This window comes from Cebidichthys violaceus, unplaced genomic scaffold, assembly GCF_023349555.1.
Source record: "Cebidichthys violaceus isolate CVI_PGR_0920_01 unplaced genomic scaffold, fCebVio1.0.p SCAF_20, whole genome shotgun sequence".
Taxonomy (NCBI): domain Eukaryota; kingdom Metazoa; phylum Chordata; class Actinopteri; order Perciformes; family Stichaeidae; genus Cebidichthys; species Cebidichthys violaceus.
The window spans coordinates 11652015-11724103 of NW_027176373.1; the positions used below are offsets into that span (position 1 = coordinate 11652015).

The following is a 72089-nucleotide window of genomic DNA, read 5'->3' on the forward strand; positions in this document are numbered from 1 at the left end:
TCACTTTATTGGTTTTCTGATGGATTTTAAATGTCACTCGTCCATAGCTAGAGGCACCGAATCAGTGGGAGAAACACACTTATTCCCCCAAAATGAAAATATACCATTTCTCATCCACAACCTGTCAGAACAGAGGTCCTGTTGTCTGCCATTAACTGAGCACTGCCCAACCACCACTGAATATTAATGGAGCCTGTCCCTGGATCATCAGAGTGTGTGCATTTAATTCACAATCCTATCTGCATCTTCTAGAACACAGGCTATGTGTGTCTGTTTGTGCACATTGTGTGTGTGTGTGTCTGTGTGTTGTGGGTTTGTTCATGAGAGAGGACATCTTCCGAGTTCAAGGCCTGTCACACACTCTGATTGACATTAGTTATATTGCAGCATAGCAGCATGTGTGTCTAATTAAGCCATCAATACATGTAATACAAGCATAATGAAAACAATATATACCAAAGTAAACAGGACACCATTGGAGCCCAATAGAGAAGAGCAGCCAGTCTGACTGACAGCCTACACGATGAGTTGATTCCAATTAAATCCCACGAATATCATCTAGTTAGCAGCATGGTTAAAAAGACAGAATAACGACGTTGAAGACACAAAGTCGGTTGATCACGCTAAGATGTGACGGCTTATCAACAGGCAAGGCCGATCGAAGGCTCCCGCTGAAAAGGGAAGAAAATATGTGCTATAGCAACAAAGTGACACGGGGATTAACATTGAACTCTCATTCCCCCAATTGTGACAGTGCGTCAAGATGGATAACGTGCGCAATGTGCGAAGTCACCAAAGCGTACAGATTGCGCACACATAAAACCCATGATGGACAGAAAAATCTCCAGTCACGTTTTAGGAGGTGGTGGTGGACATACGGCTTACCTAAAAGACTCGATGCAAGCACTGGAATTGTGATGATGACGATGATGATGACCCGTCCATCCAAACACGATTTTTCTTTTCTATCCTCTGCCGGCGTGTCGATGGTGTTTTAACTAGGCCATTTCTTCCCTGATCGCAATTATTTCTCAGGAGGGTAGCGCGTCGCAGGCTTTCGCACATCAGTACACCTTCTCGGTGTCCGTCTTTCTCCGGCTTTTCCAAAAAAAGCACACCTCATACTGCCCCCTCCTCCTCTCATCCCTCTCCGACAACACCCTGCTCTGTTCTTTATCCACAGATATTAGACTTTTATAATGTTGAGAGATGCAGCAGCGAGTGTGATTCAAACAGAGGAGGGGGGAGAGAGAGAAAAAAGCGCTCACAGTAAAATAAATGCGTAACGCTATAGCGTCAAGACTCTGCGTGTTGCCTCAAAAGTCAACGCAGTGATCTGTCCTCTTTTCCCCGTTTGTCCATGCTGATAATAATCCACGGTATTTGCCCCCCCCCCCCCCCCCCCCCCCCCCCCCAACACGCAGCACCGCAAGGGCCTTCAACAAAAAAAAAAACAAGGATTGTTTGACTTCAAATGTGAAATAGCGCTCTAAAGACACCCCAGAAAAATCAGGTGTCCAATCTCTTCTTTTACGCGCTTGCGTGGTGCTCTCTCTTGGTTTCACTTGGTATCTGATGCTCTTCACAGAAAACGGAGGCTCAGGCTGAGAAACGGCGCGGGGATCTTCCGTTTAGCCTTCATGGTTTTAGAGTAACACCATAAGTGCTTCAAATATTTAGCTGCAGAGATATTATTTTAAAGCCCGATGCCTGCGCTGAAGAGGATCCCACGACTCTCTCTCCCTCTCCCTCTCCCTCTCTCTCTCTCTCTCTCTCTCTCTCTCTCTCTCTCTCTCTCTCTCTCTCTCTCTCTGTCTCTCTCTCTCTCAGTGCGGTTTCATCGCCTCTCTCGCTCATAGGACACCACAGTATTTCAATCTCACAGCTAGTTGTCATGACGAGGAGGTGCGACGCATAATTCAATGAACAGGCGCTTGCTCTGCTGAAATCGACATGTGAAAGGAATGAAAAAAAAAATCTGCACTTGAAACACCGGGTAGGGGTTTGCTTTGATTGTTTTTAGATGAGGATCTGCACCAGACTGACGTCAGATTTTTTTTTCTTTCTTTTTGGCGCCAGGCATCTGTGCATTTCACAACTGTTTAATTATAAGATTGTTTGATGATTTATTGTTCTTTCACATGACAATTTCAGCAGAGTCAGCGCCTGTTCATTTCAATATTTCAATTCATGTAAAAGCCTATTTATATTGATAACACTTTATTTTACATGCTACATATTTAATATTTAAAGGGTGACTAAACCACAAAACTTATTTTTTTCAGCTGAAAGACTATGGGTATTTAGTAGAGGTGTTTATGGATTAAGATCTCGATATTTTAGTGCAAAGTATTTGAAAGACTACATATTGTGTTGTAAATATGCATAGAGACTGCTGGTTGAAACCCATAGCAATTGAATATTGCTATTGGCTGATCTGGAGGCAGGTGACGTATACGGACGTCAGATAAAGCTGTAAACACAACTCTGACCTGATGAGTATTAGGTTCTATAGAATATTCACTATTTTGCTCACTAACTCCTGGGAGGAATATCTGTCTCAGCAGCTAAATGCTCCACTATGTTCACCAGCTAACGGCTTATTTGCTAAATTGTATGTTTGTAGAATGAGTGAAAATTATCTTAATTTAGTAATTCTCTCTGGAAATTGAAACTCAACACAGGTAATTGTTCATGATTCTCTTCTGCTTGCGTCATTGCACTGTGACCATGGCAACTCTGCCATTGGATTAAGAGTTCAAGTATCTTTGGGTTTTTGGTCACTATGGGAGGGTAAGACGGAGCATGAGATCCACAGGCGGATCAGTGTGACGTCCGCAGCGATGCGGGTGAAGGGGGAGCTGAGTCTGAAGGTGACGCTCTCAATTTACCAGTCATCGATCCATGTTCAAACACTGCAACTCTCATCCATGGTCATCATGGGTGAGATGATGAAACCGAGGATATTGTCCCTTCGAGTCAGTCGCACAGGAACTGAGTTGTAGGGACAAAGTGAAGAGCTAAGAGCCAATGTGGCTTTGTGCCGAACGGAGCCAGTGGAGGCGATTCAGCCATCTGATGAAGTTGCCCCCGAGACACCTGACTGGATGTCCTCTGGGCATGTCCAACAGGGAGGTGATCCGGGGCAGACCCCAGAGCACACCAGAGGCAAGATATATCCCATTTAGCCTGGGAATGCCTCAGGATGTCCCTGGAAGTAGGCTATGTGGCTGGGGAGGCAGATGTCTGGGATGAAAACAATTTTCCCCCGACATCACTTAGCCTGCTTCTCACACATTCCAAACTACAAAATGCAGCAAAGCAATACCAGTCTTCTTTTATTATCATAGCCATTAGTTTGATTTGATCTAAAGTACGAAGCAAATGCAATTACATGCAAAATCTCAAATAATAAATGTCGCAATATTTGCATTACATAAACAGTATTCCTTTTTTATGTACAGTGATACTAAGTGTTAATTGAGTGTGCAAAAATACTGTGAAGTTGTGGAGGCAATGTATTAAACTGAATTGGCCATTAAAATATCAAGAGCACAAAACAATTATTATTTATTTGTGAAAACGTTATTATGCACCAATTCATCTGTAAAAGCAAAATAAGCAATATACTCATCTGATTTAGCTTGCATACACATTAAAGTATGTATTTCATTTGCTCTGTTTCTCACAATTATTTTTCTTATTTGAAAAACTTAAAATGACTATCTTAAGTAATTACTGTAACCTCAAACTGCCCCTAAATGGAATGGTTCATTGTTTTTTATTGTTTGCTTTAGTTTCCAAGCTATGTTCAGAAAGATTTATTATTTTGGCTGTCCAAGAATTTCTTAAAATGGTTATTTTTTCCCCTTATGTAGCTTTAAATACTATAAATAAATGAGAATTACACTAAAGTTACATTATTTTAATTGCTAATATTTCGTCGACCCTGTTAGCGAATCTTGTAACTTTTACATCTATTTCAATTATGACATACCATCAATGAAAGAGATTAGAATAGGAAACCAATCATCCATCAATTCAAATATAATACAAATATAATAATATGGAAATTCATTTAAAAAAAAAAAAAAAAGCGATTCCTTAAGGTGCTCAACACAAATGTCATAAGACGATTTACAAGTCAAACATGTCTTCTCTCTAACTAAATTCACTAGATTCACAAAGCTGGAAAATTGATAGCTAATTAAAAAGTCAGTGCATGTATCCAACATGCAATGACTTTGATAAATAACAGTAATGACATTAAAGCTAGAAATGTCTTGTTGCAACATAGATAAAGAGCAGAATCTAAATTTAAAAGTCAAAGCCTATGAACCACAACTTCTTGCTATGGGTCAGTACGGAGGAAAAACATTTCTCAATAGTCCTTGTGCAGAGGGCAAATCTCTGGTGTCATATTAGAATGAGAGGGGAGATAACGTCCCTGGGGCTCAGACAACTTATCATAAGTTAGTGATGAGATTAAAGAGCCACCAGCTGCAGGAGAATCATCTGCTTACTGAATATTATTAATAACAAAGCATTATCTGTCTAAACTGCTGGTCCTGGAGTTTTTTTCTGTTACCAACTGAGTGGGAGTGAGTGTTTTTTATTTATTGATTTTTCTTTTCTGGATTGCATCACAGCATCAAGCTTTTCATCATCACCTGACTCAAATAGGAGAATAGTGAAACTTTGCACTGGATTGCGTTCAGCTGCGGTGATATAAGCTCATCGTTGCCTAAACCACTGTTGTGACTGCTGCTCGTGATGCTTTGGGTTGCTTAAGTTTGCACTTTGTATATCTCAATGTTGTCCTGAAAAGCTACTATCAAGAATAACAATACAGTTTGACTGAACCTTCACCAAAGGGAGGTGTCCATCCTAAGAATGAGGAATGATATTTGAGGAGAGCAAAGTTCATCCAGTCCAATCTACAAGAGATGAGAGAGAACATTTAGAAGCCTGACAATCTTTCCACATTTCTAATGACATGTCCGTTACCACAAGATAACTGTCAGGATAATATGAGACAGTAGAAGGTATAATGTAGTAAAATGTTAGTAATCGGTAGTATCAAAGTGTTAACAAAAGTTAACTATAGTCAGTTTCTTTGAACGTGAACTCAAAAATAATGCTAAATGATTTAAATGTAAAAAAGAACATTGGACTGAGCTAAACCTCAAACTCACTGAATACAACATGATCAATGATAGAATGAATTAAACAATTAATGCTCAGAAGGGCGGCTGGACTGCCGAAGTTGCTCCGGACACAGGTGCTCAGGCAGACCGGACTCGGACTCTCGGAGTCGGGGCTCCGGGAACAGAATGCTCCGGTGTCGCCCTCCGATCATCACCGGAGGGCTGGCAGATCAACGGTGTGATGTCCCATGGATCGACACTGGGCAGACAGATTGTCAGGTACTCGAGGCAGAAGATGGTACTCAGGTTAAAACTGGTTCGGGAATCAAGATGGAACCTCCAGTTCCAGCCGCCTCCAAGTCACAGCGACCTCCAGTTCCCACCGCCGGGCCAGCATCATGTTCCCCGGCGCCCCAACTCCGAGAGTCCGGTCCGCCTGAGCACCTGTGTCCGGAGCAAGTTCGGCAGTCCAGCCGGCCTTCAGAGCACCTGTGTCCGGGGCCCTTCTGCCCTCCAGTGTCGATCCACGGGACATCTCAACGTCGATCTGCCTGTTCTCCGGTGTCGATCCACGGGAAATAGAAGGGCTCAGAACACAGGTGCTCCGGCGGACGGTCGGACTGCCGACCTGCTCCGGACACAGGTGCTCAGAAGGACCGGACTCGGACTCTCGGAGTCGGGGTTCCGGGGAACAGGATGCTGGCCCGGCGGTGGGAACTGGAGATCTCTGCGGCTCGGCGGCGGCGGGAATTGGAGGTTCCGTCTTGATTCCCGAACCAGTTATAACCCGAGTACCGTCTTCTGACTTGAGTACCTGTCAATCTACCTCCCTCTGGTGTCGATCCATAGGACATCACACCGTCAATCTGCCAGCCCTCCGGTGTCAATCCACGGGACATAGAAGGGCTCCGGACACAGGTGCTCAGAAGGAAGGCTGGATGACCGAACTTGCCCCGGACACAGGTGCTCAGAAGGACGGCTGGACGACCGAACTTGCTCCGGACACAGGTGCTCAGGCGGACCGGACTCTTGGAGTCGGGGCTCCGGGGAACAGGATGCTGGCCTGGCGGCGGGAACTGGAGGTCGCTGCGACTCGGAAGCGGCAGCTCGACACCGGAGGGCAGGCAGCTCGACGGTGTGATGTCCTGTGGATCGACACCAGTGGCAGGCAGATTGACAGGTACTCGAGGCAGAAGACGGTACTCGGATTAAAGCTGGTTCGAGAATCAAGACGGAACCTCCAGTTCCAGCCGCCTCCGAGTCGCATCGAAGTCCAGTTCCCGCCGCCGGGCCAGCATCCTGTTCCTCGAAGCCTCGACTCTGAGAGTCCTGTCCGCCTGAGCATCTGTGTCCAGAGCAGGTTCGGCAGTCCGTCGATCTGCCTGCCCTCCGGTGTCGATCCACAGGACATAGAAGGGCTCCGGACACAGGTGCTCAGAAGGACCGGACTCGGACTCTCAAAGTCGGGGCTCTGAGGAACAAGATGCTGGCCCGGCGGCGGGTACTGGAGGTCGCTGCGGTTCAGAGGCGGCGGGAACTGAAGGTTCCGTCTTGGTTCCCGAACCAGCTTTAACCGGTCAATCTCGGTGTTGGCAAGGTTGAGCTCCACTTCAAGAGGATTGGCTTTCGGAGGAGGTCCTGGACGGCCCTGAGGAGCAGCAGCCTGTAATGGTGGGGAGACAGCACTGGGTGTAGCAGCCTGCAGTGAGGAGGTGACGTTGGTTTCTGTGGTAGGCTTTATCGTCTGTATGAGACTACTGGTGCCCTGAGCATTGCAGACGGTGAGCCTGCGTTCGACGTTTTGCGGATGTCCATGGCACCAACAGACGAGTCTTTAAAAAGGCTGATGGTTTCGGTAGAAGATGTGTCTTTAAAAAGACTGTTGTTGTGTGTTGAAGATGGTCTCTGGTAGATGATCTCTGGTAGATATACTCTGACTGTCCTCAACTGATAGCTCTGAAGAAATGTTTCTTCGATCGGCCCTTATATACCCCGGAGGAGAGTGAAGCTAAACATTCCATCTCCATGGATACATAACAGGGAGGAGCTTCACTTCAGTTACCAAGGAGACGGAAAGCTAGACTGTTTCTGTGTAGGAGGTATTGATTTGTTTTTAGTATTTTGTTATTGTTTAAAGGCTCCAAACGAGTGTTCTAGAGTTTATGCAAATCTCTCTGTGCCAAGGGTCCAGTTCAGAGATTCATAAAGAGATGACACATTTCCACTCTTCAGTTGTTGGAGAACAGCTCACTCTGCTGGATTCATGTTAATATTGCATCTCTGGGCACTTGAAGCAGCACTGATGCTGTTTGAGATTATTGATTTGTATGCGTTTGTTTTTGTTAAAGAGGACACATTTCAAGCCAGCATTTACTGTTTGTTTTTTTAAAAAGCAAAGGACTCCAAGGTCAGTGTCATTGTAATGCTTCCTGAGGTGGAGAGTGCAATTCTGAGAATGAGGAAGAGGAATGTGATACTGAGTTCTTTCTTCTTCTTTTTTTACCACCAGGGTTCAAGTTGCCACGATGACATCTGTCTGTCCAGCAAACAAACTCAGACATGTACATCTTAATTAAGCTACAGCAAAGCTACAGATATTTTGTCAGATAACATGTTTTTACAATGTCTGCAGATCATAAACCAGAAAGCTAAATATATAGGGTTAGCTGGCCTAACCCTAACCCTAAGGTTTACAAAACTACAACTAAACGTTGTGAGAATCAAATCGTTAGTCAGAAAACAACAAGCTAAGTCCAGTTAAAAGATTTATAAAACTGCACAGTGAAAATACAAAATACAGATTTAATGAGCCCAATCCCGTTGACTTAACAGCTGTACTGCCTCAGGAAAGATGCTATGATGAAGCCGTCATCCTGGTGGCAACCACAGCGACAGAGAGAGGATATTATGAATTGAGTCAGAGGGGTCAATGAACAACTTCAGAGCTTTATGTTGACAGAGGGAAGGTTGAAGCTATTGTTTTTGTCTCACTTCCTTCCTTTTCTGTGTCCTGTTCTGACTGTAATCACAGCGTTAGAGCTGAGACTGAATATCTGATGTTATTGTCAATCCATCATTCAGAATCTCTTATCAGCTGTCTCTCTGTGCCCTTTTTAAATATTGATTTCCTATAACCAAAAAATAATGACTGATGTATCCAGTTGCTCTGGGCTGATTTTAAGTTGACACTGTCATAGTGTATCTCTAACTGTGAATGTTGTCGGGGAATATAATGTGGAAAATGCAAAGATCATTTGTTGGCTAGTAGGATTTGTTTCCAAATTTTGGTCACTGGTGCTAAAATATTAAAGTATTGATAAGCTCTGACGTTATTGGTTCTTTCATCAAATGTTTTAATGTTTTAGTGTCATTTATTATCAGGCTGCAGCGCACACCGTCCCTGCTCTCTGTGTCAGGGCTGAGCTCCTCCAACTAAACACACACACACACACACACACACACACACGGACAAAGTCAGCTGATAGCAGAGCAGAGAGGCCACAGTGGAGACAGTGAGGTGAACCAGGTGAAGTGAAGAAAAAACAGCATGAACATGCAAAGTCAATATTTCAAACTGCTCTGTCCACAGTCTCTCATCCACCGCCGCCATGTTTTACTCAAGCACAGCACGCTAGCTAGCTCGGCTAAGAGCAAATTGTTACAAACAAGCTAAAACTAAAGCTGTCTGTCTTAATTTGCCACATATCTTAAAATTCTTGTAAACTTAGCTTCTGGCTGAGACAAAGCAGCCTAGGGTTGGGCGACTGAACAAATACATTGGCTATTGGCGATTGGCTGAGTACACCGCTGGTTGTGTTTTTTGGATGATTAATATTAATTAATTAATAATTAATATATAAAAAGCAATTATTTAAAAATGAAAAAGAGAAAGAGAGAATATCATTAGCACACTCGTTTGTGGGTAATGTTATAAAAAGCCTTGATCACGACTAGCTCATCCACTGTGAAGTATTTCCACACTGTGTTGAACCCCGTCACGGATGCTGTTAGCTGAGTAGAGAGAAACATTAGCTGCTCTGTCCTGCTCACCAGCAACGGTTTCATTTTAACTAGTAGTCTTTATTGTATTATGCGGTTATGTTTTTGGCCACTTGAAGGCAATAAAAACAAACTGTGAACATAAGATTAACATATTAACTTTTAGCTTTAGTTTTTATTTTGGTCTTCAGCTGCCGAGGGATATATCTGGGCCTTTAGCAGCTAAACGCTCCACTTTGTACCAGCTAGTCCCTAACTTTACCTATCTGACCAGTGACCGGTGGATTTTTTTTAGCTTTTTCCACAAAAACAGCTGCCTATGCAGCCGATGCAAAGACACAGTAAAGTTGCGGGCTGCAGCGAGCTGCAGATTCGAGTGCTAATTCTCTTTCGGTTCATCACTACCAGCGATCCCATAGTGTCACATTTTGATTTGAAACATTGTTATTCTAAAAATATTGTTTATAGCAGCTTTAACTTGTCACAAGACTGTGACATGAGAGGGTGGAGCTAAGTACAGCCAAACACCGAATCACTCATTTTTAGGTGACCAAAAAGGTTACAATGAACTACACTGTGAAAGGGACAATGTTGTAAGACAAAATCACAGACAACTTAAAACTAGTGACTGAGACCATAACTTGTTGTGAAGTAGAAAAATAGGGGAATTTCTTCTCATAGAGTTCCATGCAATCAGACTTATTTTTGCAATCAGAGGAGTCGCCGCCTTTTGGCTATTAGAAATAATGCAAGTTTAAGACACTTCTGCATTGGTAGGTTACCACCTGGTGACCATGCACTAAAAATTTCTTAAAGAATTCTTCCAATGAGTCTGACACCACTCTCAGATATTTTGTGCCACAATATGTCAATATGTTGTCATCTACATACGTGTCCAAATTAAGATTTGCTGCAGAGGTGTCTTTTCTTTAGCCAGTAGACTCATTTATGATGGTTTGCACTGAAGGAATCCACCACTGGTACCAAAAGGGAGATGTCCATGTGAAGAATAAGGATTGATATGCGAGGAAAGCAAATAATGATCCAGTGCAATCTACAAGAGATGATGGAGAGAACATTTAGAAGCCTGATTGCAGATACAAATGGGACTGGAATGATGATTTGTTCCCTATATTTAACACCCATTTAATCTCTCTCCCTCCTTGCCTTCCCTTTCTCTCCTTCTCACTCAGCCCCCTCCCTCCTGTACGTAACACTGTACACTCTCCCTATCCATAGCTATGTCTTTAATAGGATGAGGGAAATCATGTTAAAGGATTTAAAACCTCTGCAGTAAAACGCTGTAGCTTTGCCAAGCTCACTCTCTGTCGTTCAGCTTCTCGTTCTCTGTCTTCTGTCTCCTCTCTTTGTTACTGTTCACTCTCACAGACCTCAGACTAATAACAGAGGTCCAAAAAAAAAAAAGAGCACTAGTGAATGTTTGACCATTTGTGTCAGTACATTTCCGTACTTGATGCACAGCGCAGGTCACATGAAAAGTTCAATAGTCAAGAGAGCTCTGGTGGCTGGATCATTTGTAGGATCTCAGAGAGCATTAAATATTGGAGAGAAAAGTCTCTGTCTCAATCTTCAGATGAAAAAACCCTGTTAGACTGTCTAGTTTCGAGGAGCTCGACTTGAAGATGTTGTTTGAATCAGAATAGTGAAATACAGAGGGAACTGCATGTACTGCCGTGTCCAAGTTTTCTTCATTGTGTCCGAATTTGCCAAAGACCTTCTAAATCAGTCTAAATCCATTCTGACTGGATTAAATACGGACACTGAATTTACGTTACAATATGATGATCTGGGAAGAGCAATGTGTTATATTTAATAGCTGCATTAGTAAAACACAGATGGGACACAGGGCATGTGGGTCATCCATTGATTTAGTAAAGTAGATGACCACATTTGAATTTAATATTTTGCTTTCCTCCCCTCAGTTAATTCTGGATTTCCACATTGAAGTGAATAAGTGATGTTATGTTTCGGTCACCATTTGTCCTTTATTTGTCTTTCAGAACAACAAAAAAGGCAGCAAGTAACGATTATTTTCATTATCGATAAGTATTATTTTGTCTATGAAATGTCAGAAAACTGTAAAAAAAAAGAAAAGAAAAAAGCCCATCACAAGTTCACCGAGCTTAAAGAACCCAAAGAGATTCAACAATATGCCACAGAGAAAAGAAGCAAATCCTCAAAAGTAAGAAGATGTTTTCGGTAAAATGTTTGGCTTTTTTGCTTCAAAAGTGACCAGAACAGTAAATTGATTAAATAAAAATAATTGCCAATTAATTTTCTGTCAATCAACTAATTGTTTAATCGACTAATCGTTTCCGCTCTCCATCTCATTAATCGCTTTGGTCAACAGCTTTGAGCTGTTACATTCTTGCTTGCATCTAAAAAGTGAATATACCACAAATAATCTCTTATGATATCAGTAGATAACTTGTGTCACCTTCAGCACGCCAATCAGAGGTGAGCATTTTCTGATGCAGAATAATATTGTGAGGTTCATCATAATACAGAGGAATACAGCTTGTTATGCATAGAGAATAACTTTCTTCTTTCTTATCGTCCTTCTTCACATTAATTCCATCTGAGGTGGAAATGTGCTGATTTTCTTTGAGAATGAAAGAATAAGGCAGCAGGCGAGACATGCCCTTGCTGTGTTCTTCAAGGATGCAGCAGAGCTGCGAGTCAGTGGCGTTTCGTGTACAGCAGGAGGTGCTGGCTGACTGCGCACCGCTTTCTCCATCTTCCTCTAATCCTGTAGCGGCTCTGTCAGTGGGAGATAGTCACGGTCTGTGAGTAAGACTATCAGGGAGGAGAGAGGGAAACCAGGATCGAAAAGGAAGATGGGAGGATACACGGGGACCGGCACGGCAAATGGTGCTTTAGTAAGGTGTTAGGATGAAAAGTGGGGGTATAGGTGGGCAAAAGTGTTGTGTGCACGTGCGTGGATGCGTGTGTGTGTGCTGAAGCTGGATGGGTGATCCTTAAGGACATGGTTTGGTTTAGTGGAACCACTTTTTCTTCTCAGTGGCTGCCTCTCTTCTTTCCGTCCTCTTTCTCCGTCTTCCCTGACTGGCTTCAGACCGAATCGTGTTCTAGTGTTACATCCTCTCCCATGCCCTATGCCCGTCTTCTCTCCCTCTTTCATCCCCCTCTCTCTCTCTCTCTCTCTATCTCTCTCTCTCCCTCTCTGTTTCCTTCTTATAACTCTGTGAAATACCTCCTTATCCTATTCTCTCCCTGAGGCCTTTGTCTCTTGGAGTCGCAGGTGAAATTAGAGGATATAATTTCCTACAATCAGCAGAATCTGGTCCACAGCACCCCACCCCTCCCCTCTCTCCCTTCCGCCCACCCCTGCTTCTCACACGAATCCCCACCGTGGCCAGGGGCAGAGGAACACCAGCAGTCTCAGAGAGAAACCTCCCTTCGCTCCGCCTTCCACATTGGGTCACTTTCATCTTCTGATTGCGGGGAAAGAACAAACCCGACGCAGAGGAAAAGAGGCACTAATGAGGACGAAAAGCAGATGAGCGGATCTTGATCCGGTGTGTGTGTGTGTGTGTGAAGAAATGGAGAGAGTGTGTGGAGAAGGACGGAGGAGGTTGGGGTCAAACACGGAAGACAAGGAAGCGGGCGAAGGACGAAGAAGAGGAGGTGATGTGAAGGGAGGACAAGCAAACCTCTCATGCACAAACATATAACCACCACACATGCACACACACACACATGCACACACACACACACACACACACACACACACACACACACACACACGTGCGCACGCTGCACATCACACATTGAACCAATCTGCTACGGATAAAAAGATTATGCCTTTGAGTTTCCTGGAATGTTCTCTGCTGTAACCCCTCAACTATCAGCACCCATCCCCCACCCTCACAAAACACTGTCTGTTGGTCTCTCCTCTCCAGGCTGTGGTGTGGATACCCTGATCTTCCACAGCTCAAGTTATATAAGCACAGCCCCGTCCGACCACACCATAACGGTCCATGTCACGCTGTCAAACGTTGCTTCCACTGGTCTGAGGCTAGCCAGGCTGCAGGAGGGCCTGTTTGCAGTCAATTAGCCTCATGTAGCATCTTTGCCATTTGACACCGTCTTAGATGCTTCAATAACCAGCTTTTGTTGAAGGGTAACTTTGGGACATTTCAGCCAAGACCTTATTTTCCTTGGGTTTGTGTCTAAGTGACTAATGGAGACAACAATTCTTTTAAATTGGTCCAGCGTTGAAGGAGAAGGGTGCAGACCACTAAACGGGCTGCAATGTAATCACACAGGGCAACTCCTCACCTCAATTTACATCCACTGAAAATGCTTGTTTTGGCCACTGACAGACTCAGATTATAAGAGTCTGACAACATTATTGAAAGGACCCTACAGAGATTGTGTTGTGTGACTTTTTTACCGTAAAACAACTGTGGAATCGAGAAGGAGATTTGGAGGGAGGAGTGAGACAGGGCATCAGTGTTTTCAGAGTTTGATGTGTTACAGAAAGTGTAGCTTAGTATTATCTAAAAAAGGTTTTTAATATCATGGCTGAATGTTGATAATTTTGATGGATGTGATGTGAGACACTCACTGACAAACAAAAGGTAAGAAATATGTTGTATTTCTCTGTAGGGTCCTTTCCTTAATGTTGTCAGACACTTACAACATGAGCCTGTCAGTGGCCAAAACAAGCACTGCTAGTTGACGTAAATTGGCGGTGAGGAATATCCCCGAGCGATTACATTACAGCATGTTTAGCGGCTGTTGTCTTCAGCGCTTTCCTTCATTACAGGACTAATTTCAAAAATTGTTGTCCCCTCTAGTTGCTTGGACACAAATACATGCAAAAATAGGTTGAACATTGCAACAACGGCACATGTTTTACCTTCTGTTATTTTTCTTTTATTTGACGTAAAACACTGTGCTACACTCCGCCTCGTGACAATGAACAGTCATTATTTGGAGAACACTTTGCTCTGAGGGAGGAAGGTGTTTTTCACCTCGGAACTGAGTGTTTCCTTTTCCCCGCCTAATGAAATCTATCCATCTTTCACTACGTCCTTGTTTCTACCCACCCCTCCGCCATCACTCATGATGGTATTTCTTTTGCTCTACCACGTCTGTTTGTTGCCCGTAGCCATTAATCTCAATTAACACAGTGAGAGTATTAATAGTTTCTGGGGAGAAAATGAAAAGAAGGAGCTGCTGGGGTGTTAGGGGGAGATTACAGTGGTCAATGAATAGTTGATTTACATTTTATCTCCTTACTTTGTACATGTGTGATTGTCCTTTTCATTCCTGCCTTGTTCTCAGTATTACTGTGTATATCGGTAGAAATGTTCGGTTACTGGTGCTACAAAAGCTGTTAACATGAAGACACATGTTTTGCGCCAATAGGTGTATTAATTTATTCATTCATTCAATTTGTGTCTGTTAAAGCAGTGTTTACACCAAACACTAAACCAAAAATATTCACTGTCATGAATTGTCATTCATGACAAAAACAAAACGAAACATTAAATAAAAAGTTACATTTGATTACTATGACAAAATGTAATAATTTTTTTATCAACCAATGTAAACTACACAACAATGTGAGAGATGGACAAATTAAGCAAAGTCTTATTTAAGGCCTGCATGCATCTGGATGCATCAGCATGCATCTGGAATCACACACTGTAGCTCCTGCGCCTTTCCATTTGATCAGCTCTAGTAGGAGACCCAGTCTACGATGAAACATTTTCTCCCCACTGCATTGTTAAATAAAGGAAATTTAGATCCCTTTTGTGAAAATTGCTGCAATTTCTGATCATACAAAGGGCTAAACTATGTTGGAAAATGTTCTGTGGTCCGGTAATAGTTCCAAATGTTTGGAATCAAATGAAGATAAACTCAGTAGTGAACTAAATTGGTGTCAACTCTGACTTGAATGTCAACACAGAGAGAGAAGACAATGAGACGCACGGTCACAATGGATGACACAGACGGAGAGAAAAAGAAAAAGACAGAAAGCTTGGGGGAGAAGAAAACAGACTCCTGGTGGGGTGTGACAAATTATTTGTTCAGCCATGACGCACTAGATGGGCTGCAGTACACAAACAAGGGCAGTAATTACACGACGAAGCCCTCTCCCACCAGAAAGTTCCCACATGATCCAATAAAAGCATTGTAGTATTAAATGTGAATAATAAAAACTGAAAAAATGAGAGCAACTAATGGCACTATTTGTTTATACTCATTTGTAAGACACAAACAAGGTTTAAGTTTTTAATTCACTGTCAATTCAAATGGAGCCTGGACTTTCCACTCTTGTCTTGAGGTCCATAAAGTCTACTGTACAGTCTTGAGCGTAATGCATTTTATGGCTCCTCTTTACAGCAATTTGTGACTTGAGATTCATCTCAATTTATACTGCTTATTGCTAAAAGCTTATGAGGTCTACTTTAGAGACAGATTCAGTGGGCTATTAAACCCCCATCTTATCAGGATGTAAATGTTTAGTGCTCAATTTTAAAACAAGAACTACAATATGTGCTGTTCCTCAAATAAAAGCTTTTATTCCACAGACAGCACTGTCAAACAAAGACTGTCCACCCAAGAACAAAGAAACAGCATCAGTTGTTTGAACCAATGCCCGAAAACGACGCATATTTACGTTTAATTGTTATTTTGTCTTTTAAGAGTGAGATTAGGGGAGATGGATGGGTGGACGAAACATCGGAAACACAGGAGACAACGGTTCATTTCCTAATTCGAACAGATTTTTTTAATGAACTCAGTTTTTTCCTAATTTTAACCACGTGTTTATTAATGTACCACAACAAACGTCCTGTAACTCTAAAAGTCCTCAATACTATACTCAGAGCAGAGGGATTGCCTCTATGCGGCTCTCAACATGGCGACAGCTAACAGCGCAAACAGCACGAACAGTGCATACAACAGCAACAGTGCTCCACTCTATATTTACATTGCAATCAGTTATTTGCTGCCATATTCATGTTCTGAATATTGTATTAAGAACATTTAACTAAGTATTCATTTTATCCAATGACGCAATCTTAGCAATACCCAAATACTTAACCCAAACCATGACGTTTTTCTAAATATAGATAACATGGTCACAAGTCCTCCAAATCCAGTTGGGCTCATCGACAAAGCTCAGGACCCCCACTGACTCGGACACTTCCATACCCAGGACAATTACTTACAGTTACACACATTTTCACAACTCTACAACTCTACAACACTTGACACTTTAATACCATACTTGTTTTAAACACACTCTTAATTTGTTTGTTTATCATATTTTTGTGTACATTTTCATATTTTCTATTTTTAAATTATGTCTTTTACTATTGCACTGTCATGCACCAATCACCAAGCCAAATTCTTTGTGTATGTAACGTACTTGGCAATAAAAGTTTCTGATTTCTAAATTAAATTAAACAATATATTGTTGGCTCATGACCTCTTTAAACATGACTCTCATCTGATAAGCTGACATAAACGTTCCCTTGGTCTGCACATAGAGTGTGTGTGTGTGTGTGTGTGTGTGTGTGTGTGTGTGTGTGTGTGTGTGTGTGTGTGTGTACAAGAGCACATCTGCACTCTGTATGCACTCGCCACACACATACACTTGTGTCAGTGTGAGTGAGAAGCATCTGTGGGGATATTTCTGTGTATCTAATGGTGAGAGTAAAAGGTATCACATTAATATTTTAATTGCAGGCAGTGTCTGGGCTTCTGTTGCGAGACGGGCTTAATATGTGGTGACAGATGAGGGTTCAGGGTAAACAAGGATTTGGCTGTCCTCCACCGGAATTGAGAGGACAGAGTTGGTGGATTAAACTGCAGTTTTGGCTGAAAGGCACCTAGCCTGTGGCGGCAGGGATGCAAATCCAAGGGCTGATTACCGGGGGCATAAGTGTTCGACACCGTCCACTAGTTCATTGCATGATGTCAAATATCCAGTGTTCCATTTCAGCCTAACAAATGCGTGCATAATGTGTGATTGTATCAGGATGATTGATTGGGGGAAAAATCCAACAATTTGGAACATCGCAGTGGGTCATGGACTTGCACTGCGGCCTCACTGCATGAAGGTGTTGTTCCATCTGAGGTGAGAATATGACTTTGACCGTGTTAATCTGTGTTAGCCTTGAGACGGACTGCCAACCTACCCAATGCATGGTGGGATAAGCTCTTGCCCTCTGTGATGTAGAGCATGTCATGGTCTCGTTCTAAACTCTTATTTTTTATTTTTTTACATTACATGAAAAACAGCACAAGACTTGTTTATCGTAGATTCTCTTCCCCGGCCTGAGTGGCTTTACCTTGTCTCCTCTGCAGACCCAGGACTCATTCATGCATAATGTATTCCCTGAGTTCAATTTAAATTACATGACAGGGATTGGCACAAGCCCCCCTTTATAATACACACACAAATGCACATACAGTCAAGTTCAATTTGTGCCCTGGCTTGTACCTCAATGCACCCAAAGCCGGATTTAAACTCGGCTCACGTGAGATAAACAGTCTGCTCTGACCACTAAATTACCCCACACTACCCCTGTGCAGTGCAATTCTCAGGTGCATGGATGGTGAGCGCTGACAGAAATTTAAAAACTAAATAAAACCTGGCTCTTGCTTTGTGATGAAATATATTTTGTACTAATCTCAAAGCATGCAGGCTTAAGACTTGTGAGGGGAAAAGAAGCCCTCACCATACAACCAAACATAAATATAATGTTCTCCCTGAGATTTGCCACTTAATGTTTCAGGGGAAATTTACTTTTTGATTTGTAGAGGCAATTATTAGGTTTCATCGTGCATGTTATCTAATTGGTCTTCACAGGTGGGACGGTGCTTGTTCAATGGATCTGACATAGCAAACAGCGAAAACTATTTTCACCACTGTCTGCATCTGTGTGCTTGTGTGACAGTGCGTGTGTGTGTGTGTGGTGCGTCTTCATCTCACAGCAGGTAACGAATCATCATATGCCAGTGTTGTGTTTGATCATTCATGCATCTTTTGTGTCTGTGTGCTTTTGATGCAACGTGCGTTTTGGATTTCCCGAAGCACAATAGCAAAATCGATGGAACCAACCTGGAAGACAGTAAAGAAGAGACCGATTGTGTCTACGATGGCTATGATCTGATCGTGCAACGCAAAGCCCATCATCGAGTAACAGACTGCTGTTTACTTACAATTTACAACCGCTGTTACAGGCCTTGTTACAACTGCAGTGCCCACATGGACTCTGGCAATACACACTGTCCTGGAGTCTGAAACATGGATAACAATGTCTTCCTCTGTACAGCTGCCCCTGGCACGGCCTTGTCACAACAACCCTTCGTCTACATCTGAAAAACAAACAGAAGAGCTCATGGCTTTGCCCCTCACTAGGCCATATGCGGGGCATGACTTGTGGTAAATTGATAATAACAAAGATCTGCATGGTCTGCTCATAATAGCACAAGCAAGCCCCCAGCAAGAGACTTGACTGCAATATCCATTAATCCACTGCAGTTTCCCACTGGTTCAAAGGCTGTCTTGCAGCGGAGCTCTACAACATCAAAGAGTACTCTCTTATGAAGGGGAGCAGTGAAATGTGGAACTCTCAGTTCAGCTATCTACCATGCTGCAGAGGAGTCTTTGGGATTCACCAAGAGATGCAATTAAGACTGGTTTGATTGGAATGACCTCTGCATTGATGACCTGCTAAAAGTCAAGAGAAACTGAGAGAAAGCTGCTTCTGCTTCTAGCGCGCTCTCTTATTATCACCAGTTCTTTAAAACCAAAACTGTTTGGCATTAAATATGACGGATAGTTAGCAGTTAAGTAATCTATGTTGCAACGAAGACAAAGGGGTAAAAGCTCCTATGTGAATTTGAAGTGAATACTGTATGATTTAGGAACATATTGGTTTTCCATATGCAACTTTATTTTACATAGTATGCTAACATTATATGCACACCACCATATTTAAAAACAAATGTGTTTTTCCCATCTTGTATTCCCATTTCAAATCTTTCTTTTAATGAAATCTGTGATGTTACTTAAAGTTGCAAGATACGAGATTAGGAGGATTTAGATTGTCTCTAATTGCCGCAAATCTTTTTTTTCTTTTCCAAACATGAATCTGTCCATTATTTTAATAGTTCAGTATTGTATGCAAGATAAAATGTATGTTTATGCATGGCAGTGGCACTAATAGGCCATCATTCACTTTTAATTTCCACATTCATTTCTAAAATAAAAATGTCAATTTGAATAGCTTGTATGCATGATTATCATGCAAGGTATGTTTATAAATGGCAGTGGCACAGCCACCCTACTCACTGTAACTTGCACATGTTTAAAATAAAAACAGAAATATATGAACCTGTGTATTATTTGAATAGCTTAGTATTGAATGCACAATAACAAGGTATGTTTATACATGGCACTAGGCCCAGTTTAATATAAAACACAATTTTATATAATATATATAGTAGGGGGTCCCTGCTCCATCTCTCTATCAGTTTGAGGGTCCTTGGCCTGAAAAACGTTGAAGACCCCTGCTCTAAATGGTGAGCAACATGCCGACAACAAAACAAACTATTGACAGAGCTAACAGTGTTTACCTGAAGGGGAACCGCAGGGTGGGTGCTACGCTTCCGTGACAACACTTTTGCCATCTCAGATTCCTCCTCCGATTGTTGGGAATGGTGAATCGGGAATAAATCGAGTCCAGCTTTACTGTTGCTTTTGCCACTACCAAAAACATTGGCATGCAATTGTTTTTCAATTGGAATCTCTTTTCATGTGGACTTTAGATATATCACAGAATATCATGTAGAGCATATATGCTGCTGTTTGGGTCTAATGCTTGGAAGCCTAACAATCAACAAGTCCCTGGACACTCCTCTCCCACTGTCCATGACAAATTGTTGGTACTATGCAGAAGTCTACAATTATTGGTCCACATAAATCACTGCTACAGAAATAATGAAGTATCATGTTGATTTAGACAACTGAGAACTGTGGTGCCATCAACCTAATTTAATAAACTGTTGCAATCCATTCTTCAGATGATAATCTTCTCTTTTAAAAGGTCAACCACACCCCATTTTCCTTTTAGTTTTATCTCTTCTTTTAATTTCCTCACCCTTATTGCTCTCCAAAACTGTAAAAGGTCATACTCGTTTCATGAAAGTTCTTGAGCTTTCAATCTGTTAACAGCTCTCTGCAGTACCATAATCAAGCATTTGCCGTCTCACTGTGAACACATTATGTCTCCTGTAATCCGACTAAAAATGCCCTTCGCTAAGCCTCACAACTAATGCTTTTAAATCGAGCTCTAAATATATATTTGATTAAAAGAAAAAAATGAAAACATATTTCAGGGCTGTGGTTACTGTGTTCCCAAAATACAGGAAATAAACTGACTGGTGCTGAAATAAACTGACTTCTTAAACAAATATTACTAATGTATTTAGTTCAATAATGGAGATTAATTAGTGTTACTGACCCTGGGTGGGAAAAATTAGTGAACAGCGCTCGCCCGTAACGCATTACAACGACTGAGGTTCCCTTGAGCAAAGCCCTTAACCCCCAGCAGCAACCAATAACTCACTGGCCAGCAGATCAGACTGGTTACACTGGGCAGCCTGCAAGTGTAAATGTGTTTAACTGTCTTTGTAAGAAGGGTGATCCTGAAAAAGAGTGAAACTACCCTGGGCATAAAAGTTCAGAACTAAATAATGACATGTTTTCACCTTTCCTCTGACTCAACCTTGGGGACATCGAAAGGTAGCACTAGAAATAATTACACCAGCATTGAAGGCTTTAAGTGGATTTGTTCAATGGCTGCTGTGACCACCTGATATGTGTGACAGATGAGAAAAACAGCTGGAAATAGACTATAGTGACCACAAACTGAGGCCCATGCCAGCAGTATCAGTGACACAGATGAGCTGTGCACCTTGCACAGAGATCAATGGTGGAAAAATAAGCCCACAGAAGGATGGCACTGCACAGACTGTGGAATAAAAGTTAATGTTAATATAAGTTAGATGAACTGTCACCAAGTTATTGCAAATGTAGATAAACTGAAGTAACTCTTGACAGAGAAATCACACAGAGATGCTTCACCTGCAAAAGCATTGTTTTCCAGTGACAGTGTTTGCAGAGCATGCACACCTTTCTTGCATTGCATCTATTTTCCTGGCATTATTTTGGCTGAACTACTTTGCAAATGGCATGGCATTTCATCACTCATCAATCATTTTGCATGTTTGGATGAATGTTTCTGTAACTAAGAAACCAGATAAGGCTAAACAGAAGGTAAAACAAATTCAAGTGCAGTAAGCAGCAAAGCACATATAAGACTTAATAAGAGTCTGCAGCCATGCATCTAAAGCTATACTTTTACACAACAGTGCTTTGAGCTGAATATGAACATCTAACATACCCATACTACCATATTAATAAGTATGCCAAAATACCAGGATGTCAAATGCATCCAATCTCATTTTGCAGTATGCAAGCCAGCATGCTTTTCTGACTATTCTGACCCACAATCCTCTGCACAGCGGAAGATACGTCACATTGACTGACCGAGAGAGCACGGACGACAGTGCCATATGACAGTTGATGTAACTTTGTTATGAAGAAGTATGTCCCAATTGTACTGCATGCATACTATGTAAGAGCAGCCGCAGTACGAACTAAAAAGTAAAAATAAAAAGTAGGCGATTCGGAATGCAGACATAATGTTAACAACATTGTGCATTTCAGTTTAGCGTGTTAGCATGGTAACATATGCTTCTTAGTACTAAACCAGAAGCTAGGCCAAAAGCAAAGCTGATGCTGATGTGGATGCCATAGGTATTTTGTCATAAACTTCTGGACAAATTGAAATTACCTGATGATGGCAGTAGATGAAAATGTCAGTACCAAACTTTGTGGAAATCTATCCTATAGTTGTTGAGACCATAAATGTCGACCTCATGGTTGGTGGTGTTGGATGAAAGGTCAGGGGATCACCAATGTTTGGGCAACATTGATATCTGCACCAAATAATTTGGCAATGCATCCAATCAGTTTTTCACTAAAAGTCAAATATGTCTATCCGCTGGCGAAGATAAGTCAGGGGATCACCAAAGTCAGCAGCATCCATCCTCTGGAAACCATGAATGTCTCTACAATATTTCATGGCTAGTTAGAGATATTTCAGTCTGGACCAAAGTGGTGGACTGACCAAAAAACCGACATTATGGAGTCACACAGCTAGCACATCTAAAAAAGCGTTATTGTACAAATATTTAATTCCAGATTTGTTAAATATTATTCATATTCCATCTTTTAAACAGCTTTTCCTGACTGATCTTAGAGGTGAGGAGGTGGTTTGTTTGTGCTAAGTCTGCATGCATGCTGTTTCACTGCCTCAATAAGCCACAGAATCTTCATGGATTTGTCATGTACTTATAAAAGCCTTTGTTTAAAAGCCGGTAATGCTAGTCTAATGAGTGCAAAGCACTAGAGTGTCTGCTCCCACATTCGAGAAGAACTGAGCAAGAATTAAGCTAAGCTACGCTTACCTTGTGACATAACCTACTCTAGATTGTGAGAGAAATGTGTAAAATAACAGTAAAAATCAGCAGAAAGTGCTCAGTGTAGAGAGAACAGGGGTTGTTTTGGTGCCAGAAGTTAGTTTGGAGCCTTCTAGAGGTGTTATGATCCTAATTCAGCAGAACATCTGTGATGGGAGGTGCCCACTTGATAACCCCAAAGACATGCCAGCTTCTACCCACCACTTCTCTCCTCCACCATCCAAGCTGCATTCAGTTCCTCACCCCAAAGTGGAGTAATGTTATATCAGCCTTTGTGTAAATAAGTACCAGAAGCACGCACATACAGATTTTTTTTTTTTTTTTTTTTTTTTACATTTTCATTCATTTCGGCATGGTTAGCTGTCATCAGTAGAATGAGAAAAATCACATTTCTGAAACAGTCACGATATTATGCAATCATGTGTGCTGAATCCTGAAGGAGTTATTCTTATGATCTACACGTCGAGCAGTGAAATGCCAAAAAGACTGATGGAACACCAGAGAGACCTCCAGCAACACAAAATCAATATTTATATTGAATACACAGCCAATCTCAAAACCCACTTAGGTGACCTCATTTTGCTGGCATTAAACTGTGTTATTTCTGCATGCCTGTTTAGCTGTGGTTCTCTGTGGAACCTCTTCATATATTCATGAATACATCATAATAATAATTTAAAAAACTGCAGTATTTACATACATTTGTGCCCACTGAATGCATGTGCATAAACACACATTCATTTCCACATTCCTTCACTGTTTGTGTTTACGGAGAACAGTTTTGGAGGGACGATGAGATTCGGTTCCAGCGAGATTAGTTCATAAATCCGGAGTCACTATATTTAAACCCAAACATTTCAATCCCATTCCTAATCCATGAAATGAAAGGTCATCCTAATCTGACATAGGCCTATTTCTGCTTTCATTCACATCATTCATACCATAGAAATGAGGAATGAAGAATTGCGGAGCAGGAAGAAAGTGATTGATGATAGAACAGCAGAGATCATCCCTGCATGGCTTGGATTAATCACACTAAACATCCCTGTTGCATCTGACCGTGTAGTACCGTGTCTTCTAAATGCATCCAGTGACTTTAAACAAAACAGACAAAACATTTGGAAGTTCAGAGGCAGTTTTTCATGTCACACAGTTAAGTGCTTTGAAAGTAACATTAGACTGAACTAAATGACTCTTAATGCTGAGTGACAGACAATTATTTTAGAGGATAAAGAATGCAACCATTTACTCCATCCGGACTTTGGTGTTAGGTCCAGGCTGCAGACTGAGGGCACAGCTGAGAGGACCTTCATCCAGCTGGGTCTTCTTTGATAGGAAATATATTTCATCACATATTTGTATTTTATTAAAATTCAATCAAATGTTCTTGTTTTTTAAAAAAGAAGCTGTTTCGAGTGTGCTGATCATAAAAATAATATGTTTGCCATAAATTGTGTTTTTGTGCAGATTATATGACAGACATAAGGCTGCACAATTACTCCGATATTAATCAAGATCACGATTTGAACTTCCCACTTCCCAGATCAACTGGAATTTTGACGATTAAACGCCCTGCATATAAAACCAAGCGCTTCCTAAACTAACAGCCAGCCACCAGGGGCGACAGAGATATTTTGGCTTCACTTTTGGGGAGCGGTCACGCTGCTGCACACACACGGTACAGCTGCAATCTGTATAAAACTTTCCAGAATGCTGTGGCTGCAGTCCAGAGTAGAAGTGTAATATAATGTTACTTGTTTTTACAGCGAGCAAAATTATTGAATGAATGTGAATGCAAAGATTTGTACATTAGAGAAAATGTACGCGAAAGTATAACGTTTGCACACAAAGGTAAAAAAAAGTATTTTCAAGATGCTCGTGAGGACAAAGGTCAAATAAAACAATTTAAAAGTATACCCCTTGTCTTCCTCCACATCAGCAGCTCTATCAGTCATCACAGCAGTAGCTGCCAGCGGTGAAGGGGATCCCACAGGAGAGAATGAAGGGGGTTAGGGTGGTGATGGTTGAACCAGCTGGGGTGACAGTGGGCTTTAAACAGCACCAACACAGAAGCCTTCCAAAATCTGCTTTCATCAAGCAATCTTTACTCACTCTGAGACAGGCAAGTTTAATCCTGCAGCTTTACCTGCTGAGATTTTACCTCAGGCAACAGCGGAGATGAAGGCAATGAGAAAAGATAGCACCCCGCTTGCAAATAGAATGTGGAAGAGCTGAGTTCTTCTTCGCGTTTGTTAATTCTTACGGTTTACTGATACAGAATAACTTTAGAAAAGTTAAACCTTTGAATTTCTTTTCAGGTCAAATGGTTGTAATACAAAGTAAACAACAGATGAATAGAGGTTGCTCTGACTATTAGTGGAACATTTTGTGTATGATGGTCTACATGAGTTAAAGCGGCTATAATCGTTATTTTTTTATATATATAAATGTATCAAATGAAAACGATGATAGATTACTGTTTCTAATTTGCTTCTCTAACACAGGTCGGCAACACAAAATGTGAAATAATTGAATTGAAGTTAATATATTGAGTAATGAATTTCATTTAAAAAAAATCCTGCATAATTGACATTGCTTAAAATGCCAAACCCACAATGTGCGGAGAAAAAAAAGCCTGATTCACAGCAAGTGAAAATCAAGATCAGTTGAACAGTAAAAAAAAACAAAACAGACAAAAACAGAATCTGCATCTGTCTCACACACCAAGTAATTCTCACGATTAAAACCTAATTACGCGGAGACGGATCTGAACAGGGCTAAATAAAGAATGAAACTGAGAATGATATGTGCTGCTCAAAGTTAATGAGCATCTCACCCATGGGTCATGGACATTGGAAATATTATTTTTGTATGCAAGAAGCAGGCCTCAGTCAGATTCTACATGGTCGCATAATGGAGGGGGATTAACGAAGAATACCTCCTGTCATCTGTGGACAGCGTGATGAGCTGAGAGGGGACTGAAGGAGAGAGAGAGTGTGATAAAGAGAGGAGGAAGAAAGTGACAGAACTAGGCCAATTGTTTTGATGTGCTTAACTCTTTCTGGCTTTTTTACATAAACATGACTGCATGTCCGAACTTGGGCTTTTCAGGATAGGTACATTATATCATAGCATATCGGACGTGGTTTAAAGGATACCTTGCAGCAACCATACACTCCTGCATTTCAGTATAAATGAACATATTTGGGGATTTTTGTTTTTTGGGGCTGAAATTAATGACTATTTTCATTATTGATCTATGTCCATTTTTTGGGATCAATCAAATCATTTTGAGTATAAGTATGAGGTAGCATAAAGTGGAAATACTCATGTAAAGTAGAGTTGAGCAGAGTACCTCAAAACTGTACTAAGTACTTTACTTAAGTAAATGTACTTGGTTACTTTCCACCACTAGATTATAGAAGTCTTTGTTAGGTAACACGTGGAAACTGTTATACCGTCCAACATAAAGCACTTTCAAAGCGGATATACTTTTAATACCCTCGGCTTCCATGTGAATTGATATGCATGCGTGGATTGTGACATGGATTGTTTTTTAGCAAAACATCTGCATTTAATCCCCCAGTCTCTCAGATGATGACAATTCATACATGGACACGTGACGGAATGGTTATTTGCTATTTTTAATTTCCTTACTTTCATTTTGATTTATGCAGATTGTTTCTCCTCCACTTCACCAGAGAGGGTTCAATAGTGACAGGAGGGCTGAGGCAGCCTGCACAGTAAATCCTGAATATGATTAGAGATTAAGAATCTTGTTGAAGCGGGTGCTAACTGTGCACAAATTATATATGAGCAAGACAAAAGACTAACATTTATATGGTAATAAATTGGAAATAACTAATGGCAGTAACATAGAGTCCTGACATAATGGGTTTTTGGTTGATAGTTTGGGTGTGTTCATACAGGTGATAGCTCTAGGAAGACATGAAAAGTGGTTTTACTCTTAATGAGTCCACTTAGATTTTGGCAGGAAATTTCATTATAATGATGGAAACACTTGTTAACCTTGAAATCGTCTGTTTCCCCAAGAATCCCCACTTAGCTTTCTTTTGGTGTAACTTGGCATGTACTTGTGATTGGAGAAAGCGAAAAGGAGAACAACCTTTTGGCAATGTTTGTAAGTACATTAGGAGATTGATTCTCGAACCGGAGAAAGAAGGCGAGTGGGCGCATGAGAATGGTTTGGAGAACGCAGGGAGGAAAGAAAAATCTTTTCTGTTTGCTTATCGATGCAAACTGCATCATCTCATCGGTGGCCCCCCCCCCCCCCCGCCGTGCCCTCGTTCCTCCGTGGGGACCAGACATCCGCTGTCACCTGTCAATCATGCCCTGACAGACAGTGACCTTGCTCGGTGTTGTTCGAAATGATTTTAATCGACCTTGCATTCTCAAGTTGCTTTCCGCTGCTGGTTTCACTGGCAATTGGCTTTTTAAAAGAGGTGCCATGACAAATAAAATTGGATTGATTAGCTCTCGGATACGTTGATTTATTGGTGTTTGAGTCTGAGGGGGCTGGACCAGAGATGTTCATGTGTTTTTTATGTCCAGTTGTTCAGATTCATAGCGGGCAATGATGATATTTTTGACAGTGAATGAGCTTTTCAAATCATGGCCCTGATTTAACAAGCTAATGTATGTATCAGTGTACTAGATTGAAGGTGAACATGCTTCCTGCTGAACAATTTATACGTGATCACACCATTACCATCCACTTTACATTCCGCCAAAAGAATGCAGTGCCTGATATTAAACATCCTTCGATAATTCCCTTTTATAGAAATCTATGTAAATATTTGAAAAGATTTGCCAAGAACTCCAAACATACTATTTGTCTACAATCAGGTTGTTTTGCAGAATGAAAATGGTAAGCATAAAGCTTGTTTTTGTTGCAACTCAACAAGATGAGAAAATGCTTGACTGCAGGGCATTGTCATTTACCAGAACCCGCTATTTCCTGCAAAAGTATGTCAGCATGATTTGTGCTCTCTACTGATACTCGTTGAAGTTCCTAAATTATTAAAGAAATCTTTTATGTCAGCCCTTCCATTTGTATCTAAATGCAAGTAGAACAAATGAGGAAGCTGCTTGAACACACTCTGCAAAAATATCCACGTTTGTTGTTCGTTATGGGTCTTTTGCAGGGGGGGGGGTTTGAGGGAGAGCAAGGGTGATATGAGTTTGTGTGTGTGTGTGTGTGTGTGTGTGTGTGTGCGTGTGTGTGCGTGTGTGTGTGTGTGTGTGTGTGTGTGTGTGTGTTGGCGAGGTTAGCCGTCTAACTCAATCTGTCCGAGCTCATGTTTCTGTCAGGGTTAGCGTAAGCCAGCAGTCGGATATGTCAGACACTAAATGCCAGTTTCGGGGGAACAAAGTCACTTTATTTTTTGTCTCCATTTCATGTGTAGGAGCTCAGGGGAACAAATCACAGGCAGACCGTGGAGGTTACTGCTATATGAGCGGGTGTCAGCGTTGGAATAAAAAAGAATACTGACTAGGGACAGATAACTATGCAGCAGGGAAGATGCTACTACAAAGTATGCTGATGTGCGTGAATGCATGCGACACATGGTGATGTCGTTCCTCTCGTGGAGACAGAGAACTGTCACAATCTGCACCTCAAGCACTCTTTCTTTCTCCCTCTCTCTCGCTCTGACACTGTCTCTCTGTTTCAGAAGAGCAGTCAGAATGAGAGAGTTTTTTTCTTTTAAGGGGGTCGTTGCTGTAAAAATAACAAAATTGTAGTCTGCGAGCAGTGATTTTTGTGAAGTGGCTGTTGCCCGTCTCTCACCCATTCCCTCTCCCAGTCAAGCTCATTCTCACACATCACAGCCTCTACCTCCCTCCCTCCCTTCCTCCCTCACTTCCTCCCTCCTTCCCTCCTGTCTCTCTCTCTCTCTCTCTCTCTCTCTCTCTCTCTCTCTCTCTCTCTCTCTCTCTCTCTCTCTCTCTCCCTCTCGCTCATGAATGTCACCTCTACTGATGGTGGCTGCTGGAATTCACGCACACATACTCTCACAACCACTCGCTGACTTTGGATGGGAGGAGGAGGGGGAAAAGGAGGAGGAGGAGGGAGGGTGGGTTCAGTGAGGACTGTTGGAAAGGAGCGTGCCATCGGAGGCAGAAGAGGAATCTCTGTCTGTCTGTGTCCATGTCTCTGCTCTGTTCCCGGCTTCATTCCTGCAAAGACCGCCGATGTCCCGCCTGCTGTTCTACCTCTGGAATTAAGTCGGCTGGATTACCGCTCGGACTCTCAGCTCATTATTCCATGCTGCCACCTTTAAATGGGAGGCAAAGTTGGACCTCCGTGGACTGCACAAATGGTGACAAACAGTTTGATTCTTCTCGCGCTTTTAAGAGCTTCCTAGCATTCAAAATGACTTCACTTTTCTTCAGTAAAAGCGTTTTTATATGTAAAATCATTTGAGCTCCTTCCCTTTTGTGTTGTCTCGTCAAAGTAGGTTAGTTATTTTACAATATTCATTTTTTTTAACTTGGCTATTGAGGTGTATTTCAATGTGCAAGATGAGTGGGGAAGAGGGGTAGAAATATGTCTCTGTTGTCACCTTTTTGAAAGTCCGTCATTCTAACCTTGGTCTGTTATTTTTTTAAACTGAAAATGTGACTGTGGCACTTTTTCGTGTGCTCTGTTAGGGTCATATTTTTATTTTTGGTCAGGGTGGAGGCTTTACAATGGACTGCAGGTGAACTTGCCACTCATCCAGTTCTTCACTCTCCAAGGGAACCCTCAAACTAAACTCTTTCCTGTTAACCCACTTAAACGCCCCGATCTCCCCTGTGGGGGATTCTCTAAACCGTCTGTCCTACTCTAGTTTTTGGAGGAAAGCAAACGCCAAACCAGCAAGGGGGATACTGGGAACGAAGATACCCCCCTCCCAAAAGGTGAGAGGGGGGGAAGATGGCAGCTCTCGCCAGCTCTCTCATTAGACAGAAACGGGCGGTCAAGGAGGACCCAACCAACCGACCGGTAGCCAACAAGCGTAAGCCCTGTCCTAAGAGCAACAAGTCCTTGTGCCAGAAACAGATCCTGGTCCTGATCTCCAAAGTACGACTATGCGGGGGTCGAAAAACACGAAATGAGAAAAGACCAGGTGAGTCACTGCAATCGTTTTCATCTGTCTCTGCTTGTTCTTTCTCTCGATCATATGTTGGTATATTTGGCTAGAAGTGAAAGTTTAGATTTTCTATGAGACAACTGAAAATGGAGCAAACGAGATTTAGATTTTTACATTACATCTTTATCATTAAATTCAATAACCAAATTTGTTATCAAAATGTCAAGTTTTCAAATTTAACATCGAAAGTCAATTTGAAAAAGAGTCCCACAGGTTTATTATTAAGTCAATCAAAGACGTGCAAGTGAGCTTTTCCATATCATTCAGTTTTCAATTCCTGTGTATATGAAACTGCAGATTAACATTGTCATCAAAATACTTTTCCATTAGAAACAAGGAAACACCCAGTATTACATAGATTCACAGAAGTTATCAACTTAATATCTGTTGTGGTCATATCTCATCGAACCTAAACGTTTCACAATAGCAGTTATTTTTTGGGTAGCCACCTCCTGCAGTGTCACCTGTTTGATACACTGACCAATAGCTGCTGCACTCAGCTCAGCAGAGTAAAAATAAAACAAGACATTGAATAAATGCAAAAAACAGCTGAAATGACTTTCCATACACCAAATGGAGCTTATGCTTTCCCAAACATATAATTATGCAGAGACTTGCAGGAACAATAATATGTGAAATTGGCTAAAACCATCCTTACAGTTTCATGCAGTCTAAGTATTCTATTGTTTTATGTGCATCTGCAGATTGTGGAATTCAAGGTAAATTCATATGCACATTCATATTTCAGTAACCAATTACCATGTAGACATGATTGCATATATTCCACAACAAAGAGACGTTAGGTAATGTTAACAGATGTGCACACAACTACTGCTATACTGACTAAGTAGAAGTTAAGATTTCTGTTTTGATTGTATTAATTGAATTTATGCACCATCCAGTAATGGATCCATCAATCCTCCATCAGATGGAGGTGGAAGAAGAAAATCCATTGGTCGATTGAGATTTTGATTAGAATATTGGGACATGACATAAATCAATGCTTGTTGTTTGGATGAATCAACTACTAAGTATTGTTTGGTTATTTTTGTGACTATATGTACAATTTGTGCATTCAAAAATAAATAAATTAAAAAGCAAGTTCCTATGGACTGAGCAACCATACAGTGTGTCACATCACCTTCATATATGCAAACCTTTCAAAGTTAAATCTACAGTAGTGGGTAACTCTGTCAGGTTCTCTGATGTACTTTCTCTTTGAAAGCAAAACTTCAACAGAGAATCATATGATGTGTTGCCAACTTCACCTTCTCTCTTGTCAATTAAAAAGAAAAATGTGCCACAACACAAATTAGCACAATTAAAAGTAAAAGATCTCCTTGATATTGTGCTTGTGGCTGCAGTGTGTTGTTGTATTCTTGTTACATATTACTATTCATATATAATTGAATGTCTTGCTATGTATAACGTTTAATGGAAAGTAAACATTTTTGTTATATTTCTTAATTTGCAACCCCCTGTGTATTCCTTTCCATGCTAACTTTTTTCCCCTAAATGTACTTTTGCATTAATTCAGGAGAGAGAGAGTAATGTGATTTCCTCATGTAAATGTGCAGTGTTCCTGAGACCTTTGGTGTGACTGGTAGGCTGCTGTATTATTTAATTCGTAACTGAGAAATGTTTTGCCTTTTTTCATGCACAATTAGTAAGTATAGTATGCTTAAGTTAAATTATGCACATTAAAGAAATGTCGCTCAACAAACAACCTTCATAAAGATGCCACATACTTTCATGGCTGATTGAGGAAGAAACTGCCAATTTAGTGAGCGCCCCCCCCCCCCCCCCCCGGAGCTAAAGACTGCATCTAAGCAGACTGAACGTGAGAATGATGAACGATGAGCACAGCTTTGTGCTTGATGACATGAAAGTCCTCATTTCATTCTGCACCACTATGTTCACATATGTCTTCTATGCTTCAAACAGCATTGTAATGCAAACACTTTGATGTCCACCGCCTGGTGAAAGGAATGATGTACTGTAGATAACATACCGTGCAGTATTTATTGTGAGCACTGTAGAAAGCTTCACCTGAAATTTGTCTGAAGATGAATTAAGTCCTGCTTATTTAGTGGCATTTGTGGTATACTTAGATAATAGACGTGTGAAAAAGTCTTGTTGGTGGCTCAATACCCCTAATTTTCAGACTTTGCAAATGTGACATAACAATGATAACATCTTGTAATATAACAGCTTTGTTTCAAAAAGTGTATTGGAACGGTTGTTTTGCATCTGTTCTGTGGAGCCTGGACAATCTCTGTTTTATGAAACTGGATTTAAGGTGTTGACATAATAATATAAGATGTTCGTCTGGTGTTGTAGTATCAAATGGGCCGATTGTGGACATGAATGAAAAAGCTCTACGCTCACATGAATTCACAGTTACTATATTATGAGATCAATAAGAAGGATTTTATTTAAATTTTTTAAACTAAAATGTGTGGGTTTTTTATGCTATCAGCTCTTTAAGGCTGTATGAAATGATACATGCTAATGCTAGCATGGCAAGGTGCTCACAAAGACAATGTTAATATGCTGTTGTTGAACAGAAATAATGTTTACCATGTTCATCATCCCACTCTATTACGTTAGCATTAAAAACATTTGCTAATCAAGGCTGTACTTTTTGCACAATGGATGGAAATGTCATTCATTTAACACAGGGGTGCCCACACTTTTCTTGCGAGCTACTTTTAAAATGACCAAGTCAAAATGATCTGCCTACATTCAAATTGCTAAATATCTATTTATATATATATGCACATTTCCTCATGTTTGGGTACTTTTCCTCTGTGAGTAAGTTCCAAAACTGTCCATGAGCCCTGGACTTCAGTTGAATGTCAGCCTGTAGTGTCAAAATCTCATCCTCCACTCCAGACGAGTTCAGGTGAAACAGCGTTGTAATTTTTGAATCACCTCAACATCTTCCCGAAATGTGCAGCACATAAATGTAGCGACTGGCTCGAGTAAAGCAAAGTCTTGAAAGCGTTTGTCAAACTCTGGCAGACACTTGTCAATCTGTTCTGTGTAGCGCGCACTGTCAAGTTGCGCACACGGCTTCCGTTGCGTCTCCAGCTCTGACGCGAGGTTTTGGAAGTTCCCCAAATCATTGCACTGCAGCTTTAGCTTCTGCAGTAGAAATAAATTGGGAGGCTAACTAATTAGCTTGCCAGAGTTGTGCGGTTGACCACCCATACGTGGTGACCCGTCTGTTAGAAAAGACGTGATCTCAGACTGGCTGCCATGTACGTCAATCAAGTGGCAAATTCCATGAGGACATCTAATTTTTTTTGAATGGCATGCGATCGACGTATTGGGCACCCCTGATTTAGCAGGTCATGAACTAAAGTATTGGACAAATTGAAACTTTAAACTCATGATGGCACTAGAGGAACAACAAAGTTATTAAAATGGATCTTCTGGGCAGTATGGATATTCTGTCAAATTTCAAGCCAATCTATACAATTGTTCAAATTTCACTAAAATCAAAACATGTTGGTGGTAGTAGTGATGAGGTCAGAGTCACCAAAGTCATTAGGATTCATCCTCTGGGTACCATGAATGTACGTAATTGGTTACAGTCAGACTTGCTCCAAATATACTAACATAATAGACCTGTAGATGTACCGTTACTGGTGCCACACAAGCAAAGAAGGTAATACTTGCTACAATTTAAACAGTTAATGAGTGTTACTGTTCTTGTTTCAAATTGAGAGGAAAGAAACATCTGCCTCAAACCCTTTTAGAGTACTGCCTGAAAGACATTGGGACTTTGGTGTACATACTTTTAAAAGCTCTGTGGGTCTGAAAAAGGCTTTGAGATTAGAAGTAATTCTTCCACATGTATGCCTCAAGTGCATAACTTTTGTAACAAGTGCACATAATAGTTTGTCATTTGCACACAGCTTTTTAATACCTTGTTACCAGGAAATACATTTACACATTTTCTCCATCACAGGATTCTAGATTCTCCCCCAGTGTGTTTTTGTTTTTTTCAACAGGAGAAGTTTGTCTCAGCTGTCATATTAGCATCACAACAGCACACAAGCTATATTTACTACTGCCATAAAGCAATGGGCTAGTGAAATGATAGGGACGGACATAAACCCTGCTGCTTATACATGTGGTTAGCACAAAGCTCACATTGGATGAGATCCATGACAAACCACCTGCCTCTCCCCTCTTCATCTTCCTCCTCTATAGGTGTCCTGTACTGTCCCTTACTATACAAGTAACCCCTTCAAGGTCTGGCCTCACCAATGAACAAACTCTCCCCATCAGTGATCTGCTCTGCTGCTCTCTTTTCAGATCAATTCAGCTCATTAATGTATAGCAATTAATCAATAATCACCCACTTAGCTCGTTCAAGGTGGAATCTGACTTGAAAAGGGAGGGATATCGAGCTGCTTGCTCCTGTGAATCACCTTTAGTACCTTTCTCTAAGTTAGATCAAATGAGCAATCATGTGTGATATGCAGACATTTAAATTAGAGATGCACCGACTGCAATTTTCTTGGTCGATTCTGATTTCCGATTTTCCAAAGCCTGACTTAATATTCCAACATTTTGTAAGAACTATTATTGACTGCAAGGCTCCAGGTTAGCTTTTTTCACCACTGTCCCGAAAAAGAATTTCAAAAGTCCCAAAGTAAACCATAAAAAATTCCCTTTACTTTGTTATTATCTATAATGGTTATTTGGAGAAAAAAACACAATTCAAATAATTAAGAAATAAATTGTATCAACTAAATTTGAATTTGAACCTCAACGTAATTATCTCTAATTATGTATTATAAGATGCTTAGAGCCAGTGTTAGGAAGTTAAATAGGTAATAATAATATCTATTTTGTATTGCTGTGAAAACATCTCCTTCAAACAACTGCATTCAAGTTTCTTGGCAAAAATTACATTTTCCAAAATGACATTTGTCAATGGTAATTTTTACGGAGTACATCTTGAACGCATCATAATGCAAGTCAATGCAACCTCCATTAACGTTAGCTGTCCAAATGTTTATTAAGGTTGTTCATTCACGGCTTATTTTGGCTTGTTTAGTGACAAATTGCGAGCTTTATCCCTTTTCACTCCCGCTGTTGTGTGTGCATTTGTTTGGTTGTGCCGTTACAGTCTGTGCAGCTGTGTGCCGACGTACAAAACCATGGCACATATATGTAAAAGTGACCGGCGAAAAAGTGCAGGAATATAAGTGTAATCTGCTGAAAATCGGCTGCCTATCGATCGGTGCATCTCTAATTTAAACCTAAAATTTGCCAGATATGTGCCACAAAGAAATAATCTGTAGAGTTTGGTAGATATGTCACTAGACTCAACAGGATTTCCACAGAAATACAAATATGCATTAAAAATAGCAGCACTATCAGCTGAGTCGTTAGAAACAAATGCATGCCAATATAGTGCTGACATAGACATCTTGTAGCATCGTGTGGACTTGTTTGGCTTGGAGGTGCACTGTAGTATGTTGTAGGTGTAAGCATCAGAGGGGCCAGTCGACGGTTGGAGCACAAATGTAGGGCCCGGCTGGCGAGCAACAGACTGGGTTACAAAGAGAGATCCAGCAGAGGATAGCATTAAACTGACCCCAGGAGACAGGGGCCGCAAACTTGCTTACTCAACAACACCTGATCAGACAATGCAGTGTTGGGTAGCTTCTCATCAGAACTTTACTGACTGTGACAGGGGTCAGAGAGAGGGAGACAGAGAGGGGGGCTGAGACAGAGAGGGAGGGCGAGTGTGCGGAGGTAAACAGAGGTTTCAAGAGAAAAGTATTACTGATGTCAGAGAAAAACTGTATCAAAAGGTGCAGATGGGAGGCAATGATGGGGGTGGACGCGGATAAAGAGGTAATCAAAAGTACAGGAAGAGAGGCAGAGAGAGAGAGAGAGAGCAGTGGAGATTAAAGGGAAAAGAATTGCAGTGAATCAGGCTCCCGTCGAGGCAGCATGTAGAAAACATGAGATGGGAAGCCACGGGGAAGGATATGAACTGTCACTTTAGAACAGCTTCCCTCACACATGAAGTACTTGTTCAATAATCTGTCTATAAAGTAGGTTGCTTCTTCTATATATTGAAAGTTGCAGTGTTTCAGTTGGTTGCATTTGGGTGGGTGGGTCGGTGACTGGTGGAGAACCCCGTCTCCTAGAAATTACGTTTATATGCTACTTATTTGTAAGGCCAGATAAGTTTTGAGTGTTTTTTTGAGCAGAGTAAGTTCTAAGTTCTCATACCAAACATATGTCGTAGGGAAGCAACGGATTTTGCGTCCCATCTCCCGTGTGTGGTTAGGTTAAACGCCCTTAAAACATATGTATTTTCTATTATTCTGACCACTACAGACTGGTTTGAAGGGGGCTGGGCTCAGTTGGAAGCTGGTGATCTCACATACTTCCATGCACCAATCACGATTTATCAAACTTTTTTTTATCTTTACTTACATATTTCGTTTATTAAAATCTGATGACAGCAGCAGGTGGGCTGCTGCTAATGTTGCCAGGCCACTGTCAATGAAACGCTATACACGACTCACTCACACAAAACACACAACAATTTTTCCTTCAACATAAAAGTTCCCTATGTACCAAAACATAACCATAAAAAAATTAAAACATTTTCACTGAACATTTTTACGATACTTTCATCTACTTGGTAACTATGTTCATTAATAACATATGGTTATATATGGGTGTACTGCCAGCTTCATGCTACAATTATTATGGCCGAAAATGTCACAGTAAACGGTATTGTCATAATAATCCATACATTTCTAACATCAGTGTACGGACAGCTACTTCTAGTTATCTGTCTTAATCTTTAGAACTACCAACCTGTGTTTAAGTTCAACAAAGCTGCATCATCACTGTTCAGTTTAATAGATTTGATTAAATCCAGGGTAATTGTGGTGTGAAGTAATTTTACTGTATCTTATCTTGTATAGCATATGAAAGCATTCATCTTTATATACGTGTTCTGCTGTCTTTTGGGTGTTTATAGCTGTGACATTTTTTATTTATAACCTTTCGTTTTGTTTCTTTTTCACTCATGTAAAATGCTGCTCTCTTCCATAAACTAGAATGTTTCTCCACAGAATATATAGGTACTGCAGTAAAACACGGTGTACCGGCACATCTATGTTCTGAACTTACCAACTAAATAGAGTAGAAGTGCCATGACACTGCTCAAGGCAGACGACATCCAGCCCAAATTCAATTTTGAGAGAAGAAACAACAACTTTCTGTCCGTCTGTATCTAGACGAGACAGACAAAAGATTAGTGGGTGATTGCTGCTGATGTCATCCAATTTCTGGGGATTTTCAGCTTACAACAAACTTGTTTCATCAGAGGGAACGTAAATACAGTATCTGGTACTAATGGCGTCAATTGAAGGGAATGGGGAGGCAGCTGTTGCGTAGAAGTAGGTGATCTGGTTAATCCCTTAAACTTTCTCCAAGACGCCCACTTCAGATTAAACCACAATGAAACAACAAACTTATGAGGTCTAATCTTTTAGCTTGTCCTATATAAAGCTCAATCCATTAGAGATTAAGGGATTTATTTATGTATTTTTTTTTCATTTTGAAGGTTTATCTAACTTTATGTCTCTGGGTTGCAGATGTCCTTTAGACTCTCAGCAAAAATAGTCAATGGACATGAAGGGATCAGGGGGATCAGTGACTTTTTCTATGAATATTATTGCATTTAGAGTTTAGAGTTGGCTTGTGAAAAGATATTGAGCTGAGGAGAGGCTGTTGACAATGGCCTTAAGTCTTATTCAAAGTGAGGAGGCGGACAGATGTGTGTACAAAGAACACCCTTTTGTTTCCTCGTCCTGAGAATACCACCTTAACCTCCCACACATACCTGCTAAATTCAATCTGTGGGTGCTTTGATTAAAACTGACAAGGACAGATTGAATTTAACTCTAACAAGAGAAAGACAGTGAGGATGGAGGACACCTATAGAGGTAATGATGAGAAGACAAGGAGAAGTAGAGAGGATGTGAGAGGAGGAGGGGCATGACGGGAGATGTACTGCAGGAGAAACAGGAAGTCCTCTGGTAAAATACCCAAAAGATGCGTCTGTGTCTACACACGCGACAGTATTAACCCATTTAATCCCACATTTTTCCCAGACAGGAAAATATCCAAATCATGTGTCATTAGTAACTCTTTATTATGTAATGTATTTTTAAATTTTCATAGAAAAGTATGTGAAAAAGTTCTATGTTCGGTCACAATTGTGACTGGTGGGATAATGTGAAGACATTTATTGACAGAATTAACGTGTTTTTTATACTTTTTTGTTATACAATCCAGCCCAATTATTAACACATTTAAAACTCTGTTACAAGCACAAATATATATATATATATATATATATATATATATATATATATATATATATATATATATATATATATATATATATATATATATATATATATATATATATATATATATATATATATATATATCAGTTTATAGTGTCAGTATAGTGCCAGTGTCAGTTTATACATTAGTGAACTTAACCCTTAACCTGGGGCTTCCCTTAACCTCAACTTGTAAGAACCTGCAAGGTCTAGTTTCTAGTTTCTGCCTTGTTTTACACTTGTTTTACAAAACCGGGAACTTGGATATTTGTCATTGAAAAGAGCAACAACATACGGCAATACATGGACAAACATCATTTATAGTGCATCGTAGGCGAGTTTGGCAAGTGCAGCTCAGTTGCGACAAATTGCAGCCAATAGATTTTCTTTTACATTTACTTGTGATGACCTTTAGCGGTCAGACTCGTTAAATTAATATGAGTGCCCCACTCGCAGTAAGAGGTCGACAGAATGGAGCAAAGAAGAGTACTCAAGACTGACCAGCTTCAACACTGCTGACCGACTCCCCAGTGTCGGGTGCAGCCCTCAGTTGCCCCGAATTGAAGCACCTGCAGCTGCCGGCCGTGCGCTCTCTCTACTCCATACCATCAAAAAAACACCCAGCTGCTAAATTTACTCCTGAATCAGAATACTGAATAATCTGGCGGAGAACAGCGCCTTCATTTCTGAGCGCTCTATGTAGACCGATATAGCGATGAGCCAAGTGTAAAAATATAGATTACTACTCCTGTAAACCTGCTGTGTTTGATGAAATGTGTAGTTTGTGCTCTGCTCCCTGGCATGCATGTTTGCGTATGTGTACTGTAAATTAATTTCTTCAAGCCTACTTATGCGCCTGCTTCTTTGTGCATCTGTATGTTTAGATGCCAGTGTGTGAGTATCGAAACTGTGTCAGCTAAACTCAGAGAGCGTTTTGCTGAAATTCAATGGATTCCCTCCTCCCATGAAGAGCTGCAATGCAGAGTCTCTACTCATGGTTTTCTTCTTCTTCTTCTTCTTCTTCTGCGTGGGAAAAGCGCACCGTGTAAGGACTATTTCAAAGTGTTTCAGTGAGCAAATCAATGCAAGTTCAAATTCTGAATGCTTTGTTGTCATTCACTGTGCTGTTTAGCTTGGCGGTTTGTTTACTTGCGTGATCACCACATGATCTGACAGAGGTCTGGACCCCTGTGGGAGTGCAGAGGAATGTTTGTGTTTGTTCTGCATATATTAAAGTGTTATTTGTGTCCTTGCTGGCGGGTCCGTGGGGAAAAGGACAGGTGGGGTGGGGTGGGGGGTTGGGGGGGGCTTTGGGGAGCTGTTAGGCTCAGCGGTCTTGCGAGGCGAGTAAGCGGGAGATTTTTAACCTGAAGAAATAAAATGTGTCCGTGAGGCTGCAGTACGCACCGCATCGCCCTGAACCGGGCCTGCGCTGAGCATCTTGTCAAGTGTCACTGATATGTACCTGTCATAATGCTAATGAAGCACATATGTGAATATTGTACGCATAGGGGAAGCGGTGCGAGTCCTATTTGCCTCTTCTCGTGTTTGACACACTCCTGTCAGCACCATTAATAAGCGGCAATAACTCCGTCTTACTTATGTGAACTGCCGCCATTGTCACGTGAAATGATTTATGGAGCCTCAAATTCTATTCAGAGGCCATTGTTGGAGCTGCAGGTGATGCGATACACTTCATTCATTCCTAGTCCTTCTTTAACCTCGCCCTCGTCCGGCTATCCCTCTTCTTGCTCCTCTACAGCATCCTCTCTCAACCCATCTTCCCCTATATCTGCTCCCCCTGCTTCCCACGTCTGCTTGTCGCAATCTTTGTATCCATCACTGCCCTTCTCTCTCGCTCTTGCTCCCATCCTTCCCTCTTTTATTTTGGGGAAAAACGTAGAGCATCCCTCGGTCTTGCCTCCGTGGTGTTAACTAGCTTTCGCGACTTCCTACCTCCCTTGCTCCTCTCCCTCTCTTCCCCCCCTCTATCTTCCCACAAGGTTGATAATTACAGTACTAGCAGCACTGTAGCTCATGGCCCAGTTTAGAAAAGGGAAGAGGAAAAAAAGGAGGAACCTTGTTCTCCTTTTATTAGAAGAAGAATCAAACACTACACAAGAGACAGACTCCCTCTTTAACGCATACATGCAGTACACATGCAGGTGCATGCATGCACACGCACGTGTACTGGATGCAAGCATGCATACACAAAGAGTGAGAGGTATAGCGAGAGCAGCTGAAATTTAGAGAGCTTGATGAGAAGGGAGGGTAGAGTCAGGGAGTCCTGAAAATACAAGCCAAGGAAAACCCCTGTTGTTTGGTTTCGGTCAGAGCAGAAGAAGAAATGCCCTTGGCTGCTCAGTCATGCAGACCCCCAGTAATTACCTCCAACCTTATCAAGAGTAGCTCGGCTACAGGGAGATCAGCAAGCAACTCACTGAGGTCAAATCGAGCTAGATAAATACATTAGCGTAATGATAACCAACACCGAGCCATACACTACGCTGATTAGCGATAAACCTCAACCACTGCTTCTATCTCGGAGCAATTACATCGCTGCGAAGGGTTTAAGTGTCCTTGATGGCAGCCGTGATGCATGAAGTGATTACCTTGGGTTCTTATGTGCATTGACCTCATTTATACAGACACACACATAATTGCTGTGCGAATGGTTGCACTGTAACACCAGGCTCCAGTCTCCCCCAGGTGATTTTCAAAATGATTATCAGTGCTGAATGTAAAGTGATGAGGGGGCATCCCTGTGTAGACCGGTTACTGCTGGGATTGGAGGAAAACCCAATTTAATAAACAAAATGCTCTTATGGCTATAATCTCTTTTGCTTTTCTAAACTTGGACCGCTTACTTGATCATCTGTTAACCTCTGCCTGAAAGTAGCAAATCAAATATTCCTCCCAAACAACAAGAAAATGTCTCCGTCAACTGGGAATTCCATCACACTTATGCATAAACTATATGAAGTTCAATTAAAAGGTGTACGTACAGTAAAACTCTTGCTATCAAATTAAAACAAAATGCCAAAATAAGCAATTGCTTGTCACTTTAACAGAATTAAATTACCAGTGAAGCTGTGGTTAAACCTCCCGCAAAGATGGTCAAACTTTTCGATCTATTCTCCTGCGGCGTTCTTCTTGCGGCAAACCCACATTCTCAAAGCTCCTCGAAGCTGTCCATTATCTCATCCCATCCGCATCCATGTAGTTAGAAAACATTGATTGTGCACAGAGAGCTGACAACCTGCTGCACAAAACCCCCACAGAGGGCCGTGTGTGCGATGATGTGACGTCACTTTGGCGGTGCAGACACTTTGACCTTCAGTGCTCATACAGTATCTTTTAAAGCCACATCCCTTAAGGCACTCCCTCTACACACTTGCTCTTCCGCTTGTCAACTGCTAGTCATATTTTGTGCGGAGAGGTCACTTGGAAATGGGCCTGCTGATGAGTCAACATGTTGTCGAGTGCACTGACAGCATCTGCGTGCCGATGTACATAAACAGACAGGGAGCTGTCTTTGACCCACACTCCACTGACCTGGATCAGTGAATGTTTTCCTGTCACTCAAGCCCACACGTGTCCCAGGAGTGATGAATGTCGTCGCACACCTCCTCTCTGCGGGAAATACCCAGGACAGTCAAGGTTGCAGGTTGTGTTTCTGGCATAGCTGGTGAAAAGTTCTGCGAGGCAGATGTCTGTGTGCTCACCCTGAAAGGTAATGCGCAGCCCCTGCTGTTGTTTTAACTACAGAACAGGGAAGCAGCTCACAGTGGATGACTCACACCACACCATATAGGACACATGTGGTAAAATGAATGATTATGAGCAGTCTCAATTGGTTCGAGGTCCATTTATGGTATAGTCGTGATCCAAATGTTTTACTTTGCTCACAGGAGAAAACTCAGCACAAGGTGTAAATCTAGGCCTGTTCATCTGTGTTGAAGATAAACATCCGTTCCTCCACCCGGAAAACAATAATTTTTATGACAATGTCAACCCACTCCCTTTCTGATTATGAGTCCTTAGATGCATTTTCTTAATTTTCCAAAACAAAAAAAGGCCGCTGTGAACCATGGCTTGATTTTCAACCCCTCAGGGGGACTCGATTCTCACGCTGTTGTCTCATATGAATGTCAAATTACCAGGACTCTTCTGAATCGTTAAGCATTTACTATAAAAGCAAACACCGTTTCAAAACCATTAAAATCTGAAAATCTGCAACTATTTTGATAATCAATAAATCGTTTTTACTCATAATTTCAAGCTAAACCTGAAGGGTCATGAGATGATTTATTAGTTACAAAAGATGACAAAAACATTACATTACATTACAGTCATTTAGCAGACACTTTTATCTAAAGCGACTTACAATTCAGTATTTATCTACACACCATAGACGCAGCTACGGGAGCAATTTTGGGGTTAAGTGTCTTGCTCGAGGACACATTGACATGAGACTAGCGGAGCACTGACCCTCTGATTGAAAGGCAGCCCTGCTCTCCACAAAACAAAGTTCTGTTACATAAATTAGTATTTGTCTTGTGGACCAAAATATTGGATAGTTGTACCTGTTTGTGCATTAAACTGGTATTTAAATGGAACTGCCAAGTGACAATGAGCCTCAACTAGCCACTGATTTAATCTTCAACAAAAAATCCTACAAATTGAAGTTGTGGGGTTCGAAAAAAGTGCACATTTAGGGGACAGGGAAGGTAAAATGAAAAAAGGCTATTCAGTTGCACTATAGTAAATGTAACATATAATGACCTTGGTGCTTCGGCCATACTAGGGATTAAACGTCACAAATTTCTCGGCTTTTGCTTTTTCGATTTTGACCAGTCCTCTCTCTCGAGTACCCCTTTAATGCATCCCCTGCAGCAGATTGAAAGGTACAAAAAAAAGCTATGTTCCAGTTCATTGCAGTTCATGAAGACATCATAAAAGACTTAGTATTCAAGTATGCGGTGTGAAATATTCCACCTGTAAAATAAAGAGAATATGAAAGTACACACAGCCTGTACTGAGTCTCTGGTTTACAGAATGGATGTGCATTTCCCAACCTTTCATTTCTTCAAGAGACGAATCTGACCGTGGCAGATGTGTGTTTGTGTTCTGTGTCACGTCCTCTATTTTACTTTTTGATGAAAGGGGCGTGTTGCTTTGGTGACAATGTGACATGTTTGTTGAAGCCTTGATGTATTCACTCCTAATGCCAACGTACTGCAACATTTACAGCAGAACAAGTGTGTGTGTCTGTTTGTGTTTGTGTGTGGTAGTGTGTGTGTGTGTGTGTGTGCACATTATGCAGACTCGGATGCTGTCAGGACGGTGAGAGGGGAGCAGTTGGCAGAATACGCATGGGGCTGTAGTGCATCTTTGCTATTTGATGACAGTGAGTCAAGTCAGTGTTATGCACAGTTTTGTTCATTTGCATGTTGTTAAAAGCCTGCACTCAACTATTGGAGTCAAATGAGAGCTTCAGAATTTCACAGTAGATGCCAGTCTACGTGGAAAGAAAAGCAAAAATAATTTAGAAAAGAGGAACTTAGTACTAAATTCACTACCTGTGGTCACTTTTACACATTATCTATTGATCCAGGACCCATTTTATTGTGTTCATTGCAGGAAAAGTAATTTAGTTTTTTCCTGAGAAAATCCACTAATTTGGTCTTCTAGACCCCAAAAATCTGTACAGAAACTATGACATACCCTGGGACAAACTACCAGACGACGTCCTGTTCACCCCACACAGCCACCCTGTTTAATGTGAGAGTGACAGAATAAGGGATATGAATCCATGGCAGAGAGGGTGTAAATTTGACACTGTAACATACTTTCTTACAAGAAGTAGCACATGTAGTATTTTTACTGCAGTAGTATTTCTACAACTACTACTCTCAGTTGGACACTCTCAGTCTTTAATGCGCCGTCAGAATATATCTGTGACTCCAACTGTTCTGTCCATCTACAGTAAACCACAACACTAAAGGTTATTACACCTTATTATAACCTTATTGACATGTACCTTCCAGTTCTAAATGTCCACAACAACAACACTTTGTCTCAGTAACAAAACATGAGTTTCAATTATATAATGAAGGCACACCGACTTCTTGATTACAACGGTTTATAAAACATGACTTTATTGTGCGTCGGGATGAGGATTTTGAAGTTAGAGCCAGCTTTGCTAAGTGAAACATTAGTTTTAGTGCCCCTGACGCCAAACATTGGAGTTTTGATTGCAGCCATATTGCACAAGCTGTCTATTGAAGTTGTGCCTAAATGTGTTATTTTTCTTGCACACATACAGCCGTCACTCTTGATGAAATGACAGTGTCATCTCATTCACTCTGTTCCCCTGCCATCCCTCTGCTCACTTCTCTCCTTCCTGATCCTGCCGTCTCCCTCTCTCTTTCTCGCCCTCTCATCTCCCAGTTTCGCATCTGTGGGGACAAGTAACGAACGGCGTCCCCTGCTCTGATTGGACGACGTGTGATGTTATTAGGTGGGATGAAAGCATGCATAGCTCAAAGGACAATGGAATGGAAAATGGAATAAAGACGAAGAAGAAAGTGCAGGAGTAGGAGATATTGAAATGTTTTGACAAGCAGCTTTGAAAGAGAGAGAGAGAGAGAGAGCGCTGCAGATGCTTGCATGTAACAATGGGAGTAGGTCACACTTTCACTGATGCTTCAACCCTGGCACACTTCCTCTGGGACATAGTCTTACAGATCTCCTCCCTGCATCCTCTGCCACTCTCTTGCTTCCTGTGCCAGTCCGAGAAGACGGGCAGATTGCGCAGTGCCCTAAGGCCCCTTTCCTGGGGAATGTGTGTGAGGACATGGCCGAGGTTTAGCAGTAGGAGAAGCTCCCAGATGGCCCTAAATCCTCCAGAGGCTCTGTCAGGAACTGCTCCTTCATTCACGTTTCCATCTCCATTTTTTTAAGGCTGCATCGAAGGAGACTTGTCAATTCACTGACTGAGCTTTCATCTAAGTGAGGGGACCTACGGGGTTCTCCTTGCAGTCGGAGTAGCCTGGTTGAGGCGGAGAGGTGCTGCGCTCAGGAGAGAATTTAGATTTCCTCAACGCAGAGAGAGTGCTTCGCGTAATTGAGGGTGGCTCTAGTGTTGTCTGAGAGCTACTGCAAAGATTCTGTCTGTTTCTTAAATGAACGCAAAGTAGGCTGCGGGGACTCCACTAATGAAACATTCAATCTCTCTATCACCCTCCATCCTCTCCTCCACCACCCAGCCCCCTTGATTATATATATTATGTTTAGTGGGAAACTGACCAACTCTCTCACTTGACTTCATCCTCTAACGACCCCAGAAAATACATTACATTACAGTCATTTAGAGATTCAAAGCGACTTACAATTCAGTATCTATCTACACACTGTAGACGCAGCTATGGGAGCAGTTTTGGGGTTAAGTGTCTCAAGGACACATTGACATGAGACTAGCAGAGCAGGGGATCGAACCGCCGACCCTCTGATTGAAAGGCTGCCACTTAGCCACGGTCACCCCATAAATACTACTGGTGGCAAGTGGACTGTTCCTAATAGCTTATGTTATACATGCATTTTATTCTGCTACAGAATTTATATTCATTGTATGTGATTCATTGCATAAGAGTTGAAGAAGTCCAAAAATGTACCTTGGGCAATTCACTAATTAACTAAAACATTGTTGTTGAATACTGAAAGCCTAAACTCTCTATTTTTTATTTTTTATATTTTCTATCCTCTGGAGAAAAATCTCGAACAAGAATTATACAATATAAATAGCTGTATTCTTTTCTTTTGTAGGACTGTGAAGTCTTTTAATGTTGGACAAGTATTCCTCTATTATGTTAATGATATCATGAGCAGCGATGAGGATTGCATCGCTGCTTTTTGCAAATGATGTGGTCCTGATGTCTTCATCGGGCTGTGACCTCCAGCACTCACTGGATCGGTTCGCAGCCGAGTGTGAAGCGGTCGGGATGAGGATCAGCACCTCTAAATCTGAGGCCATGGTTCTCAGCAGGAAACCGGTGGATTACCCATTCCGGGTAGGGAATGAGTCCTTACCCCAAGTGAAGGAGTTCAAGTACCTCGGGGTCTTGTTCGCGAGTGAGGGAACAATGGAACGTGAGATTGGCCGGAGAATCGGAGCAGCTGGGGCGGTATTGCAGTCGCTTTACCGCACCGTTGTGACGAAAAGAGAGCTGAGCCGCAAGGCAAAGCTCTCTATCTACCGGGCAATCTTCGTTCCTACCCTCACCTATGGTCATGTGGACTGGGTCATGACCGAAAGAATTAGATCGCGGGTACAAGCGGCCGAAATGGGTTTCCTCAGGAGGGTGGCTGGCATCTCCCTTAGAGATAGGGTGAGAAGTTCAGGGCTGGGAGTGCCTCGGGATCCCCCAGTCAGAGCTGGCTGATGTGGCCCGGGAAAGGGAAGTTTGGGGTCCCCTGCTGGAGCTGTTGCCCCCGCGACCCGATCCCGGATAAGCGGACTAAGATGAATGAATGAATGAGATCAATCATAATCTGTTCTGCCAGGCATCTTCCCTCCTGGTAAAACTCCCTAAAGGCATTACATTGATGCTCAATAGGCCTTTCACGGGTCTTGATTTCTTAAATGCTTTTGTTATTCATATACTGGAAATGAAGGAGGAGAATGGTGTTATATAAACCCATACTGACACTGTATGAGATCACACGTCTTGTATGTAACGTTTCTAGACCAGTTTGACACTGGTTGATTGTATGATACGAGTAGAACGGCATGCTAGCGACTCTATAAGGCTGCACTCGGTAGTGTCAGCATGCTAACATGCTTACAATGACAATGCTAACATGCTGATGTTTGGCTGGTTTATACATTATCACCATCACTCAACAACCATTGAGGATAATGATAATGTCATCAATTCAGTAGCTAGTATTGGGAACATTTGAATTCTGACTTGATTATGGTACTAGACCAAAAGACAGTGGATCACCACATTTATGAGGATTTGTCCTCTGGAGACTATGAATGTTTGTACAAAATTGTAATGCAATCCTTCCAATGATCCAAAGTTTTAGATATAAACATTATCATGTTCCAACTTCAAACATTGCACAAAGTAGAACTCATCTGTGCTTGGTGAAATATTTGACAAATCCTTTCCTTTTCCAGGTTCAGTAAATCAGTGAATGTCCTTTCTGCTCCTAACCTCTGGCTGTGGCACCACTCGAATACAATGTTGTTTTCCTTGCAGAGCCACAGCTGAAAGGCATTGTTACTCGGCTATACAGCCAACATGGATACTACCTGCAGATGCAGCCTGACGGCACCATGGACAGCACGAGGGATGAAAGCAGCTCATTTTGTGAGTGTATTTCTGTCTATAGCCTACATGTCTTTGCTTGTGGCCGTGTTGCCTAATGACGGACAAATTATTCACAGAGGTACTGGATAGAATGCATGCAACACCTGCAGTTTTAACCATTACATAGCTCATATATGGAACAGCTCGTGACCCCATCGGGAGGCAAATCTCAAACTTTGGCAAAGTTAATGATGTACTTTACAAACTGAGCTAAACAAAACCGCAGCAGGTGTCACACTGTGCTATAGGTCCCTGTGGTAAGTTAGGATTTTGTCAGCTCATGTCTAAATTTGTTCCAATTTGTACTGTTATTTTAGTCTTTTAATGGGAAGGAACATCCCGTCAAACTGCCAAACTTTGGTAAGTTAATGGGCCCTTGCTCATATGCAGAAATGCTTGACATATGTGCTCGTCCTTACAGGCCATCTATACTGGGTTTCAAATCACAGATAGCAATTGGATCTGAAACGTTGAAGTTTATAAATCACAAAAGCTGCTACCCTTCCAAGTGACATACTGCCACCATTGAGATGATGTGAATGTTCACCCTGACCTTTTGCAATCTAATTGTGGCTTTCAGATCAGAAACTATGCAGTGTTCTCTTCCTAGTATCAGGTCTTTGTAATAGCCTATTTGACCTTCCAGACTGTAATTTGAATAGGGCACATTTTTAAGATATATATTGTTTAAGGTATTTATTCAACAACCTGAATCATTTATTGATGAGTTGTCTCTTTTATTGTAGCAGGTTCAGAGTAGTTTAATCAACCCATGTACTGTATATCTATCTATCCTCTGCTCTAAGCTCCATTTGTTTAGGCAGTGGAGAGCATGGTGAAGGTGACGTAGAGTAGTGTTGGCATAAATATAAACTCTGAGGAGTCACAGTATTTGGGCTTACGAGAGATATATCATCAGCAGTGAGAGTGCAACCATTCAGCCTAATACAATAAAGACAGAAAAGCAAACTCTGTTGCTATACAGTACTACAGTTTGATTTTCACAATCGTTTTCTTTTTTTCTCTCTGTCTTTGTCGTGCCCTATCTCTCCCACTTTATTCCCCAATTCAGCACAGTTCAACTTAATTCCAGTGGGACTGCGGATTGTTGCAATACAGGGGGCAAAGACAGGATTATACCTTGCCATGAACAGTGAGGGATACCTCTATACCTCGGTAAGTACGCTCCTACGGATTAAGATTGCTCTGGTTTTAGCTAGTAATGAGTGGATGAACGGAGAGCCAAAAAATGGAGAAAAGTCTGATGAATTGAAGCAAATGGGGGCTGCATTTAACAACAGCAAAACAATATCAAAAACACCTGCTTACAAACTCTCACACAACTCTTGCAGTATAATCCAGGTCCAATTAATCTAGTTGTATGCTCAGTACTTCCCAAACACATGCATCCTCACTAAAACTCACTTACTATCTGAAACACTTCAGATTCGTCCAGACTTGCACGGATGGTTAGCACGCCTGCACAAGCGTGAGACTGTTTGTATGGACATTTTTAAATAGATAGATAAAACAGCATTTTACCAGTTTAACATGAGCTATAGAGTATGTGATGCATGTATACAGTGTATGAGCTGTACACATAGTTGTGTGTGCATGTTTAAGTGTGCATGAATGTATGAAAGATATTTTTTTACAGTTTTTGTGTGCATTTTCAATTAGCGGATAAAAAGAGTGAAAACACCTAAAATTAAAAAAGAAATCTTGAAATTTGTACACTTTGAAAAGTTGAGGTATCAATAAAAAAACTAAATGCAACAAAGTGCAATGGAAACAGATTTACCGAATAAATGAAGACGTACATAAAGCATGACGTCAACAAAGGCTTCTGCTTCTTTTCTCAAATTCTGCAATAAATTTGGATGGAAACCTGGCTATAGAGAGACGCTGAGTGAAAGCCTGGGTGATAAGCCTTAAGAGTACTTTACATTAATATTCCAATTATTTTCGGAAAGACAGGGAGGAAGGAATGTAGGGTGGGTGTAATACTGTTGAATAATCTGGGGTCTCTTGAGTATACAAACTATTGATAGATTTAGGGTCCAGGGCAGTTGGGAAAGTGGCAAGTACGTTACGTTTATTTTGTTTTTGTTGTTTGGATCAGTACTTTTGCACCTGTTAAATCTCAAAAAACATTTACACTTTCACTCTTTTTTTCCTGTGTCACTCACTTTTAAAACAAGTCAATAAGTCTCTGAGATTGCAGACAATAAGAAAAATGCTATCAGTTGAAGGTAAAAATACAAAACAAACTAATTGACTGAGTGAATTATTACATTAACATACATTACACCAGTTCCAGGTGACCAGGAGACAGAAATGTGTATAGCTAAACTCAAGTGTAAGACCCATGACAGAGTGTCAGTTCAACAACTAGTTTTTTCTCGAATTTAGTCAATGCTGCAAAGCACTTCTTAAGTATTATTTCAAGTCTGTCTAACAAAGTGTCAGAAGGGTGTCCGTCAATTAGCCATCAGGGCTTCATACAGTATAAGTGGCAAATTGGTGTATTCAGTTTATATACTAATCTAAAACTTGCAATCGAGAGACAGGCTATTATATTAGCAGAGGGCATTGTCTTCATTTTCAGTCAGTTTCAGAGTAAGCTGCAAGCTGTAATTCTGGTAAAAACCCTTGTGCACTCACTGGACAGTGCTAATCCCAGCATGCTCTCTGATCAATGCTTTGGACAGAGCTAGAGACAGGTTTAGGGCACACAGTCTGATCAGCACCTTGGACAGCACTTGCAACGTGGTTTTAAGTTTAGCGAGATAAAATGGCCCAAACCTTTAAGATCATGTATAACCATTAAATCTTATAGCATGGAAACGTAGAAGCCCATCTCTGCGGCTATGGAGCTGTTTGCTCCGATCAGCACCCTGGACAGTGCTCATAACACTGCTTACATCACCATGACAAACATAGTTCATCACACAAAGCTGTTACGGGAAATTTACTATTCACTTGTCGTCTATCCAGTTCTCTAAGAGCTAACAGCACAATAGCAATCAAGTAATACACATGTTGCTATAAATCACACTGACTAGGCTATCTTTACACCTAAAAAAGATGGTGTCACCAGACATTCTTTTGGGCCAGAATACCTGCAGTAAAATAAGTTGGATTGTGTGAAATATTTTGAAAATGCTACCCTTGTTGACATTATGTCTTCACTTGATTGTTCCTCACAGGTAACACACACATATGTATACCATATACATACTTTACATGAATAAAAATGAAATATCAGAGGATAATACAAGAGCATGCTATTGTTGCAGAGTTTAGTGGAGATGTAAAAATAAATGTCAGTGCCCTTGTATAAATATGTTCTCTTTTGAGGTCATCTGTGTGTTGGTTCCAGTAGAGCCCCTGATTAAGCATGCATTAGACTTTGGTGCCCTGCTCCTGTGAGCAGAGAGGAGAAGGGATTTCCTCAGCGCCAGTCAATAGCTGCACTGCATCCCACACTGACCTCTCTCTTAGAAATTCCTCTCTTCTAAACACACACGTACAGTTACATTGTCGGTATAAGTGCAGCGCAGCAGAACAGCTGTCTCCTTGTGTAACATCAAGCGTGTTTGATTTTATGACCACATATAGTGTATCTGATGTGCTAATTTGCTGCCGCAGGTGGCACGATATGGGCCTTTATACATATCTGTGTGCTCCAACAGCACGTTCATATTTGCTTTTACATTTAAAAGTGTGCAAAGAGTGTGCGTGACACAGACGTGGAATGTTTTCATTTATGATAAATAAGTTCATCACTGTCACTCACGAGGTGACTGACAGTGTGACGAGTTGCTTCCTTGCAGCTATTTTCTCATGTTCTTGCATAGACTGCCACTTCTGCATGCTTAATGGTGGCAATTATGTTTCTTTCCCCTGAATAACTCACAGGTTTTCCTTGAATCCTTCTCACACACGCACGCACACATACACACACACACACACACACACACACACACACACACACACACACACACACACACACTCACACACACACACACACACACACACACACACACACACACACACACACACACACACACACAGTGGCCAGGTCGGAGCCAGGCTCTTGTTATAGAGCCTGGCTCCGCGACCAAGTCCACTGTTGCCTTCTCTTACACATAAATCTCAGCCTCACTACCTGTAGGTGACAACAGGAAATGGCTGATCCTGATGATCAAAATAGAGCTTGGCTCATTCGTGCCCCATTTTGTAATCTATGTGTTCTGGAAAACTCCTCATAGACAGAAAGAGAGAGTAAGAGAGAGAGAGAGAGAGAAAAGGGCTTGTGTTGAAGGAGGCTGTCTCACAGAAGCAGTTTTTGTGCCAATCAGGATTTAGACATGGGCTCTGCTTGTTATTGTAAATATTTGGTTCCTTCATGTGGGTGTTTGTGCACATTTTAAATGTCAGGAACTGCGGATGGAATTTAGCTAGTTGCTACACTACTTCTCATTTCCTTGAGTGGTATTATTGTGTTTTTGAACCTGGTCTCTGACAAATGCAATAACCTAAAATAAACTGAATGAAACACATGACAAAAATCTTTCTTGCAATCTGTATCAGATTGTACAATGCTGCCAAGAATTATAGATCCAGACATATTTTAAAGGATTAGTATCAGCTAAAATGGAGCAGATTAAATTTCAATCTTTTTTTTTTTTTACTGTATTGTATTGAGCTTTTGTTTACCTCGCCCGCTTAGTGTTGCAGTGCTGCTCTCCTTTATTATATCAAAGCAAATTTTAGTGTGTGAAAATATTTGGGCGCACCAGTGGTTTTAGACAGAGGTTGGAAAAATACACAGATTCACTTAACTCAAGCTGCTAAAGAATCTTTAATCTCTCCTCCCTCTTCCTCATTAGTGCAGAGCAGCGTACAAAACATTCAGGTAGAAGCTTCTCTCTGTTTTTAGAGGGTGCTGTCTGTTGCTTTAATTCGTTAAGATGATAGCAGGTCATATCAGCTGTCGCTAACTAATGCTAATTCTGTGAGTAACCTGGTGGCAGGGCAAACTTCTCTGCTGTCTGATAAAAGCGCTCTCTGCAGCCTCTGTACAATCAGAAATTGTAATTCTTCTCTGATCATGTCGTGTCAAATTCATGAGTTGCGTTCTCCCAGTTAAAGTCACTTATATCAGATCAGCAATTCAAATGTATGATAGCTTTGAACCAGGACCATCAGTGTATAGATCAAGTAGCTTGTGAAAAATGAGGCATGTCAGATTTTAGAGAGCTGCAGCTGTTATTCCAGTGAGTCAGATGCATATTTTAACCAACATATAAGTATCAGGTCAGACTCTGATCAGGATCAAGGCCAAAACAACATGATTGGGAGCTCTAGTCACAGGGAGCTCAAAATTTAGCGTTGTGGCCGTTTTGTATTGACCAAAGATTTCATCAAATTTTTTATCACAGTTGTCAGCTCTCACCTGGTAGAGCACCGAATTACACACTTCATACAGTCCTTTGATGCATTAAAGAGACACTTAAAGGACAACTGCATGATAAACGCTTTTGCTTGTGATCTGTATAGCCCTGTGCGTGTGTGCGATAGGGAGCGTGAGAAAGACTGGCAGGTAGACAGAGGAGAGGAATAAAGGAAGAGAGAGCGTGAGACCTATTGATGAAAAGCTAGGCCCTGTGTCCTTTCTATTCTTTTCATGGGAGGATTACATTGAGATGCAGGACAACATCAGCAGAGGAGAGACAGCATCGCTTTTATCACAGGACAGGATAAAATGTGGACATTAGAAAAAGTAGCGGAGAGGATAATTGGCCAGAGCAAGAGAAAGCAGATGAAGTGCAGAAATGCAATGATAGGGGCAATACATTTTGCCAGGCAGCCAATTAAGAAAAAAGCCGACTCAAAAAACGACTCTTTCTGATTGGCTCTTGATATAGGCTTTCCTCGTAAAGGGGCTCTCCTTCCAAAACGTGAACGTAGTTCTTGTGTTTCGATGACAATACAAAATCTACCATAATTTTTTTGTGTCCCATCTTACAGGAAATTCAAAGCAGGGTGATAAAGGCGGCTGTCGGTCACCTCTGTCACTGAGGGTCGAAGAGGGAAAGTCAGCCAAAATTCCTCTCTCAGCTACATTATATCGACAGGGGCCTTTCATCTGTCAGTCAACGCTGCAGAGGCATGAGTCCCTGCACATTATTATCCACTCTGCACTCGCCACGTGGGCCTCAATGGGTGATCATGAAGCATTACAGACGGACGCTGCGTGTGTTTTGCTAGACAGTATTAACTGCCGGTCTCATCCTCTTTAAACCCCTCTTAATAAGTGCGTCTATGCCCTATTGACTTATGTAACGTGGTGTGTCGGAGTGCATCTACATCTGGTGTGACAACAACATCAGCAACATGCCCTGCTGGTGGTGTTGTGCATTGCATACACTCAAACACACACTCAAACACACACGCGGATTAGGTGCATGAGGATTGTTGTGAATGAGCTTTACATTCCATGTTGTCATGTCAGTGGGTCGCTGCAGAAGTAATGGACTTCTGTGGAAAAACTGTGGGATTACTGCAGTCGGGCTGATTTCACAGTTTCCTGTAGATTACCGTGAGATCTGATGGGAGAGTCAATAGATAGATAGGATAGAAGCCTCTATGACACTGTGACCCCTGCTGTCTAAATAGGGGACTGCATATCAGAAATGCTGTTTAATCCAGAAGTAGACTTAACATTTAGCATTCGTTCTGATTTCATGCTTGTGCATGCGCGATGAAATGAGAGTAAACAAGATGTTAAATATTATTCATGGATACTTTATCTTTTTAGTCACAACTTTCCTGGTCTTTTATCATAATTGAATGCCGGGAAAGACGTCAGTCGGATTGAAGAAAATCTGCCCTTTGAGTGTGTATTATTACTACTTCACTGTCCCTATTTGGTGGCGAGTGCTTCCCCAGTGTATGGTGGCATGGAGATTTAGGCTTCCTGAAGCAGGTAGAATAGATGTAATCAGACACGAGGGATGTGGAAGGAGGTGGTGTGTGTGGGCGGGTGGGGGGGAGGGGGGGAGACGCTGCTCTGCATCATAAAAAGGTTCTTCCCATCTTGGGTATTCTCAGCACGGATGCTACATATTACCTTTCCTCGTCTCCTTTCATTTAAATTCAATTTTTGGCTTGAGACACGCGGCAGGAAAGCTACCCAAGTCTCTCAATGTGTCGCTGTAGACGCAAGAGGTTTTTATGTCATTTCTTGTCCGAGCACCCCGCCATTAAGATGGAAATATTCCCCACATCACTCTTAAAAATGTGCAGCCCTCAACACGTCCCCAACAATGATTAATTTGCGCAGGTAAATCTGTTGGTTTGAGTGATATCTTCAGTCGGTAACCCCCGGGTGGTCTCTGTAGTTCTGCTGAGCTCTGGAGGTTGCCTCAAGGTGAGCTTCAGAGATGGGGAAATCACAGCGACAGATTTGTATCTGTCAGGGACCTTGTGTATAGGTGTTCATGAAAAATCACTTTAAAAAGGTCTGTCTTTGTATTTTCAGGACAATTTTTCTTTTTGTCTGCTCTCTCAGTGTACTTTTTTTTCTATAGACCTTTGGAGACTACTTAAATGAAATACAGAGGATGTGGGTTCTATCATTAGGCTAATTTAAGTTGATTTAATTTAGGTAATTATAGGGTGACTTGGGAGAGGGGTTATCACTGGAGTCATCCCTGAGGTTGAGCTGAAGGGTATTTTGTTTGGAGTGATGGGTTCTCTTTTCAGAGGGACATTCAGTGTCACACCATGATACGCTAAAGCCCTTGTCAGCCCAGCTTCGGTCCTGGGGGAGATGCAAAGAAGCAGGTCTCACTCCTCTTAATCTCCTCTATTACCCAGCAACCTCTCTCTCCTCTCCGAACTTCTGCTTGAACGTCTCCCCTACCTTTCCCCTTCTGCCTTGCGCACTTCCCACCCCTCTTGCTCTCTGGTCTGATTAATAATGAATGAAGCGGATCATCTATCGATCCCATCCTCTTTGTGTTAGCACAGCAGAAGATATCAAACCTGTCAGAGGATCTTAAAATAGCTCTGCGATGTGGGAGAGTTTGTTGAGTTAAGGGTAGGGGCTTTTTTGTTGTTTTATTTTAATGGGAGGACAGCAGGAGTGGATGGAGAAAGGGCACAAAGTCCTGAATTGCCTTCTCAGCTAAAGGATGACGCCTCTGTGTGAAGGAGAAAGGCGATGATCTGTGATAAGTGTGAAACTGGAGGTCTCTTATATCTACTTTTGGCTCGTTGTTAAAGCTTGTATATGCCAAGTCGTGATCCGTTGGCCCTTTTCTGTCATCCCGAGTCTCACAGAAATTCTCCACTCAGCCATTTCTGCTCTCACTTAATCAATCCAGCAGATTGGCTTTGCTCTCTGACAGGGGAAGGACCCTGTCAAGACCCTGATGGAGACTAAGAGAGATGTATACCTGTCTCTATTGGTTAATATCACCAGTCAACATTATGCAGGGTTCAGTAGTCCTTATGTTGAGGACGGAGAGGGAGGGCACGTGCTGCTGGAGGAACATGATCATTTACAACGACTGGCTCTACTGTTGGATTTGATCCAAGTTTTGCTAATTTGATTTTGTAATGTCCATTCAGATTCAGCCAGTCTCGGACAATTGACAGCACAAATGGATCATTCTCTTTTGGAGGAATGAAGGGAGATTAATCTTACCATTGTCTCTACATACCAAGAGTCTGAAAAAAATGTGCTAGTCTAGTGGTTCTCAATCTTTTTGGTTTGTGACCCCTTAAAATATAGCGGTGTCTATTTATGACCCCTAATTGACTTAGATGTCTATGAGTTGTGAGCAGTTCTGATGACGACCCTTTCTTTTAACCAATATGGCAAACAAATAAGGTCTTTTAATTAGTGTTGAAACGATTGGTCGAATAATCAACAACTTGAACAACTTAATGGAATCATTTTTTAAGTAAAAATGGAAAAATTCACAGGTTCAAACTTCTTGGATGTGAATATCTAAGTGGTTTTCTTATTCCTCTAAAATAGCAAATTGTTATATTCAATATTTGGACCAAATGAGCAAACGGAATATGTCATACAGGCTTCTGCTAGGTATATGTTTTAATCAATTAGTGCAGGCATACTTCTAGTATAAGTTTGGCCGCTTAGAACGCATTTCCTTTTCTGTCCCTTTCTAAACTTCACATTATGTAATTTGAATAATTGTTTGAGCTACACTACTTGTTCGTCACCAAAGCGTAACGCCCACCCTTCAGTTCTAACTCAACAAACGCTGCTTGCTCCTAGCCGCTGGCTCACCCGTCGCCATGTTGAGAGCAATGTGGAGGCAAGTTAGTCTTCTAAACTTGGGATGCCTCTGACGCAGTCACTGCAGGTTGATGTCAGAATTACTCATTCATATGTGCAGTATGTAATGTGTGTGTGTATAGACTTACTTAATTTTGGTGTAGGTGTCAGTGTTTCAGTGGTTTTGATCTTCTCTGCTCTTTTCCTTTGGGAATGTGATGTGTTTAGCAGAGATGTTAGTGCTATTTCCACATGTATAGGAGGCATCCTTGTCTTGCTGTTCCCAGTGGACCAGGATGTTCATGCTTTCAAAGAAACAAGAAGTCCAGATATTATTCTACCCATCTTTTCCCCTCAGGAAACAGTCACCTAGTTAATGCATTTCACTTCTTGTATACATGTTGTTGTTGTTTTTTCAAATGAGTGCTCACATGCATTGGAGTTCATGTTCAAAGACTCATGAAAGATGTTTTACAGTTTACATAATTGTTCTTCTCTTTCTATATTTGCTAATAAGAATGCACCTCTCACCCACTTTCTCCTATTTCCATATTTCATTTCAGGAGCACTTCACTCCAGAGTGTAAGTTCAAGGAGAGTGTGTTTGAGAACTACTACGTTACATACTCCTCCATGCTCTATCGCCAGACCCAGTCTGGCCGCTCCTGGTATATCGGTATCAACCGTGATGGCCAGGTCATGAAGGGCAACCGGGTAAAGAAGACCAAAGGAGCAGCACACTTCCTGCCTAAAGTGATAGAGGGTTTGTGTCCATTGTGACACTTACAAACAATCTAAACCAGCTTCTTACTTATTAATCACCTCATTTATTATTAACCAACAGCTTCTATCTTTGTCTCACAGTTGCGATGTATAAGGAACCATCGCTACACGAGCTTGCTGCCGCCGAACCGGTGAGTCCTCCTCGGAAGACGGTGAAGACGTCAGATTCGCCGTCCCTGAAGAACGGACGGAAAGAAGCTCCCAAGGCTGATGCGTCATAGCACAGGAGACTGAGGGTGGGACAAAGGGCAGCAGTGACACTGGGAATACAGTCGGCCATTATGCACTGCGGGTGGCCGAGGGGGACGGCCCTCACTGGCCACCACATTCCAGAGGTGCACTACGAGATGCTGAGAGATAACAGGGTCAGAGGTCCATCAGCAGCCAAGATGGCCTGAGAGAGGAGTCCCCCCCCCCCCCCCCTCAACTGTCAGGAAGCCCAGGGCCTGAGCCAGAACTACGACCACCTCCCCCCTCCCCCGCTGTTTGTCTCTTTCTCTGTCCCCCCTGTGACTTCCTGATGCACAGTCTCCTTAATTTCTCTGTCATGCTCAAGCTTCTTTGTCCCACTGACAATTGTATCTTCCCTCATGACGGTCTGCTCTATTGTACTGTATATTCACCACTCACGCATTTTCCAGCACTGACTCGGCATCATAATCCTCACCCCTGGGCCCCCCTCTTGAGCCCTAAAGTTGGTGACAGTGTGGCTCCGCCAGCTTTCCACCCACCATCTGCCGTACAGCTAAGCTAATCACCGAGGTCAACTAAAGCTCAAAGTGAGATGAAACAGCTCACAGAGGAAAGATATCTGCAGGGATCCTGGGTCAGGTCAGGTCAGGTCAGCCAAGCAAAATGAGGGTGTGAGAAAGCTATAGCTATATTTAAAGAGTTTATGACATTAAAACTAATAGCAAATAAAAAATAAAAAAAAAATGTTTTAATGTAAATTCAAAGTCCTGACAGCCCGGATGGGAATGGACATGGAAACTCTGTCTGTAAAAGATGATTAAGATGATAATAACGCTTAAAACCTAAGCAAAACAACAGCAAAGTGGTGATGATGATGAAAAAAAAAATCAGGATTTCACAATTCCAGAAGACATGTATGATAGAAAATGTATGAAGCTCACAAGAGAGGCACTGCTTGAATAAGTGTCATATAAAACTAAAATATAATATATATGAAATATTATTCTTCCTGGGAAGATGAGCCATAAAATAGAGCAATAGAGTTTTTACTCCAGACTCTTAAAACACCTGAGCAATATTGTACCAAGAAGCCAGAAGATTAATCTCAGTGTGTGTGTGTGTGTGTGTGTGTGTGTGTGTGTGTGTGTGTGTGTGTGTGTGTGTGTGTGTGTGTGTGTGTGTGTGTGTGTGTGTGTGTGTGTGAGAGAGAGAGAGAATGATTGAGAGTGTAAGCGTCACCCTCCTTCCAGCCCTTCTTCTCTACCAGGTGACTACTCATTATTGCTTTGTAATACTAATAGTATAAAAATGGTATTTAACAACCGGGTCATGTTTTAAATCCTCGGTGGATCTGAACTCAGTCACCTGGAAAAAAGGGAGCCGTAGTGTATACTTCACTCAGCATCTGCTGTCAGCATAAAGCCAGGTTTGAAGCCGAACATCAAAGCCAGAGGAGCCTCTGAGCTGGAGCACTTGTTATTCTGAGGGTGTCTGGCAGCTTATCCACTCACTAGCTTTATCAAATCACCTTGGAAGAATCGCCCCTTCAAAAATGTAGTTGTCTGAGTGAATGTTTTGGTGTGAATGTTTTGGTGTGACTGCCTGTGCGCGTCTTCTACAGTATGGATGCACTGTGTGCAAATGAGAGCCAGTGCAGAGGATAGATACAGAAGATAGGGTGGGTAACCTCTACCATGTCCTTGAGATGGGGCACAACATTGTGTCTTTGATTTCTGCGAATCTGTGACACCTGGGGGAACATCTGTCCTGCGTACCATTTCCACTGACTTTAGAGAAATGTATAAATTCTAACACAGCGGGGCGGAGGATCTCTGGGCAACCCAATGAGATCCAAAACCCATGTAAGGTACTTCATTGATCTAATATTGCCATATATTTCAATCAACTAATGTTTTGGTTTGCACTGGGTCTCTGAAATCAGATGCGATTCTAGAAAAAACATGCAATGACCTGATAGTTGAGGCTTCTAAATGGGAGCTGTCAGGGTCTCGGCTTGTAACGTTGACGCTGGCTGCTGTCGGGTGCTCTCTGCTCTGGTCACCCACCGAGGGGTACAAAAAATGTCACCACAATATTCAGTCAAACGTGAATTTGCATGGATACCACCACCATACACAGACAGCAGTGAGTCCCTTTTTACGTCAGGAAGAGCAACACCGGGAGATGCGTAGGGCAAACTGTAAAACTGCTCATTATATGGTCGCTAACAATCAGATAATCTCTAGGAGGTTCAAAGCATTGGGATGGGCTCTAATTTTAATGGCAACGTAATGTGAAGAGGGGGTACAGAATGTGAAATGAAGGCTATACGAATGTGCTGTACTTATGGTGAGAGCAAGTCGGAAAACAGTGTGTTGAATTGTAAAGAGGTCGGCGCATGGAGGCAGTTATTTAGAAAGAGTGAAGGATTAGCAGGTGTATTCTTGAGGAATGTCGATAAGGAATTTCTGCAGAGAAGTAAGCGAGATTCTTGGCAGGGTTTTATGCGGCATGTGAATGTGATAATTAATGTAAGACAAAGAGGCATGTAAGGCACTGTGAGCTATTTATGACAGAGGGTCTATGGAGGAAATTAGTTGGAGAGCTTTGCATTTTTTCATTAAGTCTTTAATTTTCTGGGCTTTCCAGGAGGAATATCGTTCAGTACAAATTTGGATATTTTGTCCTTGTAGCAGATTTTGCATTGTAGACCTACAAATCTCTATTTTTGACAAGCCAGCGCTCCCTCTCCCTTGTGAATTTGGTACAGCCTAGAATGGTTTCTTACTGTGCATTACTAACCACTGTACGATATCAAAGTGTGTGCACAGCATGTAGTATACAATGCTTTAGGCTTATTTTAGCCGTCACTACTCATAAAGTTTTCAATGTTTCCGTATTCCATCAGGGAGCTTCTATATGCCAGATCACATTTCAAAGTTGAGCATAAGTCCGCTCTATAAAAAGGAAAGTATTTGGAGGTGCAAAGCAGTGAGCGAGTGACAGCAAGGGAATATTGCACTTTTTTTCCCTCTTGGTTTACATAGTAGAGCTGCATCTTATAATTACTTCCATTATCAATTTATCTGCTTATAATTTAATTAATGAATCGTTTTGTCAAATAAATTGTCCATTATAGTTCCCAGATTGACATAATTTTTTGCAACATTTGTGCTTGAAAAATGAGAAAACGATTCATCCATTGCAGCTCTACTTTACATTAAAGAGGATAGAGAGTAATTAAACGTATGGACTTAACACTCACCATGATTTCATTCTCACTTTATCATGTTAAACATCAGAGGGATCCAAATCCTCCATAGGTTTCTGTCCCAAAAAGTGACCAGTCCTTACTATCTTAATACTGAAGAATGCCACAGTAAGTTGTGCGATGGTGAAACTGCAGGTGGACAGACAGGAACAGAGAATGTTAAGTAGTCCGATGTTGAATGTTAAGTGAAGAACGAAGTAGAATGTAGGACAGGAAGATCTAAAGAGAACAGGATGTTTTTTACGATGAATGTGAAGCAAAGGATGTTGGCAGGTTTGAAGAAGTTAGTGAGACGACGGCAACAGCAAGTAGAACTTTCATGCAGCCGTTAAGTGAAACCAGCTCTGCTCTTGAATGTAAAAGTTATGGGAGAAAATGTTCACGTGAGGTAGACAGAAAAAGCTAGCTTGATGTTATGTAAGAAGTCAGAAAGGGTTATGTGAATATGCGTTTACCTTGAAAAGCCAACGGCGAGGTGCCGACATGGAAAATAGAAAACACAAATGTGGTTTATGTGCCCACGCATGAGAGATTTAAAGTCGTAATCCCTTTCCTACATGCCTCTCTTTAACCACAGCCTACAGAATCTACAGCCCATTCACTTTCTTTTCAACACTACATTGTCTGTGTAGGTGTATATACTAACAGTGTGTCTGTAAAGTCTGTGTGTCTCTCTGTGCGTGTGTGTGTGTGTGTGTGTGTGTGTGTGTGTGTGTGTGTGTGTATGTGTGTGTGTGTGTGTGTCTGTGCATCTATGATTAAGAGTAAGATAAGACAAGACAAAGAGGCAAGGAGAAAAGGAAAGGGCAGGAGATTGAAACAATGATCGATAGACTCAATAAAACACAAACGAGAGAACAGCCACCCTGCGATGGGTGCAAAAAGAATTTCCCCAAGGTCTGCCAGAGACAGCAAAATCCATTTGCTCATAATGAACTCAGAGGGCTGCTGTTTGATTTCCTAACTGTGAACTCAAAAAATAATCCAGTTGGGCGACAACTGTTTGAAACAGTGTGAGAATCAGCAGCCATGCTATCCTCTGAGACACGTATCTGCTAAAGGTAGTAGTCAAGTCAGTAGTCTTTGGAGAGCGCGAGGAACGTTGCACCTTAAAAGCAACGCTTTGATTGGAGTGTTTAAAAGTTAGAAGGTTCCTAAGAGACCACAACAAACAAACAGGGAACCCCCCTACTTTATAAGAGTTAGTGGGAATAACAGGCAATAATGGATATTATACTGCAGCTAAGTCATCATCACCCGTGTTTATGTTTGAGCAGTGCAGTGGAGATTTAAAGCTTTTATTGCACTGTGCAACAGCTACCAACATCCAGGGATATTTTTGGTAACAATCCTTGGTAGCATTTAATTTGAAGTATATTACAAAGAACTGAAAAGGCGTTTTAAAATCACACCAAATACAGTATCGCAATACCATGCTCCGTTGTAGCATGAATTCATGTGTGCAACACGATACCATTCCAAGCCATGCATCTTTTAATTTATCAAGTGCACAATTTTATTATTGTCTTTTTTTTTTTTAACTAAAGTGGCCAGTATTTAGAAAACTTCAAATGATGCTCTGGTCCTTTTGTGAATGACCCCAAACTATTCTCATAAAGATCCAACTTAAAAACAGACCCTTTGTTATCACACAGCAGCTCGTCACTGTCCAAAATCACAGTTCATTCCAACGTTATATTCTACTATTGTATGACTGCAGTTATTTGCAGTCGGTACACTGTCCCAAATAATGCTGCCGACGTGCTCTAACCATATTGCATACTGAAACATTCACCATGCAAATTGTCCTATTATAGAGAGAATATGTGTATAAGTGGCTCCCTCTAATGGAAGCACTTGGTTGCTAAAAGGTGACGCTGTTAATGAGGGGCACAAAGAAACACTGTGTGGTTTGTAGGCATATTTTCGGAACATCAATCCAATCACACTCAAAGCTGCTTTACTGTGCTCAGAGACAATGCTCACATTTTCATACAATTTATGATGAGGTTCTGTTGTTTACATCATGCCGTAATGTGATAACTAGCATAATGGATTCCTGATGTGGTTACAATGCCTAGTTATGCTTTATGTGCAATGCTTCCAAATGTGACAGCTCCTTACACTTGATTGGTGCTCTCCTATTGAAAGGTTTGATTCATTAAAACTGAAATGTCACTGCTAGTTACTGATGGTACTCAACAGTATTCCGTACCGAAGAATTGTATCCAGTAAATACATACCACTACATTTGGTAAACAGAACTCTGCTTAGCAATATAAAATACAGTTGTTTTTTTTAAATCAGTCCTCAAATTAGAGTACAGAATGGATGTGTGCCATGCTCACAGTTCCGAAGTATTGAATATTGAAAGCATGATACTCTCCTAATTAAATAAGATCTTGATCTCTATACAATGTAGCAGCATGCTTCCAGACAACAAAACCTGTCCGGAGGGACTAAATGTATGGAATGCTGCCAGTTTACATGTATGTTATGTCAATAATACAATTAGTATATATCTGATGTACTATGTCAGTTCTATTCTTTTCAGAAATGTATTGAAATAATTGGTGTTTATGATTTTTCTTTATTGTCTTTCAGTTGTTGCTACCTTGCCATGTTTCCTTTTTTAATGCAAACTCCTCAGAAGGAGGAAGAATTGTTGTTGCTGTCCAAATGTTCCTCCCTATGTGGTGTGTTTTTGTCTTAGGTCGGCACTATTTTAACCCCCCCCCCCCCTCCCTCGAGTGAACTGAACCCAAACTGAATCCCACTGTGCGACTGAGTTGTGTGTTTGCAATGTGTTCAAGTGAAAACAGCAGGATTACAACCTTAAGCCAATATGAGTCCTGTCATACAGCAATGACCCTGGTGGTCTCAGAGTTACGGTCACGCAAGTCTTCCAGGAAGTTCCCCCAAACCTCTCTCTCCTACTCCTATTGACTCTTGTTTTAACTCAGATCTTCTTGTCTTCCATATAAAAAATAAAAAAACAATGAAAAAAAAGGAGACGAAAAAGAACAAAAAAAAAAGCCATAAATAAAAAATGGGCCTTGGCACCGATTAGCCACAGCGAGAAGGCCTGAATCCTCAGGCACCTCCCGAGTGTCACCAGGGATTTAGACACATGTTGGACTCCTTACAATAAGAGCCAAAGCAAGGGGCTAGGAAACGTACTGGCTTTTTTGACCACTTCGGGAAGCAGCAAAAGGGAATGAAGACCAGCAATATGCAATGAGAACTACCAGCCTGCACTCAAGGAAGGGAAACTAATTCAACAGGCTAACAAACTACAATCAGGATTTGCAGGCTACAAATAACTGCTAATTGTCTCGACTGACAAAGGGAATCTTTTTTTGCAAAGCATGCATACGTCACTGTTCTTCGGCTCATTGGAGATGACTCCCTCTCAGTATCTACAGACACAAGCCCTCGATTCACCCTCTCTCCATGTTTGCCATTAGACCTGTGTACATTTCTACAATAACTCCTACATGAATTGAAAGGAGATGTCTTATTCTTGAATATTATTCAATAAAATAACAATATATTTGTATGATTGTAAGCACTGCAGTGCCTGATGATGTTTTGTCATCTTTTCCCCCGCCCATTTTCTTTAAAGTCCCTTGAATGCTGTATTAGTTTCCTCTATGGGGCACCGTTGGATAATCTGCATATTTACACATACTAGAAAGTGTGTCAACGTTTTTTAAAACAAGTGGCTGCAGGTCCGAGCAGAGCTAAGAGACGGTGTCATAGGTTGGTGGCTCCCCAGGTCCCAGCGCAGCGGGCGGTTGTATTGTAACAATACAATAAAACCAAGTCACACCATAAATACAGTATCTATAGTATCAATTGTGAGCAATGTAAAACTGAGAATGGCCTGCTTTTAAAGCTGCTCAAAACTATAGCTGATACACACAAACTTCAGCTTTTCTAATGCTCACTTTATCTCAAAGTTGGATAGAAAGAGGTGAGTTTGTGATTCACCACAGACTAAGATTACAGAGGCTTTTGTACAAACCACACACAGCAGATGCTCTGGCCTGCAAAAGTTTAAAAAACAAATAAAACAAAAAAAACACATGTATACATCTAAATGTCCAAGATAATCCAAAAGCACAGACAATAATATTAAAGTCCAGCATTATTTATATGCAAACTTTCACTCATCAACACCTGCATGCATCAGATTTGATCAGTGGAAGACAAACATCTTCAGCTGCAAAGGAGGATCAAAGGAGGCAGATAAAGCTTGATCTGAGCACATCAATGCGGTTTCAGTTTAAAGATAAATTAAGAGGAAGTGTTTACCATCCAAACCAACCACCTCTGTCAAAACTCAATTAGCTACACGAACAAGCACTTGCATGTCATGCACTTACAGTAAACTGTGCACCAACCGTCACAAATACAACGTATTGGTTATACAACCTGTTGCGCACTGCTAATAAAACCAGCTCTCTCCAAACATTAGCACCAAGTTGCAGAACAGGCTTTCTTACCTTTAGACCAGGTGCTCCATCTCTGCGCTCTTCTGTGAGGAAGCATGTACACAATGATGAACTGGCTGCATGTAGGTCAAACCGGCTGGTTCCACAGGGCAGTTGATTCCTTCTTTAGGGTCACTGTTAATTGCAGGGCTAGCTATATTAAGATAGTAGCAACTCCGAAGTCCTGTCACTGAGTGAGGCCCTTGAACATTACATATTACCAACAGCGCCTCACCGTTTGTCCTGAAACTGTGTGCTTTCACCATCCTCCTCAGTAGTAGGCTGTTGCTGTTTACCTCTTTGTTTAAAAAAAATACTTTTCTCAATTCTGTGCTTTCTTTCCACCAATTTGGGTTTGATTAGCCTGCCGTAATCTGAATATACAAGATTAAAACATGTGCGTCTGGCAGCTCCACCCAGTGGCGGAGGGCTCTTTTCTAAATGTCACACGTTTGACCCCTGCCTGAAGACGCCTCTTCTGGGGATCCTGCATCCATGACAGCGCATATAATAATGTATACTTCATTAATCCCACAATCCATGTGTTGTTATATATATTCACTGATATTCACACATACAGTTCCAAATACACACATGCGCAAACAGGACCTATACACATGCATTACGTATAGAGATGTCAGAGCCTCACACCATGGACAGCAGTTGGAGTTCGGTTCCTTGCTCAAAGGCACCTTGGCCAGTCCCCACTCTGCACGTAGTTCTTGTGGGGCTTTGAACCGGCAAACCTCCGGTTCCCAAGTCCCCATGATGCTCAAATCAATGGAGGGGGTGGAAGCCTTCTGATATGTTGTTTTCGCCCTTCTTAATTAGATATTTATGTGTAGTGAGTGTTGTGTACTGCCTGGCAGTACTTGTGGAACAATGACGGTTTATTTATAATCAAGTGTCATGCAGCGACATCAAAACAGCCTCGTTAAGCTTATCTGACTCTCGGTGAACAGGGTAGCTAGAAGTAAAACCCCACAAAATCACATTTATTAGATGATTTTATTTATTAAAACTAATTGCTCCCGCTATGATCTTGGAAATTTTGTCATCATCTTTAAAAAAGCGGGCTTAAATCTGGCACATGACCTTTCACAACACCATCATTCACCCCTCTTTGCATCCCCTCTTCTAGCTACAGTATGAACCATGACATTAAAGCTTTATGGTAGTAACACAAATCACTGAACACAAACACAGATAGGTCATCCGTCAGGTGATTCCACGTGAAGGTAATATGAAGAATAAAAGAGGTTGATGTGAATCTGCTCAGACATTAGTGTTCATCTGGTCTGAGACTAACAAACTCACATCCGTCTGAAGGATCGTCTGTCTTTTCAAAGCACCAAGATTATTTAATCAAAACACATCAGAGGGATGAATAGCTGCAATTACTTCTAGTTCACAACCCAGCAGTCAATTAGACATTACAGTGTCTCGGTGATAACCGTGGTAAACGGATGATGGCTTGTGTCCCACCGACTGGGATAATTAAGCTACAAGTCATTCTCCAGAACAAGCTGAATTTGAGCAGCATGTGATCTGGGAGATTATTGTGCGCTCCGGGTTGTCGCTGACTTTCACAACGACCCCCCCCCCTCTTTGAGACGCCTCAGCCCGGGTCAGACCGTCCTGTTTCCTTCTCTGATCCTCCCCACGCTTTACCGGGACATCTCAAATCTTGTGGAAGCATGACTCGCGCATTTCTATAAGATTACTCTCAGCAAACCCACATAGAGAGGAGCAGTCTGCGCTCAGGCTGAATGGAGCATTATATTTCTTAATGCGGCAAATAAGGATTAAGGCATTAAACCAAATATAGTTCTCACGATAGCTGGAGGAACCAATTACCCTCAGCATGCCCATGTTTCTCGTTCAAGGCATCTACATGCTAAATTTGAACTGACGTGGGAAAATCACAACCTTGGGAGGATTTATTGTGCATGTGTTGCATCTAATTATGTTTTCCCCGAGCACTGGATCCATGTCTTCTGACACACACAATTGACTGCTCCGTCATTGATATGAACGCCAATAACACCACATCGAATGGATGGGAAAACCATCATGACATGATTAACCGAGTCACCAGGAGGTGAAGGTAACAAAAATGTAAATATATCATGTTTCAATAATTGCTCTGAAGCAAAAGATATCAATGAGAAAGCAAGACAACTGACAAATGAGATCATGAAAAAAAGCCTTTTGGTATTTCATCATGCATTTTGACGGCAAAGAGGAACAGAAGCAAAGGAAAAATTATCTTTATTTGGAGTTTAATAATGAATTATATATTTTTCAGTCATTATTTGATTGATTGAATATAAATGGAGAGCTTGTCTATAAAATATGGCATGTCTTTTCTGTTCTTGTAAATGACCTGCATGTGAATCTTCATCTTTTACAACATACATTATGGGCACATTAAACTTTTTAACTTAATTACAGTGCATGTATTTTTAAACGAAAAGAATTGTTTTTCTGCTTAGCTATAATATAAGTAAATGATCATTTCAAGCACAGCACAGCTGCAGCTTTAATCAAGCCATTAAACATAATACATGTAATTGTTGGAATGCTGATTCAGCATTCCAAGTATTGTTCTTCGAATCTTTATTCTTCAACTTCAACTATTTCTTCCGTATGTATTTTGGCACTTAATAACTTCCTCATTTTTTCAGCTACAGAAACCATTCAAATATCAAAATGTTCAGCTTTTTCAGGAGAGGGGTGCTATTTCTCATACTATTTCTAATCTTTCAACTTTTTGAATTATTAAGCTTTTTGCAACTTATTTTTTGAATGGGATGTCTATGGAGAATATTTTTAAATCCTCTTAAACTTGTTAAACTTTCAAATCCTTCTACTTCCTCATACTTTCAGCTACAGACACCATTTAAACGTTCGAATGTTGAGAAAATCCTGATCAATGATTGTATGTTATAATCATTTTGATATCTTTTACACTTTTTGAATAGTAGCATTTCTGCTTTTATGTGTTTTTCAGTCCTTTTCTGCTTTTATAATGGGTGTGTATTGCGCAGCTTAAAGTGCGTGATGTCACCGCTAGAGTGAAGAGGAGCTTGAGATTCCTGTGAAAAAAATATTTGTCTTTTGCGACTGACTCCTCAATTTTCACTCTTCATGCATAATTTTTGGATGGAAACGTAGCTAATCTTGTTCTTGTTGTAGAGAAATGACTGTGGAATCCCACAGATTTACACATTTGGCACAAAAGCCTTCAATTGAGAGGAAAACCAACTTTCTGCAATGTTAAATTGTGCTTCAAAAAAGACAACCGTACCCCATTTCTAAATCGCCATTGAAGCCACTTTTATTTACACAACAGACACAATTTTCGCATGATCTGTTCTTCAAGTCATCCTACTCCAGTATTAATATCAGAGCAATAGGGGCTATGGTTATGGGGATTTTGGGGTTTTGTTTGACAGGTGTTTCCCAGTCTTTTCTCATGAAAAGGCTGCCAGGCTCACAGGTGTTCGTGCTTGAGCTAATTACTGATGTTTATAAACACAGACTCTCCAACCGCTGCGTCGTCACCATGGCAACCAGTGACACACGCACGCTCTGTCTGTCTGTCTGTCTGTCTGTCTGTCTCTACACACTCAGTCCATCTAACTGTCTGCCTGTCTGCCTGTCTGTCGCTCTCTCTCAATCACTCAGTCCATCTAACTGTCTGTCTTCCTGTCTGTCTGTCTCCCTTTCTGTGAATGAATCCTGTCTTTTAATAACCTCTGTTTGTGTGTTTCATGCATTCTGATTCTGTCTCCTCTCCTCTCTCCCCCACCCAGCCCCACCATTTTAAAATAAAAGCCCCATGGATTAATTGTTAACTGTATTTAAACATTAAGCTCAAAATTAGGCTTTTTTCTTGAAATAATTAATGCTCTTACTAATACTGTGACAACTACTACTACTGCTGCTAATATTTGTAGTATTACTACTACTACTACTGCTATTACTGCTACCATCAATATTATTACTACCACTACTGCTAATACTACCACTTCTACTATTACTTATACTACAACTGCTACTACTACGACTGCTATTCATGCTACAAAAAGTACTAATACTACTACAGCTATTAGTACGACTGCTACTAGTACTACTACTACTGCTATTACTGCTACTTCAAAAACTGCCATTACTATTACTACTACGACTACTTCTTCTTCTACTACTCCTACTGTTATATTAAGTATTACCACCACTACTAAAGCTATTACTACGACAACTGATGCTACTACTTCTACTACTTCTTCTTCTAATTACTCATACTTCTACTACTAATAATACTTCTACTACAACTACAACTTCTACTACTACTACTACTACTACAAATATCACTACTGCTGACATTTTTTAAGCCACAGAAACCGTTCAAATATCAAAATGTTCAGCTCTTTCAGGAGAGGGGTGATATGACGTTTCATATTTGTAATCTTTAAACTTTTGAAATATTAAGCTTTTTGCCTTCTGCAGCCACGCTCAATACTTCAGCTCTGCCAGACCCCGAGGATCCCCAGACCTCCGCTGATCATCGTAGCCGTTGGTGGCACAAGTCAACCAGAAGTCACCACAGTCACCGCATCCCTAAGATTCCCCCAGGGTGTCACTCCACCATTTCCTCTACACATCATCACACCAACACCTCTACAATTCTCTACAGCCACACCCGTGCCGATCGCAATGGGACCCGTCCTGACCGTTGTCCCTGTTTGTTTCACCTTCCAGTTCACGACTCCTGAGCCGGATCCACCGAGAGGAGACAGCATGTGATCCAGCCAGAAAGTTTTAGTTACTCCGTGTTATTGTTGTACATATACATGGGTAGTACTTGGCTTTCACTTTCATTTAACATGTCCTCATAAGGGTGGGAGAGAGAGAGAGAGAGAGAGAGAGCGAGAGAGAGAGAGAGAGAGAGAGAGAGGTGTGGAGATGAAAATGATTCAGGGATAAAAGATTCAATTCAATTATATTTATTTTGTATAGCACAAAATCACAAATCAGCCATACAGGGCTTCACAATCTGTACACATGCGACATCCTCTGTCCTGGACCCTCACATCGGAACAGGAAAAACCCAAAAACCCCTTTAACGGGGAGAACAGAGGGAGAAACCTGTGGGAGAGCAACAGAGGAGGGATCCCTCTCCCAGGATGGACAGAAGTGCAATAGATGTCACGTGTACAGACCGAACAATAAAACAGTTACAACACATTCAATGTATATGACAGGACCATGGCAGGAGGTCGGTCCACAGTCCAGGTGTAACCAGGATCCACGGAAACCTGTGAGGCGAGAAAGCACAAACATTCTGGTGAAGAAGCAAAGTCAGTACTGTGCAGTAATAATCGGTAATAGAAATAGTAATGTGAGTAATAATAAAAATGATAATACCAGTGGGTGTCAGTAGGGACATGGAGGAGGAAGGACCAGGTCCAGATTTAACCAGGATCCATGGAAACCTGTGAGGAGAGAAAGCACAAAGACTCCGGGGAAGAAGCAAAGTTAGAAATGTGAATTAATGGGACAAGAATTCATGGGATAAAAGTAATAATTATGAGATAGAAAGTCAAAATTCTGACATAAAAAGTCATAATTATGAGAGAAAATGTCAATTATGAGATAAAAAGTCATAATTTTGACATAAAAAGTCATAATTATGAGACAGAAAGTCTTAATGGGATAAAAGTAATAATTATGAGACAGAAAGTCATAATTCTGACATAAAAAGTCATAATTATGAGATAAAAAGCCATAATTTTGACATAACAAGTCATAATTATGAGATAAAATGTCAATTATGAGATAAAAAGTCAAAATTATTAGATAAAAAGTCATAATTTTGACATAAAAAGTCATGATTTTGACATAAAAAGTAATAATTATGAGATACAAAGTCTTAATGGGATAAAAGTAATAATTATGAGATAAAAAGCCATAATTGTGACATAAAAAGACATAATTATGAGACAGAAAGTCTTAATGGGATAAAAGTAATAATTGTGAGATAGAAAATCATAATTCTGACATAAAAGTCATAATTATGAGATAAAAAGTCATAATGGGATAAAATTAATAATTATGAGATAAAAAGCCATAATTTTGACATAAAAAGTAATAATTATGAGACAGAAAGTCTTAATGGGATAAAAGTAATAATTATGAGAAAGAAAGTCATAATTATAAGATAAAATGTCAATTATGAGATAAAAAGTCAAAATTATTAGATAAACAGTCATAATTTTGACATAAAAAGTCATAATTTTAACATAAAAAGTCATAATTATGAGATACAAA

General features: G+C 41.2%; 2 protein-coding genes across 2 annotated transcripts in view; one reads left to right on the forward strand and one right to left on the reverse strand.

Annotated features, from left to right (window-relative positions):
• The window catches only part of nlgn2b (neuroligin 2b), a 65875-nt gene extending 64502 nt beyond the window's left edge, over window positions 1–1373 (reverse strand). Inside the window, exon 1 of the mRNA XM_068716393.1 lies at window positions 886–1373. The gene's annotated coding sequence lies outside the window, so the exon portion shown is untranslated. The remainder of the gene's footprint in view (window positions 1–885) is intronic.
• Window positions 1374–29393: 28020 nt separating this feature from the next.
• fgf11b (fibroblast growth factor 11b) lies at window positions 29394–58056 on the forward strand. Its single transcript, XM_068716585.1, has 5 exons — window positions 29394–29893; window positions 47589–47699; window positions 48772–48875; window positions 57579–57777; window positions 57879–58056. The coding sequence occupies exons 1-5, from the start codon at window positions 29701–29703 to the stop codon at window positions 58016–58018; spliced, it is 747 nt and encodes a 248-aa protein (XP_068572686.1). The 5' UTR covers window positions 29394–29700; the 3' UTR covers window positions 58019–58056.
• Window positions 58057–72089: the final 14033 nt, after the last annotated feature.

Bases quoted from the DNA above. Each gene is read 5' to 3' on its own strand.
- fgf11b (XM_068716585.1), top strand. From the start codon at position 29,701: ATGGCAGCTCTCGCCAGCTCTCTCATTAGACAGAAACGGGCGGTCAAG. The intron at 29,894-47,588 runs GTGAGTCACTGC...TTTTCCTTGCAG, and splicing joins ACGAAATGAGAAAAGACCAG to AGCCACAGCTGAAAGGCATT. The intron at 57,778-57,878 runs GTTTGTGTCCAT...TTTGTCTCACAG, and splicing joins CCTGCCTAAAGTGATAGAGG to TTGCGATGTATAAGGAACCA.